The 70,310-nt window shown below is 52.9% G+C and overlaps 1 protein-coding gene across 3 annotated transcripts; it reads left to right on the top strand.

Annotated features, from left to right (window-relative positions):
- Positions 1-9,614: 9,614 nt before the first annotated feature.
- COLQ (collagen like tail subunit of asymmetric acetylcholinesterase) lies at positions 9,615-67,818 on the top strand. Of its 3 annotated transcripts, none has more exons than XM_004603809.2 (17): positions 9,615-9,720; positions 36,084-36,199; positions 36,861-36,962; positions 40,389-40,433; positions 40,721-40,747; positions 42,349-42,420; positions 45,113-45,175; positions 45,807-45,833; positions 46,382-46,426; positions 47,131-47,166; positions 51,330-51,410; positions 56,591-56,696; positions 61,513-61,652; positions 64,042-64,161; positions 64,486-64,606; positions 65,399-65,501; positions 66,971-67,818. In XM_004603809.2, the coding sequence occupies exons 1-17, from the start codon at positions 9,615-9,617 to the stop codon at positions 67,038-67,040; spliced, it is 1,380 nt and encodes a 459-aa protein (XP_004603866.2). In that variant the 3' UTR covers positions 67,041-67,818. The 3 variants fall into 3 exon arrangements, with proteins under 3 accessions (XP_004603866.2, XP_004603867.2, XP_012787151.2); XM_012931697.2 differs by lacking the exon at positions 9,615-9,720 and adding an exon at positions 27,795-27,891; XM_004603810.2 differs by lacking the exon at positions 36,861-36,962.
- Positions 67,819-70,310: the final 2,492 nt, after the last annotated feature.

The following is a 70,310-nucleotide window of genomic DNA, read 5'->3' as shown; positions in this document are numbered from 1 at the left end:
CTCCGGCAGGGCTGCTCCTGTTCACAGCTCGACAGACAGGCTTGGCTGGGCCTCAGACATGCAGGCAAGGCCCCTCTTCCCTGGTCTCCTTTATTCACGAAGCTGTCATGAGTTTGCTTGTGTGAAAAAGAAAAGATATTTTGTTAACAGAAGTTTTAATCAAGCCATAATGTCATGGCTGGACTAGAGCTGTTACCGACTGGATTCCATGGGACGTCAAAAGACCTTGTGGCTGCCCACCAATGAGATGGCCAGACTTCTTCGTCAAAACCCTGCATGATGGGGGCTGGAGTGATAGCACAGTGGGTAGGGCGTTTACCTTGCACGTGGCCGATCCGGGTTCGATTCCCAGCATCCTATATGGTCCCCTGAGCACCACCAGGAGTAATTCCTGAGTGCAGAGCCAGGAGTAACCTCTGTGCATTGCCAGGTGTGACCCAAAAAGCAAAACACAAAAAAACAAAAAACAACAAAACCCTGCGTGAACAGTTTGAGGCTCTTTCTGTTCTGGAGCGAGCAGATATCATCGGGCTACAATAGCACGTGACAGGGACAAATGGAGACGTTACTGGCGCCCGCCTGAGCAAATCGAAAATCAATGGGAAGGCAAGTGATACAAGTGATACAATGTCATGTATCGTATAAGTTTCCCTGGCGCTGCACAGAGAACCCAGGCTGCTGGCTGAAGTTAGTTACGAGACCACAATGAGTCTAGTCACCTCGTCACCACAGTCACAAAACTTGTATTTTCCTTGTGATGAGACACTTTCAAATGCACAGGCTGGGGGGTACACCTGACAGTGCTCAGGAATGACCCCTGATGGTGCTCGGGGCACCATACATGGTGCCGGGGATTTGCACTGAGACTGGCTGCAAGCAAGGAAAGTTCTTTACATCCTGTCCTATCTCTCCGGTCCTGCAGCTAGTTTTAGATTCTCCATAAAACTGAGAACTATGGTACTCCTCTTCCTCTCCTGGCTTATTTCTTAGCATGGTACTCTCAAGGCCCATTCATGTTGTGTTAAGTGGCAGGATTTTACTCTCTTTTATGATTAAATAATATTCCTTTGTATGTTCCTTTGCATATGTATATCTATATATATACACATAGCACATTTTCTTTATTATTTATTGATCAATAGACACTTAACTATCTATTAAAAATGACTTTTCAGTGAACATGGGATGTACATATATTTTCAAGTGGATGTTTTCAATTTTCTTTAACTAAATATCCAGAAGTAGAATTGTTGGATCATATAGTAGTCTTTTCTATATTTCCTATTTATTCGTTTATTTATTTTGGAAGACACACTCAACGATGTGTGAGGGATTGGGCTTACTCAGGGCTTACTCCTGGCTCTGCACCCAGAGATCACTCCTGACAGGGCTCAGAGGACCCCAAGGGGTGCTGGGAATTGAACCTGGGTTGGCCGTGTGCAAGGCAAGCGCCTTACCCATTGTACTCTCTCTCCAGTCTCCCATACTTTCTATTTACATTCCCACCATTCACTGGGATATCACTCAAAATTTTTACCATGAAGTTATTTATGTTGTAGTTTAAAAAGAAAAAAAGATAGGGCCGGAACAATAGTATAGCAGGTAGGGCGTTTGCCTTGCATGTGGCTAATCTGGGTTCAATTCTCTGCATCCCATATGGCCTCCCAAGCACTGCCAGGAGTAATTCCTGAGTGCAGAGACAGGAGTAAGCCCTGAGCACCACTGAGAGAGTTCCCCAAACAAAAACACACAAAAAGTTATCTTAGTCGCTGTGAGGTAACATTTGGTTGTGATTTTAATTTGCTTTTTCTTCTCTGATGGCAAGGGACATGGAACATCTTCTCATGCATGTGCTAGCCAGCTGCATGTGTACAGAAATGTGTCAATCCACACCTTCTGTCCTTTTATTGTGGGGGCAATTTGGGGCACACCACCTTAGCTGCTGCAAGGCAAGCACCTTAACCCCTACACTATCTCTCTAGTCCATTTTCTGCTGGTTTTAAAAATTGGATTGGTTGGGGGTATGGTGCCGCCAGCAGGTCAACCTGTACCTGTGGGGCAAGTGCATCAGCAGCCTGATGGTGCCTTCAGGCTTCCTGATACCCAAAAATAGCTGCTGTGCCTTTGGCCAGACCCCAACAACTTGGAGCCAAGTTTGCCAAGAAATTAAATGGCTAAAAGTTAGGTATGTGGGTGACACATCCACAAACCACCTCCAGCTCAGCTATATAAACTCACTTATTGGCCTATTTCAGAGACCCATAAATCTCAAAAGAGATCAAAAGATGCAGTTAGGGCCTGTAGCACGGAGATAGGCTGGAACCTTGACTGAGATCTTCAGACCTGCTTGGATTGGGACTGGGCCTCCTCCCCCCAGGTCCCTAGTTTTCCAGTAGCTTGGCAGCCACACCCACAAATCGCCTCTGGCACCATGTAATCTCATCAATGGTCAAGACCCAGAGACCATAAACTAAAGCTCCCAGAAGAGAGCGCCGCAGAATCTCCTGACCCTGCGCCAGGCTGTCCTCACTGGGGCACCTTGGAGGAGGGCGGGTTGAGTCACCCTCCCTGCCCCAAGCAGAGCCCTGGCAGCCAAAAACCTCCAGAACTGAACTGCCACCATGCTCAAGGCCACTCTCCACAGCCTCACCCAAGAGAGGATGAGCTTCACCCAAGATGGTATAAACCTCACCCCAGGTGTGGCAGGAAAACCCAGGTGTGCGGGAACCTGTGATTGAGGTCTCCAAGGCCGCTTGGATCTTGACTGGGCCTCTTCCCACCAGGTCCCCGGTAGCACTGTTGTCCTGTTGTTCATCAATTTGCTCGAGTGGGCACCAGTAACGTCTCCATTGTGAGACTTGTTGTTACTGTTTTTGGGATACTGAATACGCCACGGGTAGCTTGCCAGGCTCTGCCATGAGGGCGGGATACTCTCAGTAGCTTGCCAGACTCCTACATTATTTTTTTAAAAAAATTGGATTGGTTTTGTTTGATTTTGCTCTTCAGATATTTGGATGTTAACCTTTTCTGATATTTGAGCTAGAAAATTTTCTCCCCTTCTGGAGGTTGATTTTCTTTTGTTTATGGGTTTTTTTTTGGTTTTTGTTTTTTGCTTTGCAGAAGCTTGTTAGTGTGAGGTAGTAGCACTTGTTTGCTTTGGTTACCCTGGCATTTAAAGTCAGATTAAAATAATCATTGCAAGACTAATGCCAGGGCATTTGCCACCTCTGTGTTTGCTTCCTGGAGTTACATGGCTTTAAGTTTTGTTTTATTTATTTATTTATTTATTTTTGAAGTAAACAGATTTTATTTAGAGGTTTTTTGAGGGCAGGAGGAAGGGATAAGAGAAAGAGGAGTCAGAGCAATGCGCTCAAGAGAGAACACGGCTTCTCCAAGGGTGGAGAGAGCCCTACACACATCCTAGCACTAGACACGAACGCATGAAAGTACACATCTCAAGAGGAGAGATGCGGGTGACACATGTGCTCGGGCACCGCATGTGCTCGGCCACGTGGGCACAAGCAGCACACACATGGGCTCAGACAGCATATGCGCTTAGTTTTGTTTTATTTTTAAATTTCAAATAAAATAGTACTTATTGTAAAAAATTACAATAAAACTGATATCCATATAATTAAAATGAAGTTTTTCCTCCTTCCAAAGGTGTGTACTATAAATGGTTCTAGATCTTTCTCTTTGCACATATCAGTAATTGATAAGGAACTTTGCTTGTTCAAGAATTTGGTCAGAACTGTAACTCTTCAGTTTCACTCATTAATAAATAAACAACCTTTCATGCTGGCGCAGATATACGAAGAATTTTTTTTCTTTTTCTATAAGGTAAGCTTATTGGGGAAACAGTTACACACAGTCAAATTCACTCCTTCTCAAAGTACTACTTGATGAGTTTTGGTGACGAATTAGATGAACAATCATTGAATCAGTGGGTTGGCCTCATGTGAGGCAAGTGTTTTTAAGAATGACTGTACTGGCACATATGCTGCCGAGCCTGTGTGCTTCTTGCACCCATGCTTGTACATATGCCAAGCATATGTGGCACCCAAGCACATATGTTGCCCACAATTCCACTCTTGAGATGTGTACTTTCATGCTTCCATGTCTAATGCTGGGATGTGTGTGTGGAGGGGTTCTCTCTGCCCTTGGAGAACTGGGTTCCCTCTTGAGCACGTTACTCTCCACTCTCTCCCACTTTCTCTTCCTCCTTCCCTTCAAAAAAACTGAATAAAATCTGTTTTACTTCAAAGAAAAAAAAAAGACTGTCCTATCTTTCCAGCTCTACACTTGAATTTTTTTTTGAGAAGAGTAATTTTTAACTATTACAACCAAAGAAACAAATGGTAACTCAATGAGCTGATAGTAATTAGCCTGGTTATACTATATTTTATATATCTACCAAAACTACATCTACACAATAAACACACGCAACTCTTATTAATGGTTTTTTGGGTCACACCCGGTGATGCTCAGGGGTTACTTCTGGCTCTGCACTCAGGAATTACCCCTGGCATTATTCAGGGGAACATATGGGATGCTGGGAATTGAACCCGGCTTGGCTGCTTGCAAGGCAAATGCCCTACCCGCTGTGCTATTGCTCCAGCCCTAACTTGTATTAATGTTTTAAATTTAAAACCATAACTCTTTACCCAGTCAAAGGTTACCAAGATACGCCTGCTCCTCCTGGTGTCTCAAGGGCCGCCATCTTCCAGAGGCCAATGGACAGCCAGGTATGGGCTCACAGTGAGGAGACACTTGGGGCCTCACAGGATAGGGGTGGAGCCGGCCTTTCCTCCTCTGCCCCAACGAGACTCTGAGTCGAGTCGCTGCCCATAAACGGCCTCTCTGGCTCCTGATCAGGCTGCTTAATGGTCATGATCCCAGAGACTCAGAAACAAATCTCGGAACCCAGCAGCTTTTGGCAGAACTCTCTCCAGATTTAATTATTAAAAATTCAAAATTCCAAAATTGCGCGGCCTTGTAATATCATATGCTATTCATAATCATCAATAGAAAACAAATTGTCTAATGTTGCCTTTTTGGCAGATCTGAGTGTTGGGGCCTGGTGTCAAAATATTGAATGTAATCAAAGTAGAGAGAGAGTAATGTGGAAATCATCTGGCACACAGGTAGGGGGAGGTAGGGGGAGGGTGTAGGATGGGGGTTATCCTGGGGCTTTTGATGGTGGAAAATGTGCACTGGTGAAGGGATGGGTGTTTCATCATCGTATGACCGAGACTTAAGCCCAAAAGCTTTGTAACTGCTCTCACGGTAATTAATCAATAAATTTATATAAAAAAAGAAAAACAAAAAAAGAAAAGGTTACCAAGATTTTTTTTCTCCTATTCTAAAAGTATTATAGTTGCAGCTGTTACACTTAGCTCCATAATCTACTTTGAGCTAATTTGTTGTGGATGTGACAAGGTAAGGGGTAAGGCTCATTTTGTTTTGCACATGAAAATTAATTTTCCCAGCATCATCTGTTGCAGGTGTTATATTCCTTATAATAACTGATGCGACAATGATTTATCTTCATATTCTTAGGCTACTTCAAAGTTGAGACTGGAATGAATATTCTTGCATCAAAGCTTGCAGACCTGTTTGGTATTTCTGTAGAATCTGAGTCAAATAGCACACACGCATTTGTTAAGTCTTGAAGGATATCACCAGATCGCTCTTCAGCAAATGCCCTTCCCCACCCCACCCCAAGGCCCAAGAGGGAAGATTTTTAGCTTTGATTGACTTTATTGGTGTAAGCCTGTCACAAATCTCAAATGATTTCCTCTGGACAAATCTAATAGCCTATATTATTAGATTATGAAATATTCAGAGGCCTTCCAGGAGAGTTTGAAGAAAGATAATAGTTTCTGCCACGGTCATTTAGGGTGAGCTCCTAAGAAATAGGCTCATAACACCCAGGGTACACAGGGGAAATGGAAATTTACAAAAAAGTATTTCATGAGTTCCGGGGGCTTGTGGATGCCTCTGTGCTAGAACCTTCGCAGAGGGGAGATATTCCTGTCGCGATTACATCAGCAGGGCCTGAAGGTGAGTTTCACTCTCCCGAGGGTGGACCTGTCCAGACCCCGCACACCCAGCAACGCCCTCCTGACTGCACCTGCCAGTTGGTCCTGCAGAGACGCAAAGGGGCTGAGAAGGGCAGGTTGCTCGGCATGCTTAGAGCAGATAAAGTTAGGCTGGGTTTCTTTTTCTTTAGCCTGGTGTGTGAAAAACAAATTTCGCCAGAGCAGAAATTCAAAGAACGGACACGAAGACAGGAGGCAAAGCGAAAGCAAAGGACAATAGGTCCTTCTTGCAGCACTGGGTAGTCTGGGAGGCAGGCAGAACCCACGTGGCCAAAACAACTATTGGTGCGCAAGTCCCTCCTTCGGTTCCTCATTGGCTGGGTTTATGCAGCGTCGAGGCTCCCTGGACACCACCTGCATTTTATTGGCTAATTTAAATGCATGCCCCTTGGGATTGGTTGGGTGTTCAGAACTAGGTCCTCCTTTTCTCTCCTGGCAGACTTTGCCGGGATCTGTGCTTTCTAGCCTGTAGGAGTTTCTGCTTTGATACCTTCTTAACACGGATAGTTCAAATACTCCGTTATGGGCTGGAGTGATAGCACAGCGGGTAGAGCATTTGCCTCGCATGCGGCGGACCCGGGTTTGATTCCCAGCATCCCATATGGTCCCTGAGCACGGCCAAGAGTAACCCCTGTGCACCGCTGGGTGTGACCCAAAAAGGAATTTAAAAAAAATGGTTCAAATACTCGGTTAGCCCATGAGTCATTATGTAGATGCTTTGCCAGTTATTTCCCATTAATCTTGAGTGTTTTTTCTTGAAAATGGACCACCACTGGCTTGACTTTTAACAGGTGTAGTTGAAGCAAATGAACTGACTTTGCTGAGGGTGTATGAGGTGCCATGTCTTTCCTGCGGGCTAAGGGGGTACACAGAGCTACAGAACAGTCTCCCCACCTCCAGGGATGCTCACAGAGATTAGACACCACACTAAGTGATTGGTAGACAGTGCAGACACAGACACCACACAGTTACATCATTTGTGCCCACAGCAAGGTCAGTGGTGAAATTTATGCATGGAGGCAGGGATGAAACTGCTTTGGCATTGCAGAGCTGGAGAATGCAAGTTAAAATTCTCTCTCCAGGTTACTCAAGGGTTATTATCTTCCTCCCAGGTACACTGCCCCTTCTCCAAGCTGCCCCAAGCCTGCTGCTGGGGCTGGAGAATTCACCAGTTGCCAAGAGCAAGCTCAAGGGTGTCCTGTTCGGTTTATCCAACAATGGCAGAGTCTTCTGTTTTGAAATTGTTTTCTTCATTTTGAGTGTGACATACAGTAGTTATGATCTCGGTGTCTGCTAGTGATTGCTGTGTAACTAAGCATCCTGAACTAGTGGCTTAGCAGAACAATCACTTTTTGTTTTGTTTCATTTTTCTCATGAGTCTAGAGTCTGGGTGAGATTCACCTAGACAGCTCTTTAGCTGGGTCATTTCTGTGACTATCTAGGGACTGGAAGGAGGCCCCTGGGATACAGTCTGGCTCATGTCCAGTTGCTCATTTGAGATGACCAGATAGCTTTAGTATTCTTTTTTTGTTCTATCTCCTTAAAATTATTACTGGAATGTTTGACACATTGTTTTGGGTAAAATGGACACCTCAACCACATTAATCCCCTTATCCATGTGCATGAAATATCTTCCTGTCTTTACATTGCTTGTTCTATGTTTTTTAGATTTTTTTGTTTTATTTTGTTTTTTGGGGGGGCACATCCAGCGATGATCAGGGGTTACTTCTGCTCTGCACTCAGGAGTCACTCCTGCTGGTGCTCAGGGGACCGTATGGGATGCTGGGGATCAGACCCAGGTTGGCTACATGCAAGGTAAGTGCCCTACCTGCTCTGGCCCCAGAAGTACATTAAAGTTTTAACAGTTTCAGTCTTTGACCTTCCTGGTGAAATTTATTTTTAGGTCTTTAATCTTTTGGGCAATTTTGTTTGGGGACAGTTTTAGATGAGGTTGGTTTCTTAATTTCTTCTTATTCATTATTTGCATATAGGAATGCAACAGATTTAAAAAATATGTTGATTTGGTTGCCTACCACTTTGCTGTACTCATTTATTGTTGCTAACATTTTTTTACATAGAATGAAGTTTTGGGGGAGTTATTTGAAGAAATTTGTCTAGCCAGAAATCAAGTCAATATTTCTCCAAATATAGCCTGAGAAATAATGATTCACTTTCCAAGCTGTGCACCATTTTCATTTATTTATTTATTTTTGCATGGGATACAAGTTTGCAGTTTGGAGAGAGATCTAACTTTTTTTTTTTTACAGGGGCGGGGCTCACCCAGTGTCCTTGGGTCTTAGACCTGACTCTGCACTCAGGGATCACTTTTGGGGTCTCTGGGGAACATATAGGATGCAGGGATCAAACCTGGTTCAGCCGTGTGCAAGGCAAGCACCTTACCTACTGTCCTATGTCTCCACCCCACAAAAATCTTAAATCTTTTAAAATTTAATTTTATTTGAAAAGCACAATTTACAAAGTTATTGATGGTTGGGCTTTAGACATTCAATTTTACAGCACCAATCCCACCACCGGTGCCAACTTCCTTCCACTGGTGGATCCTTCCACCAGTGATCCTTTGCTTCCGCCTTCGCCACCAGTCCCCACTTACCACTTTGACAGGCACATTTAAAAGTCCTGTGGTTGTAGTTTAGATCTTGTGTTTTCATGTGGTTGAGTCTGTACTTTGGGTATGTCGCTATATCATTCTCCCATAGCTCTGGTATACCCAAGGTCCTGATTCCTGTTCGCCATCATCTCCCTCTCTCTTCTCCGTTTCCCCCTTGGTTTCTTTCCTTTTCTGCCCTGCTCCTCCTCCCCAGACTCTAGGATCAAGGATGATCTAGCATCCACGCTCTTTACTACATTACGTGTCCTCATCCAGAGCTAGGTGAGATCATTCTGCCAAAACACTTTCATGAAGAAAGTTGTTTTAGAAAGCAAAAACTCTTCCCTTCTCAATTTCGCTGTGATTCAACAAAAAACACACAAGTCTACTTGGCATTTGTCACCAGTGGGTAAGACCTCACAGGCTGACAACAGAGGAGTTTTATCTCTGCACAAATTCAGTTTGAAACCCGAGAGTCCTTTCTGTGATGTCACAGAACACCTTGCTTGCCAGCAGGTAGCTGCTGGATCAATGTGGAATTCTAGCTGCCCTTGAAGACTGCTTCGAGGGAACATTTGAGACTTGGCTGCCTTTTCATCACCTCTTCAAGAGGTCACTTACCTCAGTCTCCAGAAATGAAAATTCTGACATCTTAATTTTAATGTGGGCATTTGATCCAGTGCTTGAGATAAATATAACCCTGTGTAGTATGGAGAAGGTTTAATGGGAAATGGTTGGCATTCTTTCTTGGTAAAGGCATGAGGGAGAGGGAGAGGGAGAGAGAGAGAGACAGAGAGAGAGAGAGAGAGAGAGAGAGAGAGAGAGAGAGAGGCAAACAGCAGTGAGGAAGACAAGCGCAGAGTAGAGATAAGGGAGCCCTGGGCAGTCACCAGAGGCTGGCCAGTATGGTTGTCCTGAATCCAGTGACTCTGGGAATTTGTCTTCAGCTTTTCTTCCGCTTCCTCACGTCTCAACCGACTGTCATCAACAGTGTCCTCCCAATTCCTGCAGGTAACGCCGGCTACAGCTCCGTTCTCTTCCGTCTGTTGGGGGGTAGGGGAGGGAGGGAGATTCTTTTGCCACTTGCCTTGCTCTTTCCCCCATTCTCCTCCCCGTGGCAGGACCCTGGGAGGGATCTGACCACCCCAGTGGCTTCCTGTCACCCAAGGTCATCAGGGAGCCCCAGCTCCAAGCCAGAGACCCTTAGAAAGAAACGGTTTCTGCCTCCCCCACTCCCTCTCTCCCAGTGGACCGCATGATTTCATTTTGGATGGGGATTTGGGGGTGCTCCGGGGAGACGGGAGGGCAGCCTGAGTTTTCTATAAATACACCCTGACCTCTTCCACAGGGCGCGCGCGTGTGTGTGTGTGTGTGTGTGTGTGTGTGTGTGTGTGTGTGTGGAGGGGGGGATGTTGTGAAGTGAACATGCCTCTCTCCGGGCCAGGCGGGCCCCATGGAAGGGAAGGGGAATTGAGGTGATTCCCCGGGGTGCCAGGGACTCCTGTGTCACCTCAGGAGCAGCTCCCCCAGCCTGGCTGTCCTCATGCTGGGCTTTCTCCTGGGCTGGACCTTCTCTTCAGCCTCAGAGGTGGTGCTGGCAGTCCAGGGAGAAACGAACTTTGCGGGGAGAGGTGGACGAGGGAGGGGTGCAGGGTGACAGCTTGTTTTGCCAGACGCAGCCCTGGGTGTGTGTGTGTGTGTGTGTGTGTGTGTGTGTGTGTGTGTGTGTGTGTGTGGTGTGTTTGTGTGTGTGCGGACAGAACTTTTCCTGCCCGGACTGGCAACGCTGCTGAGGGCACCAGCCACTGTCCTTGTCCTGTCTGACCCAGAGAGGGGAAGTATCGAGTTACCCACAGGGGCCCATGGAAACTGCCCTGTGGAAGGGTGTTTCCAGGGGGGGCGGGGCAGGGGGAGAAGGGGGAGCGGAGGGCCCGTCCCCCACAGGCCCCTTCAACCCAATCCACCCCACGCTGGCCCTTGTCAGTGTGCCGTCCACCATGAGCTCACGGCGCCTGTCCCCAGCCTGCAGACCAGCTCTGAGCGGCCGGTCTGAGTGCGGCCAGGCCCTTCCCATTCATAAAAACAGCTCCTGGCTCTGAGGAGCCCTGAGGGGGGGCCAGGGGATGGGTGTGGAGCTATTTATAGAGCGGTGAGGACCTGGAGGAGGAGGGGATGAGAGTGGGGGTCGGGAAGGGTGTGGGGCAGGAAGGGGCCTCCATGGGCGTGTGCTATTAACACCTCTCCCCAAAATTAAAATTGAGAGCAAGTGAGTCTTTGCTCCGTACATGCAGGGGGGACGCGGATATTAATTTGGTCTAAGCTGGTGGTTCGTAACCCTTTGGGCCATGGATCCCTTGGGCAATCTGCAGAAACTTTGGGCCTGGAAGACCCTTAGCCCTCTGGTCCCTGTTTTGCTCCGGGAGGCTCTCTGGCCTCTCTGTCCAGGGCTCTGTCCAGCACTCACCCAAGTCAAAGGTGTATGTTTGACTTTGGCCCACACAGGGCCGCACAACAAGCCTCTGGTGCGGGAACGGAGGCGCGAACCTTCGGCCCTAACTGTGCACTGGAGTTTCTCCTATTCCTGCCCCTCAAGTCGAACTGGGGAGCGGGTTCAAGCGAGAAGAATCTCTGAGTTCCTCGGAACGCTTTGCCCTCGCGGGAGGCCAGGCCCAGCTCAGCCGAGTGTGTCTTAGAGAAGGTTTTGAACAGAGGGGACGGGTCAGGGCAGGAGCAGGCAGAGGAAGCCCCCCAGATGGTGACTTTCAGGAAGAGACATTCCGAGGTGTGGGTGGATGGAGGAAGGGGGGATGCCTTGGCGGCTGTCTCCTTTCTGGCGCTTGAGAGGGCAGAGGAGGAAAGGGCTGAGTGGATGTGGGGAGACACAAGGGCCCCTCCCCGAGCAGGAGCTTTGAACGCCGGAGAACCCCAAGCAGGAGGAAGTCAGATGCACTCCTGACTTCCTTCCCATCCCCCCCCGCCCCCCCGCTCTTGACCGTGCCTCCCATTGGCCCAACCCAACTCCAAGGGCGTCCTTCGCTGTGGTCATGGGGGGCGGGCAGGCTTTGGGTGTGCGGTGATAGTCTCCATCTCAGATAGAATAGTGAGTCCATACAGCCACAGCCCTTCTTGGTGAGGTGCTAAATCTGAATCTTCCAGTTGGACACGTGCTCTAGGCATTTGTATCCCACGCGGGAGTTTGTGGCATGGATGGGGGCTGTCACTCGTGGAAGGCTGGTGTTTTCATTGGCTGCCTCCCCGCAAGTCTTCATCCCGCTCATTCAATCCCCATGGCTTCTGGAGAGCAGGACTCAGACATAATAAGCTGTGTCCTCCAAAGAAAACTATTCCTTGACCTAGGACAACAGCGATACTCTAGAAGTATTTCCTGGGGCTTGAACCTAGATACTGTCCCCCCTCAAAAAAAAAAAAAAGGAAAGGAAAGTGTGTCATTTAAGCATTAAAAGGGAAAGACTGGGCTGCAGAGGTAGAACAGGAGTTAGGACACCTGCTCTGTATGACCCTGGCTCGGTTTGATCCCTGGCACCATGTGAGCCCCAAGCACCCTGGAGTCCCCAGGCCCTGGGGCATGGGCAGCACTGTGTGCCTTGGTCCTAGCACTCAGAGGACTGACCTGGGTCGCTGAGCATCACTGAATGACCCTGAGTCCGCTATGACTCTTGTTTGAATTCCCACCTACTGCCAGTGTCACTCCTAAGCACAGAACTAGGAATAGTCCCCGAGCACAGCCAGGTATGGCCTATCCCCTCCCCCACTCCCAAACCACACATCCCCTTCCTCCAATTCCCAACCCATTTTTACTGAAATCTGTGTATTATCATTTTTTTATTTTAATTTATTTATTTTATTGAATCACCCTGTGGAAAGTTACAAAGCTTTCAGGCTTATGTCTCAGTTATACAATGCTCGAACACCCGTCCCTTCACCAGTGCACATATTCCACCACCAAAACCCCCAGTATACTTCCCACCCCCTGACCCCCCCCACCCCCACCTGCATAGCTGATACATTTCACTTCACTTTCTCTTTACCTTGATTACATTCCATATTTCAACACAAAACTCACTAATTGTTGTTGGAGTTTTCTCCCCAATAAACAGCCCTGCTGAAACGGAAGCATTTGATAAATAGTTTTCCATTGCTGAGAATGAAGAGATGTGAAGTTGCATGGCCGCGATAGCAGCCGCGTGGTTTGGGATTTCTGTATTTTAGTATTTTAGTAACTAATTCCAGGGAGATTTATGTTAGAAATTGCATCATTTCCCTTCCTGGGACAGCATGGGGCTATGGCTTAGTTCACAGTCTAGAGACATCTCTGCAAGCAGCTTCTGGTACCAAAAGTAGTCTAGCTGGCCTCCGGATCGTGGTCGATCAGCTGCAGAGCAGCACACAAACGTGTGCCTACCCGGGTTGCATCTCGGCGGAGAGCCTGTGTATTATTTTTTAATGAAACATTTTTATTATAATTTTTAATTGAATCACTGTGAGCTACAGTTACTAAACTTTCATGTTTGAGTTTCAGTCACACAATGATCGGACACCCATCCCTCCACCATTGTACATTTTCCACCACCAGTGTCCTCAGTATCTCTCTGTCTCCCCCCAACCCTCTCCCACCCCTCCCCCTCCCTCTATGGCAAACAATTTTCCTCTTACTCTCTCTCTCTACTTATGGGTATTACGGTTTGTAATATCTCTCTTTGTTGTTTGTTGTTGTTGTTGTTGTTGCTGCTGTTGTTGTTGTTTCTTTTTGGGTCACACCCAGAGATGCTCAGAGATTATTCCTGGCTCTGCACTCAGGAATTTCTCCTGGGAAAGCTGGAGGACCATATGGGATGCCGAGGATTGAACCTGGGTCAGCCTCATGCAAGACAAACACTCTGCCCACTGTACTATTGCTCTGGTCCCTCTCTGTGTATTTTTAAGTCAGGTAAGAGCTTGGTTTGGTTGGACCCATGCCAGGCCCGCTGGTGCCTCTGAATCTTACAGCTCAGCTCTGAGCCGTCACCCCAGGGACTGGGAAATGACACAGCTGGTAGAACGTGGCACTACAGACCCCAGGGCTACCCCTTGGCATGTGTCTACTTCAGTTATGCTCCGAGTGCCCTCGGTGGGTATGCCAACACCATCACACTTCAGACCAACCAAAAGATGTTCTGAGGTGACCTGCCCATGCTCCCACAGCTGGTATTATGAAATTAATTATTTAATTAATTTAAATGAAAATTTGGGTCTGGAGAGAGAGTATAGTGGGTAGAATGTTTGTCTTACACACTGTCTACCTGGGTTCAATCTCCGGCACCCCAAATCATCCCCTGAGCCCTCCTGGATCCGGAGCACAGTGCCAAGAGTAAGCCCTGAGTACAGTGGGGTGTGCCTCAAGAACAAACAAAAATTTCAAATTAAATTTCCATTGTTTATAAAAGTTCTTAAGTCCTGCCCTCCACTCCAGGGCTTTTACCAATGTAAACCAGATCTACTTACTGACATAACATTCATAATCCTTTTCAAAATATTTTGATTTTAATTCTTGGGGCCTGCCAAGAAATATTCAGGAAACCTGGGGGCGACTCCAACTGTATCAGTTCTGGCCTTGTGGGCCTGGAGACTCGGTGCTCAGGCCAGCAGTGCAGTGCCCAGGGTGGGCATCACAGGTAACCCCGGTAGGGATCCAGGGACCAGGCGGTGCTGGGGACTGAACTCGGGCTTCTACAAGCAAGGCATGTGCTCCAACCCTTCGAACTCTCTCCCCAACCTAATGACAATCATTTTAAGACCCCCACAGGCCACGTGTCTATGCTCAGGAGCATCTCTGTGGATTCTCTACCTTCCACTCCCTTCTGCCTTCTCAGGAGTCCAACACCCAAAGTGTTTAGCAAGAGACTGAGGATTCCTTCATAGTAGAGTGTGCCTGACTTGCCTGGGTGGATCCATCTCTCTTTGGAAGGAATTTGCATTTTGACATGGGCTCAAGAGCCAAGCCGAAGGCTACTCTGAGAAAATGAGCGTCAACCAGAAGATTGGGGGCAGGGGGCAGCAGAGATGAGGCTCTGGGAGCCACAGGAATGGCATTTGCACAGACTTTAGCCTTGGGAGCCAACCCGCCCTGTGCCCAGACAGACACCTGGCTCTCTCAGGAGGGCGGGCACTCCCCGGCTGATGTTGGGCTTCTGAGCTCAGGGACAAAAAGGTGAGAAGACCCCCATCTGGTCCTGCAATCATTTCCCACTAGCAACCCCCATTTACCCGAGAACTGCAACCCAGGCGAACATTTCATTCTGGGTTTCTCCCCATCGTGTTCAGCTCCAGGCTGGAGTGATAGCACAGCAGGTAGGGCGTTTGCCTTGTAAGTGGCTGACCCGGGTTCGATTCCTCTGCCCCTCTCAGAGAGACCGGCAAGCAACCGGGAGTATCCCGCCTGCGCGGCAGAGCCTGGCAAGCTACCCGTGGCATATTCGATATGCCAAAAACAGTAACAACAAGTCTCACAATGGAGACATTACTGGTGCCCGCTTGAGCAAATTGATGAGCAATGGGACGACAGTGCTACAGTGCTAGTGTTCGGCTCCGTTTAGATGCATGGCTGTTTGTTCTCTGGGCCTGAAGCCCGCTGGTCCGACTCTTCCTCGTCCTTCTTTAGCAGTTGCAGGTCATTTCCCCCCTAGAACTTCCGAGCTCTGCCAGGGCCAGGCTGAGACACTTTGTTCTCCATCAGTAGCTCAGGGACTTCAGCCCCATTCTCAGCCACGGCCGAGTCAAGGCTTCCCAGAGTCCAGGCCATAGAGACGGAGTCAGCCCGACTCTCCGGTAGGTGGAACGGGCCACAGGTCATTGTAATGTCGGGTCAGGGTTGACCACTAACCTGGCCTCCACATCCTCTGGAAGCTTCGAGAAACACAGACTGCTGGGCCTCCTCCCAGAGTTTCTGGTTCAGCAGCTGTCGGGAGACACCCCAGGGTTTGCCTTTCTGGTAAGACCCAGAAGAGGCTGATGCAGCCGTGCCAGGCCACCCTGAGGTCCACCCTCAGGCTCATCCTGTGAGTGCCCTAATGGTCACTCACTGGTCACTCCGTCTTCTGTGCGAGGTCTGTCTATAGGGACACGCGTGACTAATTTGGGGTCACCCAAGACTGGTGGTTTGGGGTGTGTGTGTGTGTGTGTGTGTGTGTGTGTGTGTGTGTGTGTGGTGCTGGGGAGGGAACCCGGGACCTCACTCGTACAAGGCGAGTGCTACAACCCCAGTGACTGCCCTGTCGTCCTCATGGTAGCCACTGCCTTAATCCAGTCACACCTGCCGTGTGGGTTTGGATCCCTACCACGGGGACAGTGCTTTTCAGCCTGCCTGTTCTCTCTGTGAAGAAGAATGCTCAGGCCCGTGCTCAGGATCCATTCCCAGTGATGCTTGGGGGGGGGGGGCACATGGTACCCTCTGAGCCACGTCCCTGGCTCCCACCCATTCTCCACGGCTCAAATATCGCACTGGCGCTTCCTCACAAGCCCTGGGTACACCTCATGTAGACATGTATCAGTGAGCGGCCCCTGAACAAGGATGTGGGGGTGCGTGGTTTATCTGGGAGGTGGTCACAGTGGAGCAGGGGCGGGCGGGGGGATGCAGACAGGAGACGGAAGTCATCTGGCGGTGGGGTCCTGAACAAAGGTCTGTTGAGCTGGGCTTGGAGCTAAGGGGGCTTGAGGAAGATGGGGACGGGGTGTTCAGCAACCAGCTCTGGGGGACCTGCCTTCCCCAACACCTCCTGGACCAGAGAAGCCTTTGGGGCACTGTTAGAGCCCCAAATTCCCTGCCTGGGGGTGGGAGTGGGGCCCGGTCAGACACAACAGATCACACAGGAGCATGCCCTGGCGCGCTCAGGGTGTGACACCCATTGCCTCTCTCCCTTTCCACCCTCACACCACTCTCCTAAGGTCACCATTTGCCTCCCCACCCAGATTTGTCCCAGCAAGGAAAGGAACGTTTTGAGGGGTGGCACTGAGTTGGCAGGGAGGAGAACTTTCGAATCCCCAAGTCCTGGCATCAGCAGAAGGGCTGAGTGAGGGGGGGGAGGGGAGGAGAAGACACTGAGTGCCAGAGTTCACACCCAGACCACTTTCAGTTTGGAGGGGTTAAATTGCTTGCCCTGTGCCTCAGTTTCCCCACTTGTAAAAGTCGACTTGAACTCAGAGCGCAGTTGTGAGGATTAAGTGGGCTAGATAGGGACATAAAAAACACCTGGAGGGGCTGGAGCAATAGCACAGTGGGTAGGGGATTTGCCTTGCACGTGGCTGACCCGGGTTCGATTCCCAGCATCCCATATGGTCCCCTGAGCACCACCAGGGGTAATTCCTGAGTGCAGAGCCAGGAGTAACCCCTGTGCATCGCCAGGTGTGACCCCCCCAAAAAAAGAACACCTGGAAAGGTGAGGGGGGGAGTGAATACTTCTTCCCCCATCATCCCTTCCAGAATTTTCTGTGGTTTTGACACATGCTAAGACATCCTGGTCTCCCAGAAGAGCATTTTTCAGAAAGCAAAGTGCAACCCTAGCGTGAATTTTCGGCTCTCATTGCCCAGCGAGGGGAGGCGAAAAGAGGAGGGTGGCCTCTGTCCCTCCCTCTGGCAGCCCCTCGCAGTAGCCGTGCTACACTAGCTGCTCGGGGTGCCAGTGTTCCAGATGACTTTAAAAATACCCCTGGCGCCCGTCCATCTCCACCCGGAGCACGGAGCTCCATTCAAGCCCACACGTATCCCCAGCGACCCGCAGAAGCACCAGCCTTGTGACAGCTGGAGGAGAGGCCTCTGGGCTGCGAAGGGCTTTGCTTCAGGAACCAGCTGGGTCCGAAGGCAGCGAGGAGCGAAGGGGAGAGACACCCAGGACATTGTTGCAACCCTTCTCTCTTCTCCCCTCCCCGCCAAACCGCTAGCCCGGCCCCCGGAGGCAGCCCTGGACGAGCTCCTGCTTCTGCCTCTCTCTTGGGACACACGTTCCCGGAAGCCCTTGGGCTGAACGTGGTGATTTCCCAGGGGCCCAGAAGACAGAGAAGGTATCACAATGCCCCCCGTCTCCCCGGAAACCAACTGTCCTGCTGAGTTTTCTTGGCTGTGACTGGATCTCCTCTGGGTGTGTTTGCTCGTGGCCCTTCGATGAGGGGCCTACAGGCGGACAGGAACAGGGCTGTCCTCATTGAAACTGGCTCTTGGGGCTGGAGCGATAGCAGAGCAGCTAGGGCGTTTGCCTTGCATGCGGCCGACCCAGGCTCGATTCCCAGCATCCCATATGGTCGCCTGAGCACGGCCAGGGGTAATTCCTGAGTGCAGAGCCAGGAGTGACCCCTGTGCATCGCCGGGTGTGACCCAAAAAGAGAAGAAAAGAGAATAGTTTTACTTTCTGCATGAGTTAACAGGAGACAGGTCAAATGTCTCCTAGAAAATGAAGCAAACCAAGTGATCTTACATCGGAATAAATTATAAATGAAGATTTAATGTATGAAATTATCAAGTGAAAATGGCTGGAAAACACATGCAAATAACTTCAGTCCCCTTCTCTGAGAGACAAATGCAGACTCAAACCCTCTTTCTCACCTGTCAAATGGCACAGCAAAAAAAAAAAGTGTGATACCACCTAACTGGTGGGTGAAGGCACGAGGGGACAAACACAGTCTGTCTGGACTGAACTGTGGACCAGAGGAGGATTGTGGAGATGAAGTAGGCCCGTGGTGTACCACCTTCCTAGCCCTGTGGTGGGCAGCAGCTTGTGGACTGTTGTAGAAAACTGCAGAGTAGACGGGGGGCAGATGCTCCCACTGAGATGCAGCCTCTCTCTCTCAACATTAGTCGTTGGACAGAGTCGCTCAAAGACACCTCACGGGCTGTGAACCAATTATGGTGCTTGCAAATGAAATACTTCATTTGTTTTTTTGGAGCCACACCTGGCTTAGGGGCTACCCCTACTTGGAGCTCAGGCATGATTCCCGGTGGTATTCGGGGGACTGGAGGGTGCAGAGATCAAATCCGGGTCTCCTGCCTGCTGAGCATGAACTCTGGCCCTTTGAGTCATCTCCCTAGCCCACAAGAAGTAGATATATATTTTTACCTCTGCATTTTATTTATTTATTTTATTTTAGTTTTGTTTTGTTTTCAGGCCACACCTGGTGATGCTCAGGGGTTCCTTCTGGCTCTGCACTCAGGAATTACTCTTGGCAATGCTCAGGGAACCATATGGGATGCCAGGTTTGACCACATGTCAAACCCAGGTCAGACATGTGCAAGGTCCCATTGTACTATTGCTCTAGCGCCCTCTAGATGCACTTTATGTAATTATACAGAATAATGTCTTGGAAACAATGTGAAGAAACTAAGGATCATATGCATAGAGAGTCAAGGAACCTTTGAGAAACAGGGGGAAATAGCATGCCTACATATTTGCTTGTTTCTACATAAAAGATTTCTAGAGGGGTCGGGAAGATACAGCAGGGAGGGCACTTGCCAAGCTGAGTTCACTCCCCAGCTGATAAGGGCCCCCCACTGCCAGGAGTGACCCCTGAGAGCAGAGCCAAGAGTAAGCCCTGAGCATCACTAGGTGTGGCCTCAGAACAAAAATCCACCACCGCTGCCACCACCACCACTAACACCACCACCACCAACAACACCACACACACACACACACACACACACACACACACGATTTTTATTTATTTATTTAAATTTTTTTTATTAGTGAATTACCGTGAGGTACAGTTACAAACTTATGAACTTTCATGTTTGCATTTCACTCATACAGTGATCATTTACATCCCTCCACCAGTGCCCATTCTCCTCCACCAATGTTCCCAGTATCCCTCCCACCACCCCACCCCAACCCCCAGCTCCCCACCCCTCCTCTGTGGTAGGGCATTCCCTTTCATTCTCTCTCCTTTTGGGTGTTGTAGTTTGCAATAGAGGTATTGAGTGGCCATCATGTTTGGTCTATAGTCTCCTTTCGGCATGCATCTTACTACCCGAGTGGGTCCTCCCAACATTCTCTACTTGGTGCTCCCTTCTCTATCTCAGATGCCATTTCCTCCAGCATGTGAGGCCAGTTTCCAAGCTGACACACAAGATTTTTAGAAGTACACACTGGAAACAAAATGATAGCAGTGGGGCTGGAGCAATAGCACAGAGGGTAGGGCATTTGCCTTGCACGCAGCCAACCCGGGTTCGATTCTCAGCATCCCATATGGTCCCCCGAGCACCACCAGGAGTAATTCCTGAGTGCAGAGCCAGGAGTAACCCCTGAGCATCGCCGGGTGTGACCCAAAAAGTAAAAAAAAAAATGATAGCAGTTGGATGGGGACCTGGATGGGAGAGTTTTCAGAGACTCACTTGTCCTGTTTGAATCTTGAGTCGCATGAACATATCATATCTTATAATCAAAGTCTGTTTTCCCTTTTCCCTTCTCTCTGTTGCTTTGCCTCAAGGCCCAGGGGTCCTGCACGGGATACGCCCAAGGTCACTCACATACCGTGGGAGGACCCCAAGGGCAGTGCTGCCTTGCTCATGCTCAGCAAAGTGGAGTGCCACTAGGGACCCAACTTGGGGTCTCACTGCTGCGAAACAGGGACTCTGCACACATCCTGGCCCTAAACACACTGCAAAAATGCCTTCACATATGAAGCAGAGCCCGTTTACCGCAAGGTCTGACGGCGTTGGGTTTGTTTTAAAAAGTCAGTTGGCGGATCAGTGAGATCCTCCTGAGTATCTCACCTGACTTGGACACAGTGACACAAGTTTTATTCCCCAGGATCCTCGGTGGTTCCCCCCTAAACCTCGCCAGGAGTGGTCCCTGAGCCCAGAGCCAGGAGAGAGCCCTGAGCCCTCACCCCCATAAAAAAATTAAATCTGTTGGACACACAACAGCCATTGGGAATTGGGAGCTGAGAGGGTTGAGGGGATTTCCAGAAACGGAGATTCCCCACTCACCCTTGTTCAGATGAGAAGCTCTGTCAGGCCGAGGGCTAGTACAGCAGGTGAAACACTTCCCTGCACACGGCCATCCTAGGTTGCTCCCAGCACCACCAGGCGAGATTCCTGAGGACAGAGCCAGAAATAAGCTCTGAGCACTGCAGGGTGAGTCCCCCAGCCCCCACCAAAGCAAAGCTCAGTTCAAAGGGGTCAGCCCAAGAGACTCCACTTTGTGGAATCAGGGATCTGAGTGACTCAGTGACGCAAATGGGAACATCCGTGCCAATGGGCAGCCAGGGGTACCCAGGGACACAGCCTCTTCCTTATTCCCTTCTGCAGAAGCCTCAACAAATACTGAAGAGGGGGCAATGATGGGGGTGCTCAAGGGATAAGGCTCAAGGAGCACTGTGGGCTTGAAACCCAGGTGTGGGCTGAGCTAACATATCACTGTGGAAAAATGAGGGCCAGGAAACTGAGGAGCTTTCCACTCAGCTACGCCGGGGAGCGCGTGTTGGAAATACTCCTCCGTCCGGGTCCAGGTGGCTGGAGGGTTTATCCATGACCCAGGCTCAGGTCTTCCGAGTCCCTCGACAACCCTGGGCTCCCGCTGTCAGGCCGGAGCAGAAGATTCCATAGCCCTCCTGGCTGATTGATGCCGGCTGCAGTAATCGAATTCGGAGCCAGGGCGCAGCCAGCCCCAGAGAGACTTCCTGCTGTTCCCGGGCCCCTAATGACATTGTCTCCTCCTCCCGCTCTATTTACCACATGCCATTTGGTCGAATTAGAACTTGAACTCAAAAAGCAGATGCCTTCCTTCAGATAAGGGCCAAAAAAAAAAAAGAAAAAAGATTCCCTTATGAGAGGCAAGAGGGATGGGGCAGTCTCTCTGCATCTCCCTGCATCGCTCTCCCCATCAGAACAGTCACTGTTGATCTATGACTTCCGAGAAAACAATGGCCAATCCCCAAAGAGGCCCTTTATCCTCCCTGGGCAAGGCGGGCCCAGGGGTGCTGGGGAGAAGCTGCTCACATCCTGTGGAGGAGCTTCAGGTGTGCTAATGAGGGGCTACAGACTCCTTCAGGCAATTCTGGTACCCTCACTGTGTGCAATTCTCAGGGGACCCCCAGATAGATGTCAACAGGGGGTGGACCAAAGCACCCCCAACCTTACCATTGTGATGGTATTTTCTGGGTCTCTGGGCCCCATTTAACATTTCAAAAATTGGATTGAGGAGGTGTGGGGGGCCACACCTGGCAGTGACCAGGGTTTACTCCCGGCTCTGTGCTCAAGACTCACTCTGGCGGGTCTCAGGGGACCATAGGAGGTGCCGGGGATCCTATCCCGGGTGGCCATATGCAAGGCAAGCATCTTGCACCTGTACTATCAGCCCACCCTATGTTCTTTTTTGGTGTATGATTAATAAAAACACTCCCTCCACCAAAAAAAAGCGGATAATTGTCTTAAGAATATGAATACGTCCATGGTTATGGGGTTGAGTTGGGCACCCTTACAGGGCATTGTCAAATTTCTAGCACCACCTGGGAGTGAGACTGGAGGGGAGTTGAGGCCTGGAGGGTTGAGGAAGCTAAAATCAGGCGGTTGGGGGTGGCCTTTGGGTCAATATGAGTGGGCTTCCTGGAAGAGGAGGCGATGAGGACAGGTGGACAAAGCCCTGTGAGGACATGGAGCAGACAGCCCTCTGCAAACCAGGGAGAGAAGCTGGGAAAGACCCACACTTCTGAGCCCGCAGCTCAGACTTCCAGCTTCTAGAGCTGCAGGAAACAAAAGGCTTTTTGCTGACAGCTGGCACCTCTTCTTGCACCCTGGCGATCAAGGATACCCCCTACCCTGACCCTGTGACCTTTCCTTCCGTGCTGTCCCCTCCTTCCTTGATCTCTTTACCCAACACTTCTTGTACTTGTTCCAGTTTGGTTTGGGGGCCACACCCAGAAATGCTCAGGGGCCACACCTGGAGTTGCCTGGGAGACCCTCCGTGGTGCTGGGATCTGAACCAAGGTCGTGGGGAAGCCCCCTGCCAGGCAAGGGACCTCCACTTTGTGCTTTCTCTCGGGACCCATCTTCGGTTCTGTTGCATTCAGAGGGAGCGGCAGGTCTGTCACCCTCCCATGGGACTCGGGGACTGAACCGAGAAGCTCGCTGGCTCTTGATGGAGAGCCGCTGGCACACATGCCGTGTGCCCTGTGGCTGGACAGTCAGGGAAAATGACTCATCGGGACTCTGGGATAGATGTGCGGTGGGGGAGGGGCGTCAGTGTGGTTGGAAAGGTAGGAGAATAGGGTGGGGAGCGGCCTCTTCAAAGGCCAAGACACCCCCCCAACCCCGCCGTGTGCCTGCATGTTTCTCGATGATCCTCTCTGCCTGGTGCGGGGTAACCCTCTCTGTGTGTGTGTGGTGAAGCAGATTTCCAGAAGTCTCCAGCTGGATTCAGTCCTCACCCCTGCCTTACCCGCTGGCTGTGTGTGACCTTAGGTGCACCCCCAGATCTAGCTCTCGCCTGAAAATGAGGCTGATCCCCAAGGATGGTACTAAGTCAGACCTGGTAGGGTTGGGGTGGGGACCCCCCACCACCGAAGGATTTGGAATGCTCGTGGACTCTTGCCCAGGGTGGATGCCTCAGTAGCAGAGCAGGGCTAATGCCAGGGCAACCTGACCCAACACTGAGGGTGAGCAGACCTCAAGGGCCACGATTTCCTCTCGATGGTCTTGGCAGGGGGCCGGAGAGGTAGGACGGGAGTTACAGATTTGCCTTGTGAGCAGCCAACTCTGGCTCGACCTCTGAGCGCAGTGTCAGAAGTAGCCTCTGCCCGCCACTGGCTGTGACGAAGACGATAAACTAACTGGGTAGGAGTCTTGCTGGACAGAAGCAGACGCCCGAGTTTGAGTCCTTATTGAGGGCCTGGAGCGTGTGGTCACAGAGAGTCTTTGCTTGTCAGTGTCTCGGGAGAAGCTGCCACCTCTAACCCGCCCCTCTGCCTGCCCCGGCCTGGGGTTGCGGCACAGACTTGAGGTGCCCCAGACTCTGTCCTGAAGCCTAGAGGCCTTTGTCCCCTGGCCCAGGAGCCCTCCCTGGGGAGCGCGCTGCGTTCTCGCAGCCTCGCTGCTCTCTGTGGCAGGGCTGGCTAGAGACACAGCAGCCCTACTGCAGAGGTGTCGGCCTGGAGCTGGACTGCGTGGCAGGGACCCGTGTCTAGGGAAGTGCAGCTCCAGACGTGGTCTCCTGCCCCGGCTTGATAAATCCCAGAGCTGCGATTAAGACACAGTCCTGTGAACCTGACACCTTTTGACAGCTGCCGGAAGGCCCTGGAAACTTCTCTGCTGAATTAGATTTTGCGGACAGCTCTGCCGGTGTCCAGGCCAAGGAAGCAGACAGAGCAGGCCAGGAGGGCCTGGAAGGCTGGGCGGGGAGCAGGGGGTGCAGCGAAGAGGGAGAAGGATCTGCCGGCCCCACTCGGGGCCCTTAGGAACGGGACATGTACGTCTCGGGCCCAGCCCTACCAGGTGCCAGAGCGGGGAAGGGCTCCGAGCTCAGCCGGCCCAGTGTTTCCATTTTGCACACAGGCCTAGAGGGGGACTAAGCTGTCCCCAGTTCCACAGCAAAGCCGGGCTACAGAGCGGCCGCTGGACCTCAGGCGGGCATGGTGAGCTCAAAGCAGTTAGTTGCGTGGGGTGTGGATATGACTCAGAGGATGGAGCACGTGCCTTAACCCTCGCCAAACCCTGAGTCCCAACACTGGTGCTGGGAAACGTTCACTGGTTGGAGGGTTGGGTGCTGGAACTCTGCACGACTGAAACCTAGTCATGAACCACTCTGTAAGGGCCTCTCTCCCAGTGATTCAATAATAAAACCAACCAACGAAAAACCGGAGTCCCATCCCAGCATCGTCTAATGCCCTGGCACTGTCAGATCTTAATGCTGCTGGCTCCCAGGCATTTCTGGGGGGGGGGTGGGGGTGGTAGATGAAAAGAACAATAAAGTCGGGGCTGGAGAGAAAGTACAGGAAGTAAGGCACTTGTTCTGCCTCCTGCCGACTCCAGCTTGAAGCTTGGCCCCAGAGGGTCCCCCGAGGATGACAGGAGTAAGCACGGAGCATAGCCAGGTGTGCCCTCACCAAAGTGCCCCTTCCCCCAAAAAGTACCCCCCCCCCAAAAAAAAAGTAGCTGGGTATATGTGTAGTACTTATAGAGATTCAATTGTTAGTGTTTGGAGAGACAGAATGGGACCATGCTAGAGGCAGGGAGAGACGCTGAGGAAGAGAGGCACAGGAGAGGAACTTAGACGAGAAAGAGGCAGAGACGAGTGAGCTATGTCCTCAGGCTCAAAGCAGAGACCCGCAGAGTGGGGCAGGACGTGCCGTCCCTGCAACCCAGCCACCTTCATTTTTATAATCACACACCAAGGACAGCTGGGTGGTTTCTGTACAACTGTATCAGCTCTTTAGGAAAAGTCTGAAGCGAAATGGTAAAAATACGGAGGCATTCGGTGCTAAAGGTGCCACGAAACCTACACCTCCAAAGAGGCTTCTAAAGGAGCTTTGGGAAATGGGGAGCGGCAGGACCATGAGCTGGCACAGGTGGGTTAGGAAAAGGGGGTGTGGGTGGTATTTCTGCAGCAGTCGGATTCAGCCGCACCCTCCCGTGGCTTTCTGAGATAACCTATTTTCTGAGAAGAAAGAGAACTATATTCTAGGGAAGGATGAGAGCTGACCCCTTCTCTTTCTATGCTTTTCCACCAGTGTCAGCAAATCTCTGCGTTTCAAAGCTCAGCTCAAAAATGCCATCTCTTCCAAGCAGCTTTCCTTGATTTCTCACACGTACCTGCTCCCAACTGGTATCCTTCTTTCCTGTCAATCCCTCCAAATATGCCAGTCTCTTGTTTATAAAACTTCTGTTTTCTACCTGGCACATAATTTATCTATGAAAAAAATGTTGGAAAAGAGTTTGCGTTCTGTGCTAAGAATCCCAAAAGCCTGTAAGCGGGTCTCAAAGATTCCCCTTCTGGGGCTGGAGCAATAGCACAGCGGGTAGGGCGTTTGCCTTGCATGCGGCCGACCCGGGTTCGATCCCCAGCATCCCATATGGTCCCCTGAGCACCGCCAGGGGTAACGGTAACTCCTGAGTGCAGAGCCGGGAGTAACCCCTGTGCATCGCCAGGTGTGACCCAAAAAGAAAAATAAAAAGATTCCTCTTCAGATTAAAAAGCTGTGGGGACAGATGGTAAAACTTTCTCAAGGTCATGCAGCTCGGAGGTGACAAAACCAGGAGCCCCCCACCAAGCCCAAGTTCTCCTGATCCAAGGGCTACCTCCCTTTCCATAACACACCGAACTGTGTACTCTGAACCAGGAACCAGGTGTGTGTGTGTGTGTGTGTGTGTGTGTGTGTGTGTGTGTGTGTGTTTCTGCAAGACTGAGGCCCCGAGTGAATGAATGAAGTGCCCTTCCTCCGCTTCTTCTTCCGTCTGTTGATGCGTTTGCAGTGACCACAGCTGCCCACACACGCTGGGTTGTGGCACACACATCACTGGGAGCACGGCCCTAGGAACAGTGCACCCCCTCTTTTTTACTTGTCGTGGTGGTGCTCACACACGCCTAGATGTGGTGCAGCCAGAAATGGTTTGCAGTACTGCCAGGATCATGCCCAGTGCAGGTGGCGGCACGGGGGACTGAACCCACGGCCACATGCTTGGAAGGCGGGCACCTTAGGCGTGGAGCCACCTCCTGCCCCGGAAGAGTTCTTTCTTTGGCGGGTCATGCGCCGACACCAGCAGCCTAAGGGTCTCCTGCAACCCGCCTCCTATTTTTGTAACACACCACGTTCGTGCCTTTGTGTAATGTCTGTGGCTGCTTGCCGCTACAACAGCTGGCCTGGGCTGCCACACGGGGCCCACAGAGCTCAGTTATTTACTGTCTGCCTTTCCAGAAAAAAAAAGTTTTCTTTTTCTGTGGTGAGGCCACATGTTCTTAACAAAGCTGAAGACAAAAACAAACAGTGCCTCCCACTGAGTTCCAGTCACCTGTCTCTTGCATTCGCATATGGCATGTGTGGGAACTCTCTTTCCCGGGGGTGGGGTTGGGGGGGGTCCCATGTCAGGCAGAGATGCATATGGAGTTGGTATCTGCCACTTTTCTCCCCTTTTATTTTTATTATTTTTTTCTTTTTGGGTCACACCTGGCGATGCACAGGAGTTACTCCTGGCTCATGCACTCAGGAATTACTCCTGGTGGTGCTCGGGGGACCCTACGGGATGCTGGGAATCGAACCCGGGTTGGCCGCGTGCAAGGCAAACACCCTACCCGCTGTGCTATCGCTCCAGCCCCACTTTTATTTCTTTGGGGCCAACCTGGCACTGCTCAGGGCTTACTCCTGGCTCTGCACTCAGGAATCGCTCCTGTGATGGTGCTCAGGGAACCCTATGGGGTGCCAGGCATGGCTCCTGGGTTGGCCAAGTGCAAGGCAAACGCCCTCCCCACTGTGCCGTCGTTCTGGCCCACTCTCTTATGCTATAGACAGGCTGCTGCTTCTCCAAAGGCTGCCACCGCCCACCGCCCACCCCCCAGCCCTTGGGAAAACACTCTCTGCATGGATCTTTTAATTTCCCCCACCCCCTACTTAAGTCTTGTTGGCAGCACCAAGGCGCACTCACTGGGCCAGCCGAGACCCCTGGCAATAAAGATCTTCCCTGTAGCAGAGAGGAGAGCAGGCTCCAGAGGAAGCGGCGGGGGGGTTGACTTTGAGGCTTGCCAGAACATATTGACACGGCAGTTTGGGAGGCGAATGCAAAGCAGCCTGTCGGGCGGATTACACTCCACTTCCTCGCAGTTTGCAGGGTCGCTCGGAACCCCAGGGGCTGCAGCTCCAGGCCTCACCTCCTCCCCCGGGCTGAGACCTGCACACCCCCCCCACCCCGCCCCTCCAGCACAGCTTCTGCAGAGACCAGAGCAGAGCTGCGGCTCACCCGTTCCTGCTCCCAGAGCTCGGGACTGGCCGCTGGACCCCTGGCATCTGGGGCCGAAGCCACACCAAAGCCGGGATTGGCCAACTCCCACCCCGAGTGGCCGGCAGCCCCAGGGGCGTGACGAATCGCAGCCTGTCTCCGGCGAGTGCTCTCGGCCAGTCCGCCCCGGGCCTGGCCCACGATGACCAACTCATCACTCGGCCTCCCTCATCTGCTCACGGTTTCCGGGCTCCTGTATTACTCAGCGTGCTGCCTGGGTGAGTTCATGAGTGTGTGTGTGTGTGTGTGTGTGTGTGTGTGTGTGTGTGTGTGTGTGTGTTTGGGGTGGGGTGAAAAAGCAGATTTGTTCCCATAGCCTTTAGCAGCGTTTCTCTCTCAAACTTCTCAGGTAGTTGAGAACTGCAGGGCCCTAGGGTCTGACGGTGGAGTCGGTGGACACGTGGCATCAGTGTGTGTGTGTGTGTGTGTGTGTGTGTGTGTGTGTGTGCGCGCGCGCGCGCATGCGTGTATGCATGTGAGCATTTGCAGGTGTCTCTCTGTGCCCTTGACTTGGCGGTGGTAGGCTGGGGGCTTCTGCCCCTGCGGCTTTGCACTGACCTCCTGTTCTGAGGTCTGGGCACCGAGAGCTCTATCCCTCTCCAGATTGGGGGCGCTTGGGTCTACCTAAGGGACAGGAACTGCTATCTCCCAACCCCACCTGCAAAAAAAAAAAAAAGGTTTTCTTTTGCAGGTGGTGTTGCCCTTGCCTGCCCCCCATCCCCCACCTGCAGGCTTTTGCATCAGTTTGTAAGAAGAGCAGCTTCAGCCAGGCCCTGTCAGTCAAGGTCAACACTGAGGGTGCAGCCTCACCTCGAGGGCTGCGATGGGGTCTGCATGCAGGGGTCCTAGGAACATTGGCGGAATCTGGGGGTTGGGGAAGTCTTGGGACCAATGGGCACATCACCGTGTGGGACCATTGAGGACACATGGTGACATGGGGAAGGTGGGCTCGACCCCCCTCTCCTCCTGCTCATCCCCATGCAAACTCAGGGGCCAATGAACAGGTAAAGCCGGAGCAGGAGAGGAGGAGGAGGAGGAGGAGGAGGAGGAGGAGGAGGAGGGAGGAAGCCACAGAACCTGCCTCCTGCAGGAGCGATTGTAGGTGATTAGTCCGGGCTGCACAGGGACCTTCCCCAGTTGGGAGAGCCCGGGGATTGTGGCGCATCGTTCCTATGTGGTTTCCGATGACACGTTTGCTGGAGGGGGCTGGGGCAAAGTGGGGAGAAACTCTGAAGGCAGTTGTTGTGGGCACGAGAGGCAATGACACGAGGACCCTGTGCTCCATTCTCTCCAGGGGGTGGGGGGGACACACTCCTTGCAGGTTAGATGAGGAAACTGAGTCTCAGATGGAAGCGTTGGTGAGTGGCCACGTGCACGCAGACTCCCTCTTAGGGCCCAGCCCCCGCTGTTCCCAGAGGCAGCCAGAGCGAATCACTTTCCAAGAACCCGCTAGCGGGTGTGGGGGCCCAAAGTCAAAGCAGCAACAACAGCAAAACACCTGAACAGTCACCCAAAGCCTGTTAGACCCTCACGCCTCCGCCGCAGAGAGCCGCCACGGCACCAACTGCCTACAAACTGACGTCCCCGGCGCTGGAGGGACCATCCAGTGGGTAAGGCGCTTGCCTTGCATGAGGCTGACCCAGGATCAATCCCTGGCGCTGTGTATGGTGCCCGGAGCCCCGCCAGGAGTGAGTCCTAAGTGCAGAGCCAAGAATAAGTCCTGAGCACTGCGGGGTCTGACCCCAAAACCAAAAAAAAAAAAATTAAAAATAAAAACAAAAACAACCTTTGCATCCTAAAACTGGGACCTTGAAGGTCCATTTTTTTTCAGGCAGTTTGTAGTGGGACTGAATCACATGCTGCTCCTGGGTTTCTGCATGCTATAAGCGCACACATGCACACACAAACACACAGGCACACACAGACACGTGCATGCCCACTCGCCCAGGCACGCACATGCGCACCCATGGCACATGCGCATGCGCGCACAAACAAACTCCACGACTGTTTCCATTACAGCCGAGCCAGCAGGGACTTTCCAGCCTGGGCCCCAGGCATGAGGCGCCCGGGGCAGCCGAGCCCCCAGAGAGTCCCGCAGGCCGCGCTCGGACGGCACCAAAATAGACATGTGAAGTCCTGGCTTAGTTGTCTGGAAGGGAGGGGCGGGGGAAGGGCTGTCCCCAAACACATCCACCTGATGGAAATATTCTGAGCTGGAATGAGCCGCAAATAAACTAGACGATGCTAAAAACGAGCATCTCCGGGGAGGGGCGGGTGGAAACACACGGGCTTCACTTGCTGAAGATGAAGTAGGTCAAGGGAGACGGGGTGAGGCAGAGCGGGGAGCGGGGACACCGGGCAGAGGCCTCCGGAGGGCAAAGCAACGGGTGAGCTCCGTTCCCTGCCGTTGCCAGGAGGAAATTAGGGACTCGACTGCTTTTCAGCTATGCAGGGTCTTTATGCAGTGGTGGTCCCCCTGCCCCCTCACCCCACCAGCATTGGGGAAACACACGGGCATTGCAGTCCACACAAGGTGAGGGAGAAGAGGTAGCAAGGAGGGGGCTGGGCAGGGGGACCTCCCGGGCCATGCGCGCAGGTGTTCACGGCGGGGAGCGGCCCTGGGACAGAGGCAGCCTGGCCCTCAGCTGTCCGCGGAGACCAGAGGGCTGGGGACAGCGCTGTCCCCAGCCCCGGCCCCCGCTGAAGGGGGCTGCCAGCCCTCGGCACGTGCCCCAGGCCTGAGGGAGCCTCGGAAGCTGGCCTGCCGCTGGCTGCCTCCCTCTGACTTTGCGAGAGAAACTTGGAGACCCCGAAGGTGGCCTCCCACTGGGCTTCCCGTCCAGTCATGTACAAGAGAGAGCCACAGTTTGCCACCGTGCAAGCAAAAGGCCACCTGGAGCATTGCAGAGTGCCTGCCACACACACTGCGGGGCCTGGGGGAGGGAGGGCTCCTGTCAGACACGGAGTTTCACAGAAGAACATGGATGCAGGGCCCCCAACATCAGGCCAGACTCGGGCAGATCAAGACTGTCCTGCTACCATAAAAATGCCCAAGAAACGTCCCCTGACCCCCAACCCCAGAGGTCTGAGGTGCGGCTGTGGCTCAAACTAATATGGGTTCTGAGAAAAACAAAACAAAACACATTTTCCTTTTTTCTTTTCCCTTCCTTCCTTCCTTCCTTCCTTCCTTCCTTCCTTCCTTCCTTCCTTCCTTCCTTCCTTCCTTCCTTCCTTCCTTCCTTCCTTTCTTTCTTTCTTCCTCTTTCTTTCTTTCTTTCTTTCTTTCTTTCTTTCTTTCTTTCTTTCTTTCTTTCTTTCTTTCTTTCTTTCTTTCTTTCTTTCTCTCTCTCTCTCTCTCTTTCTTTCTTCCTTCCTTCCTTCCTTCCTTCCTTCCTTTCTTCCTTTCTTTCTTTCTTTCTTTCTTTCTTTCTTTCTTTCTTTCTTTCTTTCTTTCTTTCTCTCTCTCTCTCTCTCTCTCTCTCTTTCTTTCTTTCTTTCTTTCTTTCTTTCTTTCTTTCTTTCTTTCTTTCTTTCTTCATGTTTAATTGAATCACCGAGAGATACAGTTACAAAGCTTTCATGATTGAGTTTCAGTCATACAATGTTCTAACACCCATCCCTCCACCAGTGTACATTTTCCACCACCAATATCCCCAGTATCCCTCTGACCATCCTCACCCCACCCCTGTCTCTATGGCAGCCATTTTCTCTCTTACTCTCTTTCTGCTTTGGTGCATTATGGTCTGCAATACATATACTGAGAGGCTATCATGTTTGGTCCTTTATCTACTTTCAGCAAACATCTCCCACCCCGAGTGACCCCTCCAACCATCACTGACTTAGTGATCCCTTCTCTATCCCAGCTACCTTCTCCCTCAGCTCATGAGGCAGACTTCCAACCGTGGAGCAATCGTCCTGGCCCTTGTCTCTACTGTCGTTGGGTGTTAGTCTCAAACTATGTTATTTTATATTCTACAAATGAGCGCTGTCATTCTGTGTCTGCCCCTCTCTTTCTGACTCATCTCACTTAGCATGATACTCTCCATGTCCATCACTTTTATGCAGATTTCATGACTTCATTCTTCCTAACAGCTGCACAGTATTCCATTGTGTAGATGTACCACAGTTCCTTTAACCAGTTTCAGGCACTCAGGGTGTTTCCAGAACACACGCTTTCTTTTCTTTCCCCTTTCCCTTGGTGTTCATCGCCATGAGCAGGGGCCGTGAGCCCTTGGCTGCGATGCCCACCTGCTCTTTAGCTGGGTGCTCCACACGTGGTGGAGGGGTCCGAGGAAGGCGCACACTCTGGGCTGGCCTCGGCATGTGGGTCGTGCAGGGATTCCGACTTGCAGGGCCTGTGCACGAGTCCACCGTGTTTGTCCTCCTCTGGTCTCCTCTGCTAGGAAACACTCAGGGGGTCCTGGAGCAACCCTGGCGTCCGGGCAGTTTCCGTGCAGAGCAGAGCTGCAACCTGGAGAGTAGATCCCCTACCTGATGTTTCCCGGGCTCTCGCCCTGCTTGCTTCCTCCTCAGTGCTCTGCATTAGTTAGTGCCCACACGTTCCCGATGGGCTTTGGTCAGGGCCCCGCGCCCCATGGTCCTTCCACGGGCAGCCACAGTGCGGGAGGGAGGCAGCTGGGGCCAGTGCACAGGGCCAGGCCTGGCTCGGCACAAACTCCCGTGTGCCCCTGGGCCAGCTGCTGCTTCTCTGGGCCTCAGGGGCTTCGTCTGTACGACGGGGCCCGTGATGACCATCCCGACAGAGGCTCACAGAGCGGTGGTGAGGGTAGGTGGAAAGGATGCGTTTCTTTTCATTTCTTTACTGGTTTGGGGGTCACACTCAGTAGTGCTTGGGGGCTCCTCCTGGCTCTGTGCTTGGGTCATCCAGGTCACTCCCGGTGCTGCTCGGGGAACTGCGGTGTCCAGGACTGAATCTGGGCCTTCTTGGGGCCAGAGACGTACTATGGCGGGTACGGCTTTTGTCTTGCATGTGGTTGACCTCGGCACCCCCCAGGGTCGCCCAAACACTGCCAAGAGTGATCCCTGAGTGCAGAACCAGGAGTCAGCCCTGGGCACTGCTGCGTGTGACCCCCAAACAAACACCAACAACAACAAAAGAACACCCCCCACCCCCGCCAGCCTCCTGCTTGCAAAACCTGCACTTTGCCCACTGAGCTCTCTGGGGGTCGAGGGGGTGAGTTTATATGTGGGGAGCACTTACATGGTACCGGGGAGAGAGTGAGATTGATTGATTTTTCAATTAGCCTAGCAGTATGAACTGACTCGGGGATGTGCGAGGCCCAGTGTCAGACCCTAGGGACAAAACCTGGCTCCTGTTCCCTAGTGTGATCAGGAGGAGACAAAGAAACTGTGTCACCCCACCAATAGAAGCTAACTGAGCAAAACTTGGTCTTAGCCTGAGAAGTCCAGCAGGGCTTCCTGGTGGAGGCAGCCATGGCAATTCTTAAGAAATGATGAGTCTTTTGGCACTGGGCGGGATGTGGGGGCGTAGGGGTGGGATCTAAGTGGACGGATCTTGGCAGCACTAGTCCCATGACTCAGGGACTAGTCATGGGACATGGAGGGGTCTTTTTGCCTGACCCCTTTACCCCCACTAAGGCCTGGCAAAGCAACTGAATGGACACATGTCTAATGCCTTCTGGGCCATTTCCCCTGAAGCCGTGTTCGCCTTCTCCATCTCAGACCCTGGCCACCGTTGCCCCTGCCCCGGCATTGTCCCAGCTCCCTGGTTCTCAAGCTGCTCTTCCCTCCCTCCCTCCCTCCCTCCCTCCCCCCTCTCTCCCTCCCTCTGTCCGTCCTTTCATCCCTCCTTCCCTCCCTTCCTGCCTTCCTTCCTTTTTTCAAAAACTTTTGTATTTTATAAGGCAGTTCACAGTATTTGATTACATTTAATATTCAAACTCAAATCCCACCACCATTACACCTTCCCACCACCATATTCGAGATGTTTCCATCCCAAGCACCAAGCCCTGTCCCAAAGCGCAACTGAAATAATATATTTTGTTTTGTTTGTTATGAAAAACTACTGAAATGCTACAGAAAAGTATCCATAGAGGAAACAGTGTGAAGATTGTTCTATTTAGGCAGAAGCCATTAAGACCTTTTTTAGGATATCACTAACATGTTGTTGAAGGTTGAGTGATGTGAATTTTCGTATATATATCTGAAAAAAAATATGCATATGTATATATTTCCCTCTATGATTGGTTGCCTACTATTTGAATCCCATAAAATGTGGTGCAGTAGTCTTGGAGAATGGGTAGGGAGTGTCTTGTGATGTGTTGTGTGGCCACAAATGTGGCCACGCGGTCCAGGAATAGGTTCACTTGTGTGTGAAGCTCAGTCTGAGTGTGTGGGGAGCGGCCTTGAGCATGGAGGCGGTTGGGCTGTGGAGGTTTTCGACTGCCAGGGCTGGGTCTCTTGGGGTGGGGAGGGCTCTCATCCGCCCCCCTCTGGGCCTTCCTTTTTTCCCTCCTTCCTTCCTTCCTTTTTCGGGCGGAGGTTAGGGCTAAACTTGGCAGTGCTCAGCAGTCACTCCTGACTCTGTGCTCAGAGGTCACCTGTAGTAGTACTTAGGATTCGTGGACACTGTTACCTGGATTCGTTGCTCTTGCTTCATTGTGAGGTCACATCTGGGACCAAGCATCTGGCTCCCGACATAGTTGTGTCCAGCCTCTTCAAAGCCAAAAGGAAAGTCACCTCCTCCCATCTCTTTTTAGTATTCAGAGTATTAGATCGAAGGCTTCGGGGGGTGGGGGGGAGGGGGTTGTCCGAGGCATCACCTGTGCATTTCATTCCAGCACAGGAAAGCCGCCTTTGAAATGTTTCTTCCCAAAGGGGCTGCCGGGTCTGAAACGTGAGGACCATTGGCACGGGCTGGCGAGACTAAGTGCACGAGGAAGCTGGGGTGCTGGAGCTGACCAAGTGCCATGCTCAGCCTGGAGGCCTTGAGGGAGACCCCCGGTTTCCTGCTGAGTGAGGGTGAGCCTCGAGCACGGGGCAGACAGCGTGGGGGACACTGGCCCCTGGGATGTCCTGAGTCCAGCCGCTGGGGGAGGGGTGAGGGTCTCCTCCTGGGGCCAGCTGTGGGCACTCTGACCGCCACTGCCGTACGTCTCCAGGCATGTGTGTTCTGGGGGACCGGACGCCGACTTTTCCGCTGGTAGGCACTGAGAGCAGGGTTGGTGGGCCCAGGTCCTTCCCACATGCAGCTCTAGCGGTCAGTGTCCACCAGCTTCCCAAAGAGCCAGCTGGCCCTCCCACTGCGAGGTGTGAGAGTCCTGGTCATCCTGGCGGTTCACCTACACTTGCCACTTGCCTCCTTTTCGTTCTGTCCCTCTGGGGCGTGAGTGGTGCGAGCCTAACTTCGGAGTAGCAGGATGGCGACGTGAAGCTGGTCACGTGGCTGTTGTCTAGCAATGACCACCCAGGACCACCTGTGAGCCACCCCCCACCTGCCCGGACACCGCGTCCAGCAGAGGGAGCCAGGCAGGGGCAGGAGCTCAGGCTCTGGGGGTCCTGGAAGATTTAGACACAGTCAGGCCGGTGGCCAGGAGTGGAAGCAGCTCAGAGCATGTGTGTGAGTGTGTGTGTGCGCGTGTGTGTGTGTGTATGTGTGTGCATGTCTGTGTATATGTGTGTATGTGTGTGTAAATGTGTGTGTATGTGTATGTATGTCTGTGTGTATTTGTGTATGTATGTATGTGTGTATGTGTGTAGTGTGTATGTATGTGTATGTGTGTGCATGTGTGTGTTTTTGTGCATGTGTGTATATGTGTCTGTGTGTCTGTGTGTATTTGTGTGCATGTGTGTATGTGTATGTGTGTATATGTGTGCATGTGAGTCTCTATGTGTGTGTCTGTGTGTGTCTGTGTGTATGTGTGTATGTGTGTGTATGTGTGTGTGTGAGTGTGTGTATGTTGTCTGGGGCATCTTTGTCAGGACCCGCATGCCGGCTGCTGGGCTGTGTTCTCTCTGTGGACATCTCTGGGCAGTGTGCTGGTAGGCAAGTAAGAGGTCTGACACTGAGCGTGGAGAACCCCCCCAAATGTCCAAACGTGGGTTTGAAGGAAGGTTCCGGGTCCCTCCACGAGCACTTCCTCCTGCACCCCTGGGAACAGACGGGGCCTGGTGGCTCTCCTGAGGAGGCTTGGGGCGGGGCAGACACATAACCTGTCAATGGTGCAAAGGGACACGTCGGGGTCTGGAGGAGACACGAGCCTTCTAGTGGGGTCCTTCTGCCTGTGTTCTTGAACCCTCTCATTCAGCCGGAGCGGGGAGGCCAGGCCTAAGCACCCAGCGGGAGGTGAGGGGGGGGGGCTGCAGCAGCTGTCCGGGGCAGGGTGGCCCGCGGGGCCGCCTCCACGCTGACGGGGCCCTCTCTGAGCAGCGCTTCCGGGCCTGGAGCAGAAGAAGCGGAGCAGCCACAGAGCCTGCTGCCGGCTGACGCCCCCGCCGCCCCCCTTGTTCCCACCACCACCGTTCTTCAGAGGGGGCCGCAATCTGGTGAGTCGAAGGGGGTCGTGAGAGAATGGACGTGGAACCCCTCGGGGCCCACCCAGGGGCCCACCCCAACTCCCCCATCCCGCCGAGGTTTCCCCTGACAGAGTCGTCTCGGAGGGAATCTGCCTTTGACTCTAGGCCCCAGGCTGGGGCCTGGACTCTGGACATTTTGCAGCTTCGGGCCGGTCTCCTTCCCCCACGGTCTGAGCAGGGTTGGCGGGAGGCCCCGGGTCTGACCCTCGGGGCTGCAGGCAGAAGTAAAGATGCCTGTCAGTACGCACGTTCTACTCTGCCGACGTAGGGAAGTCTTGGGGAGAAAGCCCGCCTCCGTCATGGATATCCTGGGTGCCTGGATCCGGTTGAGGCGGCCTCTGCTTTGTGGCAGTGTGGCCTGTGTGGGTGACCGGCCTTTGGCGGGTCTCCGAGCGACAGTCCTGCTCGGGACGTCAGGTCCAGGTCCCCCATGCGGTCACGGCCTCTGTCATGTGCTCAAGTCGGGTGCAGCCCCAGAGCACAGGTGAGGTCAGAAACCAGTGGCCTTCGTGGGGTGCCTGCGGAGTGTTGGGGACCCTCCTGTCGCAGAGCAGGTCTGGTCCAGGGAGGCGGGCCCACCCTCCTCTGTCCCCCAAGTCTGACCTGCGACTCGCGTCATTTCGCTTTGGAGCTTCTCTCCTCAGACCTGAAGACTCTCATCCTGGAGCTGGAGTCCACGCAGGCCCCGTGCGCCCATGGATCGCTGAGCTCGCCCGGGCCCCCGGGCCCCCAGGTGGGTGCTCTGCGCCAAGCCCCCTCCACCGCCTCCTCGGGCGGGCAGGGAAGCCCCTTCCTGCAGGATCGGAGTTTTCTTCCCCTGCCCACTCTCCTCCTCTTCTCGTGCTCCTGCCTTCATACCCTCCGCACGCCGGGTGGGGGGTCGGGGCTAATCGTGACCCTTTCGGTCCGGCCTGAGGGGAGGAGGTGACCAGCATGAGATGCCGTGGCGGTTCTTATAACTACCAGACTCTTGGTGACGGCCAGTTGCCCCTTGAGCGACCTCTGACCTCACCCCAGGGGTGCTTGTGTTGAGGGTTGGAAGGCAGATGCAGCCCCGAGCTTGCTGAGCGCAGATAGACTCAGGGCCCAGCTACCAAGCGGTGCCCCTGCCCCGCCAAAGCTGGAGGGAACAAGCCTCAGGCCCGAGAAAGGATTTTCTACACCACCCCGAGTTCCCCAGACCCGCCGCTGCCTTCGGGGAGAAATCCACTGGTCTGGGCTTCTGGGCCTGCCGTGGGGAGGGGAAGGAGGCCTGGGAGTTGCTCCTGATGCTTTAGGAATGATGTTGCCCCTCCTGGTCACCTGCTGTGGCTGCCCATCACGGGCAAATTAAAAGACAAAGGCACCCTGGCTTATGCCTGACAGTCTCAGCCCCCATATCAGCACCCCCAGCTCCTTTCAGCCCCACATCCCCCCAGGACCTGCTCCAGCAGAGGTCCTGCTGTTAGGGCGCAAATCGAGATCTCCCTATAATGACAAAGAGACTCCAAAGACTGCAAACAGCAAGCAGCATTTATTGTAAGACTGGCTAGCCAGGGTCCAGCCGCCTACGCGGACACGCAGGTCCAGCAGGTTGGGCAAAAGACCCCGAGCTTCTCCAAAAGAGATCTTATATAGGCCTTCTTTCCCCAGCCTTTACAGCAGAGCCCGCGCATTCCCTTGCCAATAGATTTGTAATATTACAAACTTTCTTAACCAATCCATTTAAAAGGACATCACTCCTTAGCCTATGGTTCTAGAGATCAGTATTCGCGCCAATATTCAGGAATGTCCCGGTTCTGGGGGCAGTCCTGGGTCTTGTGATATGGATCTTGTGATATGGGTCTTGTGATATGGGTCTTGTGATATGGGTCTGTTTATCTGGTCTGACCACCACCCTTCTTGCGACCCGGGGTGCCTGTATCCGAATTCTTTGCTCAGGGGCAGAAAATCAAGTTATTCTGCCATGCGGGCTCCTGTAAAGAGTCTTGAGAAAGCTAAATTGATTCCTGTGGTCTGTTCTGGGCCAGTTCTTCACACTGCCCTCAGCATCTCCCCAGGGCCCCTTTTTATCACTCAGAATGTCATCTGCTGCCCCCTTAGCAAAGCCTTCCTCACCTCCCCATGGCACCTCCCCAATGGCCACTTCAATCCTCTGAGGGATTCCTCCTTTCACTCCTATCGCTTCCTCTGTCCTGTTGCTGCTCTCTCTCCTCCCCACCCCCGCCCCGGCCTTCATGTGTTGGGGCAGGGCTTGGCCAGCTGTGGGCCCATCTCTGAGAGACCCCAGGGTTTCTTGGGCACTGGAGGAATAGAGATTTGCAGGGGGCCAGCGCTTTCTCCCCCGTTTTACTGTGTCGGGGCCCAAAGAGAGGCTGGGTGCAGGGGCAGGGGCTGGTGAAGGGCGAGGGCTTAAACCTGAGCCCGGGGGAGGCAGCTCAGGACAGAGCCACAGCCTGATGGAGGGGGCTCGGCTCATTCATGGGGTTCCAAAGCATCTGCTGAATCACGCCCCCATGCTCTGTCCATTGCTGTGCTCGGAGAACCGGGCAGGATGCTTGGTCTGCCCACGCCTCACAGGACTTTGCAGCACTTGGCTCCAGATGAAGTTGGTGGGAGACTTGGGGGTCCAGGGGAACAATAGCCTCGACACAGAACGCGCTCACCACCTCCTGCTGGGCCTGGCTCTCCTCCCCGGGGAAGTGTCTGGGGACGGAGGACAGGCAACGTCCACTAAGGGCATTTGCACAGGTGTGGACACTAGGGTCCCCAGCCCCACCAGGCAGCTGTTACTGCACCTGAGACCCACTTGATTCCCACAGCCTGGGAAATGGTTCCCGCCTCCTGAGTTCTTGGGGAGCGGAGGCCCCAGGCAGGAGCGAGGGGTCCCTCTTGGCAGGTAAAAATCACTCCTGACCTCCACCTGGATGCCCCGGGCTCTACCCTTGAGAGAGGAATTTCAGGAGGAGATGAAAGTGAATGACTTAGCTTGATTGAGAAAATAAGAAGGGAGAGAGAAAGACAGTGACACAGAGAGAGAGAGAGAGAGAGAGAGAGAGAGAGAGAGAGAGAGAGAGAGAGAGAGGAGAGAGAGAGAGAGAGAGAGAGATGCATTCAACAGAGAACACAGGCTTCTTCCGAGGGGAGAGAGCCTCAAGAAGAAAAAAATCTCACACCCCAAGTTGGAATGTCAATGGCCCCGGAGTGGAAACGTCCCCTGCTTGCTTTTGCAAGTCGTTATGGGGTTTCTCCCAAACCATCCCACTTTTGGACTTCCTATGTGGGTAAGGGTCTGTTGCTAGGGTGTTGTCAAGGGGAGAGACTGGACTTGGGGGAAGAGTTTTCCTTAACATTTCAGGGCCTTTTATTCCAGCTGAATTTTCTCCTCCTCTGGGCTGGTGTCCTTTGTGGTTTTATCACACCCCAAATCCAACATCTCCAAAAACGGATCCAGCCTTCACGCTTTGAGGCTGGTGACAGGGGAACTTCATTAGCTCTTGTCTTGGCTTTGTAAGAGTTTTTTAAAAGTTTTTTTGCATTCTGGGTCACACCCCGTGACATTCAGGGGGTTACTCTTGGCTCTGCACTCAGGAATTACTCCTGCCTGTGCTTGGAGGACCATATGAGATGTCGGGGATTAAACCCGAATTGGCTGCGTGCAAGGCCAACGCCCTACCCGCTGTGCTATCGCTCCAGCCGCTCTTTGCATTTTTGAAAAGAGGATCTCTGTGGCCCGCCATGGAACCATGGAACTCCCACTGGGCTGCATTTCCCTGCATCCCCTTTCCTCCTGGCAGGCCCAGGGAAGCCTGGTGAGAAGGGATGAAAGCCACGACTGGAGGGGAAATGCTGATTCCTTCTTGCAAACAGCCTTACCTCCAGACCCATCAGCAGCTCCCCCAGAACATGCGTGTGTGGGAGGGATGAGTATCGGGGGGCCACCATGTACGGCAGGGCAGCCTCCTTCTAGAAAGGCTCAGAGAGATCCAGAAAAGGAGGGAATGAAGGGGAACTGGGGGCTGGAGGGTGGTGAGGGTCCCGGGTGGTGTACAGGCCCTGAACCTCAGACACCAGAGAGCTCAGGGATGCAAGAGGGCCCCAGCACACAGCCCCCAGCTCCCTGCAGCCCTGCCTCGGTTTGACTTGTGCGCGCTCTCTGCTTCTTGTCGTGACTGTGCAGGGTCCGCCGGGCCTTCCTGGCAAGACAGGACCCAAAGGAGAAAAGGTAGGAGCTCGACTTTCTTTGACCGCGCCTTCCCCGGGGACTTTCTGCCCGTTTCCTGGGCAGGGTGCTGGGGAGTTCCCCGTCCCCGGGATGCTGGGAACCCGGGTTTCCCCACTTGCTCCCGCTGCAGGGCTGGGGGGGCCAGCAGCTCCGCCCGGAAGGTGTGGGGGAGCCTCTGGCCTCCCCAGCCCCAGGCTGCCGCCCACTCGCCGCCCCCCACTCAGCCCTCTGCTTCCAGAACGCCTGTTCCTGAGCAGCCTCCGCTGACCTGTCTTCTCCACCCACAGGGGGAGCTCGGCCGGCCCGGGAGGAAGGTAGGGTGCTGGTGCACGTGGTACATGCACACACACATGCACACACGCACACGGGCACACGGGCACACGGGCCAGGCTGGGCAATGGGGGCATAAGGGTGCAGGGGGTTGGGGGGAGCTGCCCGCTGCAGAGGCCAGCCAGGGGCCGCTCTGGCCACTGACTTAAACACCCCCAACCTCAAACCTTCCCTCCTTGCCACCCCTCAGAGATCCAGATCCTCCTCCGCCCCAAACGTGTGGATTAAACAGCGTGTGGGGCCTGAGTCCAAAATGGGTTTGGCTTTGAGGGCCTGCGGAAGTCAGGGGGATTTCTGTAAGGTCACAGGCATTCAGAGTGACCCCAAGATAGGAATTCAGGCTCCCCCACCAGTCCGGGAGAGCCACTTGCTGCGGCCCCTGGGAAGTAGCCCTGAGCTTCTAGGTCTCAGGGAGGGAAGGAAGTGCCCGACTTTGGCCAAGAAAGAGGTTTATAGTAATCAATAGAAAAGACCCTTTTTTCCTGGCTCAATGTTTTCGTCATTAGTCGCTCTCAGCCAGAGGCTCAAGTCAACCCTGGTGAGGTGAATGTCCAAAGCATTCTGGGGCAGGCGACACCTGGAAAGGAATCCGGGACGTTTCCTGGGCTGTGAGCTAACCGGGGTCAGGGTGGATCATGACACCTGCTTGGCATACAGGTGCCGAGCCCAGCAACCCCACGCAGAGCAGCCTAGGGCTGGGTGGTGCCTGCCCCCTCTCCAGCTAGCCCTCTGGTCCAGCAGGTCAGTGCGTTTGAAGGTCAAGTTGGACGCTACGTCCCTCTTGCTCTTGCGGTCTTTGTCCGTCCAGGGCTCCCAGCTGGGGTTAAGCAGGAAGCAGAGACAGACAAGTGACAGAAATAAGGGCGCAGTCTCTGGGAAAATCGGACAAAAAGAGCAGTCTCTGAACAGCAGCGGGATGCCGTGGGGTCTGGGGAAGAAGCCCAGTGTCGTGTAGGTCCCAGGGGACCAGCCAGCCTCTCCCTCGAGCCCTGGGGAGCTGTGAGCACCAGGGGGCCTGTCCCAGAGATGAGGGAGTCAGGCAGTTGGCCACAGGAAGGGGGAGCACACGGACCGCGTGGCCAGTGGACAGGGGGCAGGAATGAGTGCCACTCCAGGAAGGTCGCTGCAGGGCGGGGGACCTGCTGAGCAAAGATCCCAAGGGGGTCACCATCGGCTCCTGCTCCTCAAACCTCTTCCTGTCCCACTTCACGTCACCTCCTTGGAAAGAATCTACCGGAACACAGGAGACATTTGGGTGGGCGGACGTGAAAAAGACAAAACCCAAACCCAAATCAGATGTGTCCAAGCCCTTCCTCACAACACCAGCGTCTCTTGTGTGCACGGACACCCCTGAGTCATCGAGAGTGGCACCCCAGGCGCTCACTTACCTCCCCCTCACCCCCCGCAGCCCAACTTCCTACCTAGGTTCTTTCTTAGTTTGGGGGGGTGGGGGGGAGGAAAGGGATGCGGATCCTGAGAACTTCCAGGGAGGTCCCGGGCATCCCTCCGGGCCGCAGAGAGAAGTCTTATTTCTTCCAGGTGGGGAACAGCCGGTTGTATTGACTTCTGTTCTTCCCTTTTGAAGGGGAGACCTGGCCCCCCGGGTGTTCCTGGTGCACGTGGGCCTGTGGGCGGGCCTGGCCCTGAAGGACCCAGGGTAAGTGTGACCTGTGCTCGTGGCTCCTGTGGGGGTATGAGGGGCCTAGAGAAATGCATTTCCTCATTCCTCAGGTCGGGGAGGAAGACGCGCACAGGACGGCCCAGAGGGGCCCCCAGAGGACCCTCCCCCTTGCACTGCAAGATTGTGGGCAGCTCCACTCTGTGGGAGGAGCAATGGGGACTGCTCCCCTCCTTTGCTCTGCGAGTGACCACGTCACATCGTGGTACCGAGGGGACTTGTAATGTGGAGGCTGGTGGCCTGTAGCACAGATCAGGCCGTGGGGGAGGGACTGAGGGGTGGGTATGGGCGGGGTAGAATGATTTAAACCCTGTGTCTGGGATCCACCTATGAACCCCTCTTTCTAAACCCGGTGATGGGAAGTTAGCCCATCTACCCCCAGCTCCGTTGGCCAGATACAGCTGTGCCTGGGATCGTGACTGGGAAATTTGACTTGGAAATTGGACAGAGGGATAGCAGGACGAGGCAGATGAAGCGACTGAGATGATTTTTTTATGATAATTATTGTTATTATTTCGTGGCGTATTCAATATGCCAAAAACAGTAACAACAAATCTCACAATGGAGATGTTACTGGTACCCGCTCAAGCAAATCGATGAACAATGGGACGACAGTGCAGTGCTACCAGTGTTATTATTTAATTAATTTATTTATTTGGGTGCTCAGGGGTCGTTGGGGCTGCACCAGATGGTTATGCAGTGCTGGGGATTGAACAAGGTCAGCTGTTGGGGGGTGAAGAGCCATAGTCCAGCAGGGTGGGCGTTTGCCTTGCACAGGGCCAATCTAAATTCCATTCCCGGCAGCCCCTATGGTCCCCTGAGCACAGCCAGGAGTGAGTGATTCCTGAGTGCAGAGACAGGAGTAGTCCCTGAGCATGGCCCCCCAAAAGTATGAACCCACCCAAAAGTCAAAATAAAATAAGTAACCAGGTCAGTTGCATGCAAGACATGTGCCTTAAGCCCTGCGTTGTCTCTCCCTGCCCCGCTGTTTCCTTTTGAAAGCTGCTGCTGTTTAATCCCACAGTGGCACTGGCCAGATGTGGCTGCTAGGCCACAGAAGCGTGGCTGGGATCCCTGAGTTATAATTAGTTACACTTTTAACTAATTCCTAAGCTCGAATTAAAAACCAACAAACCTTCAGTCAGCTATCGGAACATATCTGTGCATGTTTGAACAACTTTAATGTCTGAATCTGCTTTTTACAATGATACATTTTATGGGCTGGAGTGATAGTAGAGAGGATAGGGTGCTTGTCTTGCACGTGGCCCACCTGGGTTCGATCCCTGGCATCCTGTAGGGTCCCCTGAGCATTGACAGGAGTAATTGCTGAGTGCAGAGTCAGGAGTAACTACTGAGCATCTCTGGCCTGGGAAGCAGCTCTGCAGCCACGTGACTCTCAGTCCTGAAGGGGCCTTAGCAAGAAGTGAAGACGGGTGCATCACTGGCTGTGGCCCCAAATAAGAAAGACATGTTTTAATGAAATCTAAATGCTGATCACGTATTTGGGGTAAACATTTAACACTTGAATGGAGACAAACTAAATGCAAAAGCCACAAGTTCCAGATACTTATAATACAAAAAATAGTATTAATAATTTTATATTTGTTATGTGGGCTGGAGTGATAGCACAGCGGATGAGGCGTTTGCCTTGCACACAGACAACCCGGGTTCAATTCCTCCATCCCTCTCAGAGAGCCCAGCAAGCTACCAAGAGTATCCCGTCCACACAGCAGAGCCTGGCAAGCTACCTGTGGCATATTCGATATGCCAAAAACAGTAACAACAAATCTCACAATGGAGACGTTACTGGTGCCCACTCAAGCAAATCTATGAGCAATGGGATGACAGTGATACAGTCATAAAGCGATATTGGTTATGTATTGACATGATTAAAATTATTTTAAATAGATATTATAAAATGAGTCATTAAGATAAAATTCACCTGTTTCATTTTATTTTTAATGTGACTGCTAAAGAAATGGAAAGTTAAGCACATGACTGGTTTTTGTAGTTTGGTTCTGGTTTTGGTTCTTCTGAGTCACATCCAGCCAGTTTGCTCCTGGCTCTGTGCTCAGGGGTAACTCCTGGTGGGGCTTCAGGGGGACCATATGGGGTGTCAGGGATCAAATCCAGGTTGACTGCATGTGAGGCAAGACCCTACCCCCTGTACGATCTCTCTGGGCCCTTGAATTTTATTTGTGTACCCAGAAAGCTGGGAGTTCTCAGAGCAAATCATGGCGAGGGGTGGCATTGCCCACCCATCTTCGCTTCTCCCTGATAGTCACATGACTGCAGAGTTGCTTCCCAGGCAAGAGCATCTGGAGATGTCAGAAGGGCCCCCCAACGCCCAGGCAAGGCAGATGAAGTTCCCTGGGGGTGCTCTGAGGGGTCAGTGCCCGTCCTCTTCTCCACCTCTCACAGCCCTCTCTGGAAACGGCCAAGCACCTGTCCCATCTCTGTGCCCAGTCCTTATTTCATTTGAAGTCCCTTTGCCTCAGACAATTTCATATTTAGTCCCACACACAGAGGGTAAGCGTAGGTGTGGCGCCCGGGCCCCTGGGGACGAGCAAGGAGAGTTTGGAGGCCCTGGAGTCCTCAGCACGCCTTGCCCTGACTCCGTTTCTCTGGGAAATGTCACAAGGGGTCTCTCTGTGCTTCTGATTATCCCCAGGGTGAAAAGGGTGACCCGGGCAGGATGGGCTTGCCAGGCTCCCGAGGACCAGCCGGCTCCAAGGTCAGTGCTGGGGCCAGTCAGTGCCCGGTTCCTGCTCAGGGTCTGGAGTAGGGGCAGGGACAAGGGGGCAGGCGGGACTGCCGTCCTGGGCTGGGCGATGGCACAAACGTTGGAGCAATGGGACTGGGGGGTGCTGCAGCCTGGGAGGGGCCTTGGGACGCCACAGATGCTGCTGTCCTGGGCAGCCCGGATCAGTGAAGCACGGGGAAACCCTTGTTCCCATCTTCAAACTGTGTGTGTGTGTGTGTGTGTGTGTGTGTGTGTGTGTGTGTGTGTGTGGTCTGTATGCATCTGTTTGTCTGTGTCTTTTTTTTATCTCTATGTCTGTGTGTCTCTATGTCTGTGTGTCTCTGGGTCTTTGTGTGTCTCTGTGTACATCTGTAGGTGGCTGTGTGGGTCTTAGACATCAGTGTGTGTCTGTGTGTGGGTCTGAGAAAACCAAGGCTCCTTTCAGGCCCGCCATGTAAACCCAACCCTCAGGGATGCCATCGCAGGTACAGCCACACCCTCACTAAGGTGTGGGGTGCCATCTGGCCGCCCCACACCCCCATCAGGGGTCCTTCCATGCAGGCCGCGTGTCCAGAGGCCTGGCAGCACCCACTCTAAATGCACCTTCTGCTTTTTTTTTCAGGGCTACCCTGGATCCAGAGGGGAAAAGGTTTGTGCTTGTCTTCCTGCTGGCCAGGTTCTGATGCTGGGCGGGGGGGAGCTATCAGCATTGGGGTGACCATTCCGAGCTAGCCCTGGCCTTTCAGTGGCAAGGTGTCTCCAGTGGCAGGGCCAGTGGGTAGGGAGGGCGATCCTCATGTGAAGTAGCTGAGCAAGTGCCAGGGGGAGCCCCACTGCACTTGCACTTGTCTGGGGGGGGGGGGTGGTTGCCTCGGTCACAGGATCATCCTGGCTTTAGCTCCAGTTCCATGCGACACAGCCTTCTGGCCACCCAGAAGAAGACAAGACAGAGGTCCCTAGCCGGACCCAGGCGTCCAGTTCCTAGAGGCAGGGAGAGGATCCAGCCCAGAATGGCCCGCAAGTTGCCCAAAATCTATGCCAGAAGTCTCTGGGCTCTAGACAGAGGTGCACCCCCAAACCCTCCGTTTCTCTGACTGTCCGTGAGGGTGCAGCTTTAGGAGTTAGACTCCGGTTTCAAACACCCTGGTTTCTCCCTGGTCCTTCACTCACTGACTCTTCCTTGTGTTTTCCTTCCAGGGATCCAGAGGTGAAAGGGGAGACCCAGGTCCCAAAGGAGAAAAGGTAATGGGCCATATGCTGGATCACGACCCATAACTGGCCCTCTGGCCGGGCGTTTCCTTTTCCGAGAGCAGTTGGGTGGTCGATGCACTTTCCTGAGTAGCCACACGTGAAGAGGAGGCCAAATCTTTGGCAATAAAAAAGACCAGCAATGGGGCCAGGAAGACAGGACAGGGGTTAAGGGCCTTGCATGCAGCTGACTCGGGTTCAAATCCCTGCACCACATACAATCTCCCTAGCACAGCCAAGGGTCACTCCTGGGCACAGCCCCAGGAGTAATCCCTGAGGACCGACCCCCCCCAAAGCAAACAAAAGCCTAGGGAAATATTATGGGGTGTGACAGGCAATTAAAAAAGAAAAGAACAGGGGCTGGAGTGATAGTACAGTGGGTAGGGCGTTTGCCTTGCACGTGGCCAACTGGGGTTGGATTTCCAGCATCCCACATGGCCCTCTGAGTACTGCTAGGAGTAATTCCTGAGTGCAGAGCCAACAGTGGTCCCTGTGCATCTCCGGTATGACCCAAAAAGCAAAAACCAAACCAACAAACCCACAATGCTGCTTTCCTGAAAGTGTGGGAAGGCAAGAGCACACTGGAAGAGGGTTTCGGGAGTGGGAGTGCGGGGAGGGAGGTGGGTGCTGACTGTCCGCCAGGGCAGGTTGGAGATGTGGGTGACTGCGGCTCACTGGGCATGGGGGTCTCTTCACAGGGCTTCCCTGGAGCTCCCGGCATGCTGGGGCAGAAAGTAAGTACTGAGAGCAAGTGAGCAAGACCCCTGGAGCACAGAGCTCTGCCTTCCCGGGGAAGGTTCTGGACTGCAAGAGGAGTGAGTGGCCCTCTGCGTGGTGAGCAGGTAGCATGAAGGTCGTCCTCCGTCCAGCTGAGCGCGCTGGGTCTGTTTATGGTAACACATAGAAGTGGGTGGCAGAGAGAGGACATGTGGGCTTGGGTTGGGTCCAGCATCACATGGATGTGGTGACCTTCTGCCCAGGCACATACGTAGAAATAAGTAGCCCTCTAAGCACTGCAATGCAGGTCTAGCCCCTCCCCCCGCAGACGTGGACACATGTGCACCTTTGGCTTGGTGCCCACACTGCCCATACTCAGCTTCTCCACCAGGGGCTCATGCATCGTTGACTATAAAACTTCTGTTTTAGCTGGGTGACAGCAAACACTCAATTGTTTTGTGGCTTTGCGGGAGGGGGTTGGGGGGTACAGATAGGGGACATGTGGTCACACCCAGTAGGGTTTAGAGTCTAATTCTCAGGTCTGGGCTGGAGGCTCACTCCTGGCAGTGATCTGTGGAACATATGTGGTGCTGGGGATTGAACCAGGGTTGGCTGCAGGCAAGACCAGCACCTTAACTCCTGTGCTATCTCTCCGGACCACACTTGTTAATCAACTTTTATTTGGGAGCCCATACCCAGCAGTGCTCAGGGGCCACACCTGGCTCTGTGTTCAGGGGCCACTCCTGGCCATGCCTGGGAGACTATATTCAAGGTCACGATATAATCTAGGGGTCCAGCAGCCACATGCGAGAGAAGCACCTGAATGTTTATTCTAGCTCTCTGTCCCTCCATTTATCATTTTCCTAGTTTGATTTTTTAAATTTGATTTGATAGAATTTTATAGATATCCTCTTTGGGCTGCATAAGGAAGGAGCTAACTATTAGGTTAAAAAAAGTACTTTGGGCACTGGATCAATAGCACCGAGGGTAGGGCGTTTGCCTTGCACACGGCTAATCCAGGTTCAAATCCCAGCATCCCGTATGGTCCCCCAAGCACTGCCAGGAGTAATTCCTGAGTGCAGAGCCAGGGGTAACCCCTGTGCATCGCTGGGTGTGACCCAAAAAGAAAAAAAGTAAGTACTTTGTAAGTAATAGTAGTATGGCATGCAAATAAGATAATTGTTGGTGTGACAACTTAGTTTGGAGAGCTTTCCTTCAAGGTTAAGGGGTGGGGAGGAGTCAAGGAAGAGTCCAGAGGTGGGATAGAGACGAACAAATTCTTCTCAAACTGGGTGAGGCTGGTTCCAGCCAGTAAAATGTTAACATGAGCCATTGATACTCTAAACTTAGCTTCAGATTTTTTGTGAGGTTTTCCCCCCTATTGGTTTTGGACCACAGCTGGCAAGTGCTCAGGGCTTATTCCTGGATATGCATTCAGGGATCACTCCTGGCAGGACTCAGGGCACCATATAGGGTCCCAGGAATCGAACTTGGGTCGGCTACATGCTAGGCAAGTGCCTTCCTTATGGTACTCTAGGTTCCTCCGAATTTAACTTCAGAGCCCAATGGTCTGCAAGCAAGCAAATCCTTTCTCAGAATTCTAATTTATTGTTCTCTCTCACTTTCAACTGAAAGTGTTAGAAAAACAATTTTTATCTGGGTTCCTTCAGTCAGAGAAAGGAGGTGATTTAAATAACCAGTCATCTGGCATTAATTTATTATAATTGGCCACTGCCTTCACTTGCAAAAACCTCTGTTTCTGCCAACAGAGATGTAATATTAGGTTAGAGGGAAATAGCTTAATTATATAAATTATGAAAGGAAACACTGAGAGAGAAGAATTTATATTATTTATAAATATTTAGGCTAGCTTTCATTCAGTGCAAGTGAAGATCAAAGAATAATAAATTACTGAGAAATTAAGTGTGACAACTTCTCTGCTTTGCTGGGTTTTGCCCTGAGCATTCTCTTGCCCTTGTATGGCAGGATGTTTTAAAGCAGGCCTGATATGATAACCATAATTAGGTCTTAGGAGAGAAATTAGATCAAGAAATTACTGGCTCCCTCCTGCTGATGAAGAGAAGGGCCACACTTCTTTCTGACAACCTTTAAAAAATGTTGTTTATGCTGCTGTCTGTTCTCAGCCAAACAGGACACTCCCTACCCCCCCCCCCCCCCCGCCCCAACACACACACACAAAGAGCCAAGGAAAATTGTGCCAACATTTCCACAGGCATGAAGAATTCCTCCTATCGGTTTTCTTTTTCCTTAGAACGTTGAAGGACTCAGCTGGTTGGGAGGGAAATCATAGGTTTAAAGGTAACTGGTGGGGAGGTAAAGAGTTGACGGCTCGGGTAAAGCACAAATTCCTTCCATGGGCTTAGCAGATAAATCCTGAGACTGATGCTTGATCCTGACCATTCATTGGAATTTTCCATGGTATTATACCTCCTCTGACCAAGGAAAAACCCACCGGGTGTTTCTTGTTCTCTCCAATCTGATGGGCAGACCCAACCTGCTAATGGAAATCCTCCTGGTTGCTTTTGCTAATCTAGTAGCAATCGGGCTGGGCTGATAGCACAGCGGGTAGGGCATTTGCCTTGCATGCAGCCGACTTGGGTTCCATTCCTCTGTCCCTCTCGGGGAGCCGGCAAGCTACCAAGTGTATCCCGCCCACACAGCAGAGCCTGGCAAGCTACCCGTGGCGTATTCGATATGCCAAACACAGTAACAACAAATATCATAATGGAGATACTACTGGTGCCCGCTCGAGCAAATTGATGAACAATGGGATGACAGTAGCAACCTATAAGCAAAGCTATTGCTTGTCTAGGTGGTGTGTTTTGACCACTAGAGGGATGGCTGGTTGCACAAACCATGCCCTGCAGCTTTGTGATCCAAAGAAATAGCACCCGGTGCTGGAGAGACCTCAAGGGACTGCTCTGAGCACTGCAGGGAGCAAATCATTGAGCAACAAGTCAGGGGTAGCCCCAGAACATGGCCGAATGTGCCTCCCAAACCAACAGAAAAAAAGCAAAAAAGGAAAGAAGTAGCATGTGGTTCCAGAATCCCGAACCCACAGGAGGCAAATCTAACCAAGAAATGGGTTTTAATTGAAGGTTGGTCTTATGCCATGGGATGCTGCATTTGGTTCTAGCAGTTCAAAGTAGGGCTTCTCAGCCAGGAATGAACTGCTTTGCCTTCCAGGTCTCTTACCACAATTAAATTGAGAAATGCTTGAGCATCTCTCTGGAACTTCTCTACCCAGAGGGTTCTTAATCTCACTGAACTGGAGTGAAATAGAGAGCGCTCAAACTGGGATTTATTAAAGAGTGGGGGAAGGCATAAGTCATGTCAAGTTAGGGCTCTGAATTAAATGAGCAGAAATGGCCTGAAGATGACAGTTATCAAAATGACAGATGACTAAATCAAGCTGACAATCCTTCAGAAACCCATAGATTTGAATTTGGATGCAAAGCAGAGCCCAGGGTCAGAGACAGCACAATGGTGAGGGCACAGGCCTAGAATAAACCCAACCCGGGTTCGAGTCCCGGAGCCACTCGGTCCCCCAAGCATCACGGGGAGAGACCCCAGAGGCCCCTAAGCATCACTGGGCATGGCCCTGGAGGTCTCCAGCACTGCCAGGGTGGCCCAAACACCACCAGCTTCACAACAGCTGAGCATCACTGCATCCCTTACACTATACCAGAACCCAGTCAGCCAAGAATCACAGGAGGGACCCCCAGACCTTCTGAGGATGGCTTGGGAGGCCCTCCTCCTCCAAAAGGAAAGCAAAACAAACAAAGAAAAAAAGCAAAGCACATGATAAGATTTCAACTAAAAGAGAAAGTGTTCTCCCCCACCTCCCGACAGTTTGTTATTCATCATATGCAAGATACAGTCCCTGAGATAGACAAGCTTCCCAACTTTGACTGTTCTGCAGGGCAATTTGGGACACCAAAATGTATATCCCCATAAATATCCCACCCCAGGTAGCCCTCCACTTTCCTCCCCTCCCTTGACAAACCTGCCTTCTTTCCCGTGACCCATCACCTCCATCTCCCAGAGCCGAGGCTTGGGAGAGATTCCGAATGACCAAGTGCATTGTCCCATGGCCAGTGATGGTCTTGCCCTGTGCTTCGCAGGCCCTAATTCCCCTCTCACGTCCCTTTTTTTCCAGGGGGAAATGGGCCCGAAGGGAGAGCCTGGGATAGCAGGACACCGGGGGCCCACAGGGAGACCAGGAAAACGAGGCAAGCAGGTAAGTAAGCATTCCCAGGATTCCTGTAGGCCTGGAGGTGGGGGGTGGGGATGGAGAGTGGGCAGTCAGGAGCATCCCTAAAGCAGGGTCCAGAGTGCAGGGGCCAGAAGCACACCCCTCTGAGAGCTCCTGACTTCTCTCAGTAAAGAGTTTGAGGTGCGGCTAGAGCGATAGCAACAGTGGGTAGGATACTTGCCTTGCATGTGACCAAACTGGGTTCAATCCCCAGTATCCCATATGAACCCCCTGAGTCCTTCCAAGTGTGATCCCTGACCACAGAGGCCAGAAGCAAGCCCTGAGCACTGCCAAGAGTATAAAAATTAAAAAAGGGTTTGAGGCAGGCTTAGAGGATGCACTTCTGGTTCCTCCAAGGCCAGAAGCGAGAGTGGCTGGTTGGGTTTGTGAGAATAGGTCTGTCCTAAGCAGAGTAACAAGGAATGGAAACAGATCTTCTGATTTATGCAGAAATCGCCCCTTTGTCTCAATGCATATGGATCAATATATGAGGTGTATATATGACTCAAAGGAGTTTTAGAAAGCAGCCCAGCTCCTTCCTTCTGACCAAGGATCTTCTGTGTCTCAGTGGGCCCCTCTTGCAGGCCTCTAATTTGTAAGCAACCCTTCATCACATTATTAAGGGCCTAGGGAAATGGTTCTTTGTAGCTCCCCTGAGCCACAGGCTGGTGTGTCCAGAGCAGGGGCCATGAGAGGGGAAGGAAGGAGAAAGGGGTGGTAGCCTTGGCTGGCTTTAGAACTCTCCCAAGCACCATCTTTCTTGTTCTGCACAGGAATTCCTGAAGGCTCTGCTCTTTAAATTTTTTTTTTAATTTGGGGGATGTCTGTTAGCTTTTTACTCCTATCCCATTAGAAATATACAATCATCACAGAAACTTGGGAATTTATTAAAAAAAATAGAAGTGAAACCATCCAAAGAGCCAACACCCAGCTAACACCACATTGCCATTTTTCTTTGTTTTGTGAACTTTCTAGTTGTTTGTTCCATTCATATGCAAGATACAGTCATTGTGTTGTCACTAACTTAAACTTAGACATGCACATTTTTTGCTTATTATTGTAAATATTCATGAAGCACTGCCCTATATTTTAATGTGTAATAGTAGATATTTTTGGATAAAAGTAGCTCAAATGATATATAAATCTAGAGGTGAAATTCTTTGGGCACAAAATATTTTATGTTTTCCTATTTCATGGTTAGGTTAGATTGATGGTATCCAGCTGCCTGTCAATCACCTGAGTGTGAGTGTTCTCTGTTCCCTGTTCGAAGTAAATGGCTTAAGTCCACCTCTCAGTATTTCCATGGCCTAGGTCTGATTCCCCCTAAGTTTGATATCAGTTCTGGTGTTGGAAGGGAACATATTTTCTTGAGGTTGGTTTTGGTTTTCACAATGTCCCTCCGTGGATCCAAATTTCCTAAACACTAAGTTTAGAAGCAGAAGGCCAAAAGGGGGACGCTTTATAAAGCAAAAATGATTCTACCCTACAAGAGCCTGTTGGCTTCTGTTCTACTTCTTTTCTTGCACAGTATCTATCTGTACTTTTTTCTGATCAAGACAACAGCAAAGATGGCTGCTTCCTGGTTCCGCTGGGAATAATATACTTGTGCCGTCATCTTAAAAACAACCCCAAAATCCTACCTGTGACTTTAAAAAGGTTTGGGAAATCAGTTCATCCTTTCTACAAGATGTTGTAAACCAGCAGAGTGTGCTCCAACCCCCGCACCACCCCCATCACAGTGCATTTCTTGTCAGCATATACTCCAGTTTTGAGCCTCGGGTAATGGGTTGGAGTGAGGCATATGGATCAATGTGTGAGGTGTATATATGGCATTATATTTGTGCCAGGCCCTACAACCTAATGATTTGACACTGTCTTTAGAATGTTCATGATAAGTCTAGTTATTATACAAATATTCTTTTCTTGTGGTGAGAACTACATTTTTATTTTTTTTTTTATTTTGGGGGCCACACCTGGCAATGCTTATTCCTGGATCTGTGCTCCGGGATCGCATCTGGTGAGGTTCAGGGAGCCATATAGGACGCCTGAGATTGAACCTGAGTCAGCCATATAAAAGGCAAGCACCATACTTGCTGTACTATCTCTCCAGCCTCATGATGAGAACTTTGAAGATCTAGTCTCTTAGAAATGTTATACCTCTGCTACAATATTAATTACAATCACCATGCTAGACATTCTAAGCCTAGGACTTAATCTATTTTTTAAATTTTTCATTTTTTTTCTTTTTGGGTCACACCTGGCGATTCACAGGGATTACTCCTGGCTCTGTACTCAGGAACCGCCCCTGGCGGTGCTCAGGGGACCATATGGGATGCTGGGAATTGAACCCGGGTCGGCCACATGCAAGGCAAATGCCCTACCCGCTGTGCTATCGCTCCAGCCCGAACTTAATCTATTTTATAACGTATTGCACCTCTTGGTTTCCTTTTCATTCATTCTATTGTTCCTCCCATGCCACCCTCATAGACCTTTTCTTGTCATTGTGAATTGATTTCCTTGTGGACAATCTTATATACCAAGCATGTGGGGAAGTGGGTTGTGCTAGGAGTTTCTGGCAGTTATTGTAAGTCAATCCCAGTTGTGTAATTAGAAATTCATAAGGGACTTCAGGAGATTAGAATTTCAGAGTCAGCATGATGTTAGGGCCACCTCATTTACTTTCTTCCATTTAGTCACAGAACTGTGAGGGTCAGGGAAGTGGTGTGCCTGGCCCAGGACCTCCGAAGAGTCAGCTTTCACATCAGGGTTATAGCCTAGAGCTGCATTCTTCAACCTTTACATACCTGCAGGCCAGCACCTGCCCTGCATACCAGCCCAGAGACCCGCAGTTATAACCACTGTAGTAGAGCAGTTGTTTCAAAACTTCCTATATCGTTGGTTCACCAACCAGTGGTTGAGGAATGCAGGCTTAAAGAGTAGAGGACTACTTTTCTGATCTTTCCCTCAGTCTCTTTACACTTTTAAAACTTTCCTTCCGAAAGACCCAGGAAAAGTGTCGTCATTAACTAACTTTATTATAAGGCCTTTGTCTAAGGAGGTACAACAGCTTCCTTGAGAGAGATGGCAAAATTTGGTGGCAATGAAAGGACAGAGAAGGCCTTTCCTGGAAAGTGTTGCTCAAAGGTCCCCCATTCACAAAAGTTGGTCTGAGCCGATGACCCATAATCAGAACATTCCATGACTAAGAGTGTCACAATCAAGGGGTGACTCTAGCTCCTTCAAACGGTGGCACTTCCTGTGCTCACAGCCAGCTCGCATGGCTGCTAGGAAAACAAGCTTTAACTGTGGCTATATTAAGATGGTGTGACTTCCTTTGCCATTCTGGGAACTACTTGCTTACCCCATGAAATGTCTCCATTTGGGCAAGAAGGGACTCCCTCCCTCGGGAAAGGAGCTGGAGATAAATGCTGATCTCCTGGGGCCCATATTAAGAGTTGAAGAGATTCTTAGACATTGCCAAGAAAGTCCCAAGGTCCATGTTGATGAGACTGCAGGTCACATGTCCTTGTCATACTGGAAAGAAGGTCCCAGCAAGCCTGCCTCCTAGACTTGGGGAAGATTATGTTTCATCGGGTAGGAAAATCTGAGGCACAATGTAGTAGAAAGGGTCCAGACCTAAGAGGTTGGGGATCCATGAGTGATCCGGACAAGCTCAGGGCAAGGAGACACAATTACTTGGGAATGAACTTTTGAATGTACCACCCTATTACCCTGTTAATGTAAGTAATATTAATTAACCTTGCTACTAAGTCATTCCAAAGGACAACTCTGAGGGAGAAATATTGATTCCTGAGCCTCCCAGAGCATCTACAAAGGCGACACTGACTTTAAGAAATGATCAGGGCTGGAGACAGAGCACAAAGTAAGGCATTTGATTTGCATGTGGCAGACCCTGGTTCAGATACCAGCACTGGGGCCTTGAACACTACCAGGAGAAATCTCTGAGCACAGATCTGGGAGGAAGCCCTGAGCCACGAATGTGCGCCCCACCTCCAGAAAAAAATAAAAAGAGAAATTGGGATGTGTCTAGTCATGTGACGAAGATGAAACCAAGCCAGTCCCAATGATAATTGACTTGACTCACAATATCCTTGGCTCTCCGCATGCAACATTTTCACCTTCAGAAGTGGAAGATATAAAATCTTTATTAGCCTCTCAGCAATTCTCTGCAGGTGTACATTTATTGCCTTGTTTTCACAGACAAGAAATCTGAGGCAGAGAGTGATGACAGGAGGTGGCCACGCTCTCCAGCCAAAGAGAAAAGCCCAGATCTTTGGACCTAACCAGACTACTTTCCCTTTGTGGTTTCAGCTTCTGCTTCCTCCCTACATTAGGTCTCGGGGGAAGGGAGGTGATGAAGATAAGAGGATGTAAGTCCACAGAGAGCTTATGTCTCAGGGGTTGGTACTGAGGAAATGACCACTTGGGCAACTGTAAGGTATGATCTGAGGTAAACGCCATGAAGGACGACCGATGACCAAGAGAATCGATTTAGTCTCACAATTCAGGGAAGTCTTGGCGACACTTGAGCTAGAATTAAAGAACGGGAGGGAGTCACATAGGCAGTGGGAAGAGCAGAGAGCCTTGGAAGAAGGTAGAAGGCCTGATGCTCTTGAAAACAGAAAGGACCTCATGACTGAAGGGACAGGATCAGGGAAAGTGCAGCCACGGAGAGTGTAGGCTCAGGTAGGGAGCAGCAGTTATATCCTGAGAGCCACAGGAAGCCCTGGGGTGGAAACAGACAGGGTGAAACAGAATTCCTTATGGTTTGAGAGAGAAACAGTCCTAACACAGAACCAGAAGCCCTGAGTTCTGGACCCAATTCTGCTGTCTCCATGCTAAGTGCATTAAGTACCGGCTCCTTCTTGGGCCTTTAAAGAAAAAAAATCTGCCCAGGTAGGAGAGTGTGTTAGATCGGTTTCTTTCAGCTCTTAGATGCTGTATTTCTAGAATGAAGCAACAAGTAGTACCTGTATGCTGAGAATCATCACTGTCTCAGATCTCCTGCCCTGAGCTGGTGGTCCAGACCTCGGGCCCTGTGTTCTAGCTCCAAAGTACAAAATCATCCCTGATTGAGAGATAAATGGGGGAGGAAGTCTGCCATGTGACATTATCCTAACAGACTCTGCCCTTCTCTCTGTTAGGGGCAGAAGGGAGATAGCGGAGTCATGGGCCCCCCAGGCAAGCCTGGGCCTTCTGGTCAACCCGGCCGACCAGGGCCTCCAGGCTCCCCAGGCTCTCCATCGGCAGGTAAGACCTCCCCTGTCTCCTCACACTCCCAGTTGGCCTCTCCAGAGATGGGGAGGTGCCCGCACAGATCTGTCTTATGTTCTGAATTAGAAATTGCCAGAAGCATTCAGATAGAGTTATCATTCCCCGCCCCCTCCCCCAACTTGCCTCATTCAACTTCAGCAAGAAAGAGATACACACTGTTCTGGTTTCTTTTAAACGCTCGAGGGAACTAATAGAGGAGAGAACAATTTGACTTGGGGGATGTCCTTGATACTTGACGTGAAAAATGAGCAGCACCCAGCCAGCCCAGGAAATGTTTCCCCAGTGAACATGGCGAATGTTCATGGCTCCAAGCGATTCTCTTGGAAGTAGTGAAGTAGCATGTGAAGAGTGCTGAGGGCATCCTTATTGATCTTATTGATCGCAAAGACCAATTATTGATCAAAGATCGAAAGAACACTGGAAAGAAATCAAAGCCCATTTTCTAGGATATAGGGTTCCCTCTCCCTCCTGATCCCTGCCGGCCTCTCCCCTCAGCCTCCTCCTGTCAGGTCACAGGAGAACTGCCCTCCTGAGACAGCAGGCAGGAAGGAAGCACTGCATCCTTAAACGGGGGAGAGGAGAGAAACTGGGAGGCCCACCTAAGTCGGTGCTTTCTTATTTTGCTCTTTGCACTTTCTTTGCGCTATTTCTTAATCCCACTTTTTTTTCCCTTTTGGGGTCACCCAGCGATACAAAGGGGTTACTCCTGGCTCATGCACTCAGGAATTACTCCTGGCGGTGTTCAGGGGACCCTATGGGGTGCTGGGAATCGAACCCGGGTCAGCCTTGTGCAAGGCAAACGCCCTACCTGCTGTGCTATTGCTCCAGCCCCCCATTGCGCTCTTTCTATCCTGTGAAACGAACCAGCTAGGAAGTGAGGTCTGGGTCCCGCATCTATGCCGACAGGGTGACGTGCACGGGCCCTCCCAATCAGTCCTCTTCCTCCTGGATTCTGGTGAGCCGAACATTTGCCTCCAGTCCCATGACCATGACCTGCCACCCCCTGAGACTAACAGCAGGGCCAGAAGCCTGGGTTTGCCTTTGGGAGGGACACTCTCAGCTCTTGGGGGTCTTGGTGGTGTATGAGGGTGACCTGGACAATCTCTCTGTGTCTCTACTTCAGGGTTGTCCTCATCTAACCTGCACCCCCCTTCCCTCATGGGGTCTGTGTTAGTGAGAGGCCAGGACCCAGCCCCAACTCCTTTGGGTGCCCAGCCTTGTCATGTGGATACACCCCTTCCCTTTCGCACCCCCAGCACAGACTTGTCCCCCTCATAACTCCCCCCTTGAGTCTTTCTACTCCTCTCCCAGCCTATTCCCTTTCCCTCCACACCCCACTCTCCGTGGGAACCAGTCGCACTGCCACCTCACATCCCCACCACACCCAGGTGACTGTCAAGCTGCAACATATTCCTATAGCCTGTGTGGGTCCACCTGAAAGGGCATGCCATTCCCCGCCCCCTCCCCCCTCGACACACACACACACACACACACACACACACACACACACACACACACACACTCCCCCCTGATACCTTTCAAGCACGCTGGGTACTTGGAGGATGACTTACCCTCCCACCGCCCCTGGAATTTCTGTGGTAGCCCCTTCCCTCCAGCCCCATCTTTCTTCCAGACAGTGAGACCCTGAGGCAGGTCTGTGGGAGACTCATCCGCATCCTTGGTCCCTGCAGGTGGGTTGGAGGTGAGGGGGCTGGTGCCTGAAGTGGATTAGGGGTGCTTGTCTCTGCAGGTTGATGGGGGGGCTCGCCCCTATAGATGGGCACTGACACGGCTACACTAGTTCTGGATGTCTCGCTCTTGTCTTTTTTGAAAAAGTTTTTGGGTCTCACCCAGTGATGCTCAGCGGTTACTCCTGGCTCTGCACTCAGGAATCACTCCTGGTGATGCTCGGGGGACTGTGCGGAGTGCTGAGGATCGAACCCGGGTCAGCTGTGTGCCATGCCAGCACTGTCCCCTCTGTACTATTGCTCTGGCCCCTGACTCTGGCTACCCAGCTGGGGTGAAAACCCTTTGCTTTGGGCGAGTCGGAAGAACAAGGAAGGGCTTTTAAGAGAGACGTTCCCAGTGCCTGGGACCAGCTGGCGAGTCCTCAAGACTGGGAAGAGACCCCAGTTCATTCCTGAGTCTGGTAGAGGCCCACCAGAAGTCCCAAACCCACTCAGGAAAGCCCACCGACCACCCCTCAAACCTGCCCCCTGCCCCGAGTGTTCCAGAACCAGCCTCGGGGTCTCCAGGCCTCGAGTCCAACCCTCTGCTTGCACATGAGTACCTTGAGCCTCTGGGGGTCTGGGACTCTTCTCAGGGAGCGTGGAAGCCCCCTGTAGGGCCCACCAAGAGCTGCCCTGGGAGTTTCTTTACCTTCTCCCAGCCTCCCACCCTCCTCCCCCCACTGCAGCAAGAGGCTCCCTGGGGCCAAGTCCTCTGGCCGGGGGTGGCAGAGGTTGCTGTGCCCTTCAGGCTGGCAGGAAGCAGCCAGGGTAACGGATGCCCTCTGACAGCTGGGAGGAAGCAGCAGGGAAACTGCAGTGGTAGCAGGAAACAGGCCCCTGGCCACGTCCTGTTGCCCCGTGGCTCGTGGCGGGTGGTGCCAGGGACAGGATGGTGCAGGGGCAGGTGGGGAGACAGAGAGGACAGGGGGGTTGGCATACCCGAGTTCCAGGCAGAGAGTCTGCGGGTCAGGGAGGAAGCGAAGGCAAGTGCCCCGAGGCTGCAGGAAGCCCGAGACAAGACTGTGTCCTTCTTTCGTGGGCACGATGCGACTGGCTGGCACCTGGGAACGCCAGCTTCCCCCACCGTGGGGGGATGGTTCTGAACGGCGGTTGTAAAGTTCTCAGCCCTAGTTCATCATGCAGGGGGACAAACTCTTCAACCCCCTGGAGGCGAGGGCTCTGGCAGAGATGATGCTGCCACAGGCCCTGCTAGGAGGTGGCCCTAGGGCCAGTTCCACAGCCCCTAGTGATGGGGGCTTCTCGGCCAGGCGCTGAGCTCCCCAGAACATTCCTGGGCGCCTCTGCACAGGCTTTTCAGAATAAAGGGTGAGAACCCCAAGGGGCAGCTCCTCCACAGAAGGGCGTTCGTCCCGCTCAGATGAACAGGCACCGCTAAGGGGTGGCAGGCACTAGGCAACCCTCCTTCCCTGCATGCTGGCTGTGTTCCCGTCCGCACATCCCTGCCCCTCTGGGATTGAGGGGTTTTCTCCCACTTGGGATCCCCCTCCAGCTCCAGCTGCTCCCAGCGGTCCAGACCAGGCTGCTCCCCAGGGGCCCTTCTACTTCCTGGCCTTCTGGCATCTGTGAACTGCACAGCCGGCCGTGGTGGGTGCAGCCGGGTATGCTACTCTCAACGTCTGTGTTGTGGGGCCTGGTTGGAGATATGGCCCGGGTCTTGAGAGCTCTGAAAAGTGCAGCTACCGGGGTTCTCTCCTCAGCAGCCTCGCCTGGGCCTGTGACCCAGGCCTGAGGAAGCTTTCAGAGCCAATGAGATCACCACTGCCCGCCTAGGAGATTGTCCCGATCGCATCTTGTCAGGACACGCTTCACCATTTCAGTAGGCTGAGCACTTCTTAATTAAGTTTCTACTTTTCTCCCCCAATGAAATGAAGAAACTCACACACGGACACTCCTTGGCCCAGATCTGGTGTGTGGAAAGGAACGAATAAGGGTCCGGAAGTGGCTCAGTGGTGAGACACATCCATGTGTGAAGTCCTGGGTATGAGACTCAGCACCACAAATCAAAACCACAGTAATTTAAGAATAACAAAGGAAATTAGTTATTATTTTTTAAAAGTCATCAGCAAACCATGTGTTCACCAGCAAGAACCGCCCCCCCTGAGAACAATGATTTTTCTGAAGTTTGATGCTGGCTCTGCAGCGAACTGCTTTGGTATTTCCCTTCTGTTGATTTCTCGGCTCAGACCTGTGACTCATGGTTGCAATATTGCAGCAGCAGTACCAGACATTGCATCTGTCTTCGGGCAGGAATAAGGAAGAAACTCTCTGCATTTTTCACCAGTTGTGTTTCTCCCTTATCAGGAGAGATTTTTCCCATATGCCCACCCTTCTGCCATGGTACACCTCAGGTTGGTCAACATAGTAGCCCATGGGCAATAGAGTGTCTGAAGGTGTAGCATGGAGAGGGAGGTGGGAGGGAGCTGGAGGGTTAGAAAAGGTGCTGCCGCATCCAGGCGAGATCAAGAGCCTGCAGAGAGGGGGCCGGAGCCATAATACAGCAGGGAGGGTACCTGCCTTGCATGTGGCTGACCTGGGTTCAATGCCTGGAGTTTCTTTTTTTCTTTTTGGCTTTTTGGGTCACACCTGGCAATGCTCAGGGGTTACTCCTGGCTCATGCACTCAGGAATTACTCCTGACAGTGCTGGGGGACCATATGGGATGCTGGGAATTGAACCCAGGTCTGCCGAGTGCAGGGCAAAGGCCCTACCCGCTGTGCTATTGATCCAGCCCCAATGCCTGGAGTTTCTTATGGTTCCCTGAACACCACCAGGAATGATTCCTGAGGGCAGTCCTGAGCACCGCTGGGTGTGGCCCAAAAGGCCCCACCCCCTCCACACACATCAAACAAACAAACAAAAACCCGAGAAAATAATCTTGACCTCCACATCTCAGATCAGAAGCGGCTATTTGAAGCCCTCCCCCAATTTGCGCCCTGAAATACCGTGGATTTCCGCTGTCTCTGTCACCGGTGGCCAGCATCCCCGTGAGCGGCTGGGTTCTCTTCCTGGGCTCTGTTCACAGGGCACTCTGTTGCTTCCTAGGGCACCTTGTAATGGGACCCAAAGGGGAACGAGGACTTCCCGGGCCTCCAGGACGATGTCTGTGTGGGAACCCCTGGAATGTGAACAACCCCTCCCACGGGGAGTCGGCGTCTGGGCCCAGCTCCCCTCAAGTCCCCGTGGTAAGACTCTTCTGGGCAAAATCTGGGGTGCCTGTCCCACAAGACCTAGGAACTGACCCTCCGTGCCCTGTAAAACTCTGTTGGTAGAGTTGACTCTTCTCCCCTCACCCCCCCATGATACTGGGGACAACCTCATGACAGGAAATTGGAAAATGGAAAAAAAGTCAATTGCCTATTTTGGAATATTCCTTTTGTGGTGTGGGGGGGGGCGGGGGGAGAGTGGCAGCTCAGGGACTACTCCCAGATCTGTGCGCAGGGTCCTTCTCAGTCAGTTCAGGGGAGCATGTGGTGCTGGCATCAAACCTGGGCCAGTGCAGCCCTGAGAGCATCTCTCCAGCCCCACTTGGTCTTTTTTGGTTTTTTTTTTTTGGGGGGGGGATCATCGCCAGCAATATTCAGGGGTTACTCCTGGCTCTGCACTCAGGAATCTCTCCTGCTGGTACTTGGGGGACCATATGCAATGCCGAGGACAGAACCCTGGGTCGACTGCATGCAAGGCAAGCACCCTACCCGCTGTGCTATCTCTCTGGCCACAACTTGGTTTTTTTGTTTTGTTTTTGTTTTTGAAGAATGACTTTTATATGGGGGAATTTACATAGTCCAGATATCTGAGCTGTGCCATGGCTCCGCAGCTGGAACCCCACCATGTTACCAATTTGTTAATATCTCTCTCTGTTTTTGTTTTTGGGGCTATACCCGGTGGTGCTCAGGGCTTACTCCTGGCTCTGTGCTCAGGGAGCTCTCCTGGTGCTAGGGGGACCATATGTGGCACCAGGGAATGAACCTGGATCAGCCACAGGCAAGTGTCCTACCAGCTGTCTTATTTCTCTGGCGCCATGAGCCTGATTTTTTTTTTTTTTGCTTTTTAGGTCACACTCGGTGTTGCACAGGGGTTACTCCTGGCTCATGCACTCAGGAATTACTCCTGGAGGTGCTCAGGGGACCCTATGGGATGCTGGGAATCAAACCCGGGTCGGCTGCATGCAAGGCAAATGCTCTACCCGCTGTGCTATTGCTCCAGCCCCCCATCAGCCTGATTTTAACCTTTTTTTTTATTATAAAGAATATAAATGTATACAAAAGGAAAATGATGTAACAGACCTGCGTGTGCCTTCATCCTGATTCAGTAATTGTCACTTTGACTCATGTTTTCATTTCCTTTTACATCTAAGTCACTGCTGCCCACCCTCCGTGGATTATTTGAAGTAACCCCAGACTTGAATTAATCATAGCATCACTTGAGTGGACATCATGCATTATCCATCATGCGGCTGAGCTTTGCTTTATTTCTCCCAGTGCTCTATTGCTGTATATTTATAAGGTGTCCCCAAGCTTTTCATTAATGTAGATGCACTATAATGGACATCTTCTAATATAAAAGTTCCTAAGGGACCAGAGAGATAGTACAGCAGGTAGGGAGCTTGCCTTGCATGTGGCCAACCTGGGTTCCATCCTCAGCATCCCATACGGTTCCCCTGAGTCCGTCAGGCGTGATTCCTGAGTGCAAAGCCAGGAGGAACCCCTGAGCACTGCTGAGTGTGGCCCCAAAACAAACAATCAAAATTGTTAAGAATCATTTCCAGAAGATGGGAGAGAAAATACAGGGGTTAAGGGGCTTGCCTTGTGCAGAGCTGATACAATTTGATTTCTATTACCATTATCCTGTTATGGTCCCCTGCATACCACCACGAGTGATCCTTGAGCACAGAGCCAGGAGTAAGCCCTGAACACAGCCAGGTGTGGCCCAGGGGAAGTGGAGAAGAGAGAAACACAGAGAGGGATACACAGGCACGCATACACACACACACACACACACACACACACACACACACACACGCACGCACTCACTCACGCACACACACAGAGAGACAGAGAGAGAGAGAGGGGGGAGGGAGAGAGAGAGAGAGAGGGAGGGAGAGAGAGAGAATGACAGAGAGAGAGAGAGAGAGACAGAGAGACAGAGAGACAGAGAGAGAGAGAATCATTTCCAGGCCACATGGTTCCCTGAGCATCACCAGAAGCAGTCTCCAACCCCCCAGCACAGAGCGGGAAGCAGTTTCCAAACTCCACGGAGTGTGGCCCCAGAGCTTAGATACATTTATCAAAAACACGAGAGTCATCTCCAGATGTTGATTCATTTCAGTAAATGGCTCTGCCTTTTCATTTAAGTCTCCAGGCCGTTAGAATATTCAAGCCATGAATAGTTTCACTTCAAACTCAAACTGAGCAGACGTGGGAGTCAAGACACCCCTGCACCCCTAAGAGCAGCGCTGGAGTATAAGGAAACCAGTCCCCTCGCTCCCCGTGCACCGGCCTGAGCCCCCAGCTTCTCCCCCACATGCCCCGTAAAAGTGCTTTCTGGAACCTTCACCCCCATGTTCTCTGGCAGATTTTCGTGGTGAACAACCAGGAGGAGCTGGAGCGGCTGAACACCCAGAACGCCATCGCCTTCCGCAGGGACCAGAGATCTCTGTACTTCAAGGACAGCCTTGGCTGGTTCCCTATTCAGGTACCCGCCATGGCCGCCCCACCAGGGCCCGGGGTACCTCATTCACGGGAGGATGGGGGCCGCGCTGCCTGCAGCGTCTCCAGGGAAGGGCTGAGCCTGGTCCTCTGGCCCCCACACAAGCTCCTCTCTGAATCCCGGGGGCTGCGGCCACTGCACGGCCACTATCCTCCCGTCTGAGCTCCAGGTGACAGGGGAGGAATGGGCACCCGTCCCACCCCACGGCAACCCTAAGATTACCCCGTGTCCCCTACACGTCAACAACCTCCTTGCCCGTGACCACCTGCCACGTCCGCTCTGGTAACCGCTGTGTGTCTTTGTGGCCAGCTGACCCCGTTCTACCCCGGGGACTACAGTATTGCCCGCCACAGCACTTGTGGGGACGGGGTCCTACAGCCCGGGGAGGAATGTGACGACGGGAACAACTACTCGGGTGACGACTGCATCAGTGAGTTGGGCCCGGGGCTGGGGCTACCCCAAGGTTGGAGGGAGGGGGGGAAACAGAGCAAGATGCCAGTGTTGGTGTTTGGGACGTGCAAGGGACGGGTGTGGCGTTCCTGGGTTCCTGGAGGGGGGCAACCACGCCCATCCAAGCCACGTGTCTGTGAGGGGGTCGTGAGAAGAGATTGTCTCGGAGAAGCTTCCAGCTGGCTGTTGCCTCATCCTGGGTACACCCCACGTGCCCGACACGCTTCTCAGAAGAGGAAGGGGACACAGGACCAAGAGCCCGGGGAGGTAGGGCACAGAGTCAGGCCCCTGCCCTCAGGAAGGGGCACGAAAGGATTGTAAGTGGGAGACGGGGGCTGAGGGGCCCCAAAGCAAAGGGCCGCTTGCCAGAGGACTGGGCCCCTCCAGACAAAGGGGCGCTGGCTTTGTCTGGAGCCCCCGTGAAACTGTCCCACAGGTCACATGGCAAGAAGGAGCTTTGCAGTGGGGGGTTGGGGGGAATGTGAGAGAGGAGACACCTCCCTACTAGAGATCTTCTGAAGTCCCCTGTGGAGAGACAAGCCACCACAGCCTATGCGCCTCCTCAGGGACCCCTCACTCCCGGCCCTCAGTGTGTGAGATGAGAACGTGAGAGGCCAGGGGAGAATGGATTGTTCTCAAGAAGGGGTGTAGGGGTCCGAGGGGCCCATGGGCACTCCTGAAACTCCATGGAGCATGGAGCTGTGGTCCTGACAGGCCCAGATGAGCCCATCCCACCCCCTCTCACTTCCTGACTCTCCTCATGTCCCCTCAGGCTGTCACCGGGCCTACTGTGGAGACGGTTACCGGCACAGGGGCGTGGAGGACTGCGACGGCTCCGACTTTGGCTACCTGACGTGTGAGACATACCTGCCCGGGTAGGAGCCGCCTCACGCGCTGCTCTCTCACGCGCCCCCTCACAGACCTCACCTCATGTTCCTGTGAGGTGTGGTGACAGAATAACAGGACCCAGAGCTCCTGCTCCTGAGGGAGACGGTGGTGGCGCCATCGTGGGCTTGACAAATTGGCTCTGTGCCCCGAGAGCAGCTCCAGCCCCCAGAGTCTGCTGGACTGTGGGCCCGGGCAGGAAGCCAGCCTGAAGCATGGGGTGGGGGTACCACCGCCCCCTCAAACGCTTGAGTCATCTATGTGAGGGAGATTCTCTGGCACAGCCCACTGTGAGCAAAGTGAGGCCACAGCAGCCTTGCCCTCTAACGGGGCCTCACCAGCAATGCCCCGGGAATGAGGCTCCCCTCAGGGCCATCCCCTGGTTTCCCTGGAGACGACTCAGCCGTGTCCCTGTGCCCCACACACAGACACTGCAGTCCTGGCTGTACGAGGACATCTTCTAAGCCCACTGAGGGTCCCTGGAAGGGTTCACGCCCAGAATGTGGCCTCTTTTCAGGGTTTAAGATGGCGCCACTTTCCCCCCAAATCTCAGAGCTCGAGTTGTATCTGACACTTCACACCGTGCTCCTCCCCTGGCCCCCCAGAGGACAGGGGTCCCACCAACAGCCTTTGCCCCTCGCCCCTTTCTTCTGGAACAGGCCGTACAGCCCCCTCCGGTCTCCTTCCTGAGAGGGTCTTCTCGAAGCTGCCTCCCCTAAGTGCAGATCAGATCAGGTGGGGGAACTGCAGACCCAAGGCTCTTCGGCTGGGCGAGAAGACCCCACTGCCAGCCCCTGCTGGGAGGAAGGAGAGCGAGCAAGCCCACAGACCTGAGTGGCCCACGGAGGGCAGGACCGAGTAGCATTCAGGGCTCATGCACAGGCTCCTGGTAGCGACGGCCAGTCGCAGAGGCCTCTGCCAGTACTGAGGAATGTGGGTGTCAAATAGAACACCCACTCGGGATTAGCACAGAGGTGCAGACACTAGTCCGGGGGCAGCCCCCGGCCACATGCAGTGATTGGAATTAGACAAAAATTAAAAAAAATAAAATCTAGTCCCGCTAGCCACACTTCAAGAATGCCATAGCCCAGCCCTCGCTGGCCAGTGGTCAGCTTATGGGGCTGCAGAGAACAGACCGTTGGCTTTGGCATAGCCAGGAGGCCTTGCAAGGCAGAGCAGTGCTGGCTTCCCCGGCAGGCAGGTGCTATAAGAACCACCATCCCCCTTCTACCTCAGATTGGGTGTAACAGGGGGACCGGGGCGGGGCAGGCCAGCCTGGACACAGCTCCCACCTCCAGCGCCTCTCCCCAGAGCACAGCCTCCACTGGACCTGAACCCCAACACGGTGGCCGCAGGGGCTGCGCTGGGGGAGGTTGGACCCAAAGCCATGGGCGGTCGCAGGGGCTGGCAGGGGTGGTCATGAGGGTGGTCCTCAGACTGGCCCACTTCTCCCCCTCAGGTCCTATGGAGACCTGCGGTGCACCCCCTACTGCGCCATCGACTCCACGCCCTGCCGCTACTTCACGTGAGGGCCGCGAGGCGCAGGTGGGCGCCGCATCCCCGCACGGGCAGCAGTTTCCCCGCCTGGTCCAGCTGGCCCCGGGCTGCCCGGGCTGTCGCACCGTCACGTGACCACACACACAACTCAGCAGAGACAGGCTTTGCTGCTCAGACGCGCTTTCGGCTCAGCCCGACGGGAGGCCTTGGGACGGCCGCCTCCAATGCTGGACAGCCTCCCACCGTGGACCCGCCCGTCGTTGCTCCGTCCTGGCCCTGGGTGACCCCTGCACTCTTTCCCCGCCGAGGGTCAGACACAGAGAGCTGCATGGTTGGGTGGACGGAACTCCAGTGCCCACCTCCCACCCGTGGGCACCTGTCCTGCCCCGGCCTGCTGACTCTGGGGAGCTGTCCCTCGGGGTGGGGGGAGGGCTCCCCACTCTAGCTCCAAGGAGGGGCCCCTCAAACTGTTGGTGTGCAACAAAGCGGCTCCCACAGGAAGACACACAAATGTGAAGAACCGGAAAGGCGACCACCCAGGCCTGCTCCGGCCGGAGGGACCCGGCAGGGCCCAGAGCTGCCACCTCTTGCCTGTGTCCAGTCTCCACAAGGGCGGCCTTATGCTGTCACCGCCCCGGCAAGGTCCTACCGAGAGGCTCTCTGCCCTGGGGCCTCGTGTCCAGTTCTGGTCTCAGAGCTTTGTTGGCAGCACTGCTGGCCCCGGGGTTCCCGGCAAGGCCCCTGAGGGGACTGTCCTGCCAGCAGCGTCCGGTCATGGCCATATCCCTCGTGCAGAGCCAGGTCCTCACATCTGTGCACCCGAACTCCATGCGTCCCCAGGACCCTTTGTCTTTTTTGTCTGAGCTTCAGTTTGCAAAGACATGGCCCCATCCCACCCGTCTCAGCCAATGGGATTTGCCCACTGTCTGCCCCCAGATCGGGGGGGCTTTTGTGCAGAGTTTTTCAGCGGGCCCAGCCCCGGGCACCCTCTGAGCCGGCGGGCCCTGACCTGGAGTGGGTGCAGTGGGCCCCTGGGTCTCAGGCTCGGCTGCATGTCCCAGAGTGAGGTGGCTCCCCTGAGAAGCCGCCTCCCGCCACCCATCCCGGAACCTGCAGGCGGAAATAAAAGGCCCTTCCTCTCCCCACTCGCTGCCTCTCTCGTCCCTGGTGGCTCGGGGCCCCTGTGTCCGATACGGCTGGGTGGAATGAGGTGTCTGCAGCCAAGGCGGCTCGCCGGGTTCCGCAGAGGTTCTAGAACGTGGAGACAATCCAGCTCCCTCAGGGACAGGAGAAAACCTGAGGCCCGGACATGGGAGTGGGAAGGAGGTGGCCTCGCTCAATCAAGGTCAAGGAAATCATGCTTACTCAGCCCTACCCGGTCTCCTGGCCCATTAGGGTCTGGTGAGGGTAGGTGGGGACCCCACTCCGCTTTGGACTGGCCAGGAGGACACCCTGTCCTGAGTCCCTCGTCCTGGGGGCACCAACCTGGCCCTTTCTGGGCTGTGATTCTCCCGTGAGGCGGGGGCCTGAGGGCCCAGGGGACACTCTGCTACGATCCTACTCCTGGGACGTTGGAAACGGCTGTTCCCACTTCGACCCTGTGGGCCTGAGCTTGCTTCTTCCCCACCCCCGCCCCCAAGTATGACACCCATACCTGTGAACAGAAAGGGGACTGTGCTCTCGGAGGGAGAGGGGATTTGGGTCGGAGGTCTCCTAGCAGGTCAGTCTGGGGCCCCATTTTCTTGTGCCACGTCAAATCTGGTCTGTCTTTAAAACAGCGAGTCAGGGAGCAGAGGATACACAAAGGTCCTCAAACATTTGCATAGGTGGGGCTGGAGCAATAGCACAGCGGGCAGGACGTTTGCCTTGCATGCGGAGACCCAGGTTCAATCCCCAGCATCCCATATGGTCCCCCAAGCACCGCCAGGAGTAATTCCTGAGTGCATGAGCCAGGAGTAGCCCCTGTGCATCGCCGGGTGTGACCTAAAAAGCAAAAGACAAACAAGAAAAAAACCCCAAACGTTTGCATAAGAGCCCCGTTCGCTGCCAGTATTAGGAAAAAGCCTCTCGGGGTCTCCAGAGGTGGCTGGTCACAAGAGGTTACGCCAGTCCAGATGCTTTTGTTGCCAGGTGGCAGAAGATTCAACCCAAATAGGACTGAAGTATACAGTGAGACCTATGGGTTCAAGGGACATAGTTTCCAGTGGAAAGGTGGCCATCAGGCACGTCTGTCTCAAGGCCCCCAGTTTGCTTCCCTGCTTAAGACCGTCCTTTGGGCCATCTACAGCTCTCTCGTTAACTTGCCCCTCCACTGCTGTAGCTCCAGGCTGCCAACTGTACCCCGAGTGAATGTCTAGAGGGAGTGAGAACTTTGGCCCCATTGCTTGTAAGCTGCTATTGCCTTGAAGCTCCAGAAATCTTGCCTGGAGCCTCGTTGGCTGTTTGGGGTCATACACCCGTGCCTGAGTCAATTCCCACTGCTAAGAATATGCCACCTTTGGATTGGATGAGAACTGAGTGCCTGCTGTAAGATCATCCTTGGACGAGGGATGCTCCAGAAGCACCTTGGCAGCAGGGGGCAAGGGTGACAGCTGGGCTGAGAACTGGAGAGGACCAGGGGCCTCAAAAATGGTGCTGAGAATACACACATCCACCACAAATTTTTAATTTTTTTTTTTTGCTTTTTGGGTCACACCCAGCGATGCACAGGAGCTACTCCGGGCTCATGCACTCAGGAACAACCCCTGGCGGTGCTCGGGAGACCATATGGGATGCTGGGAATTGAACCCTAGTCGGCCTCGTGCAAGACAAATGCCCTACCCGCTGTGCTATCGCTCCAGCCCCCATCACCACAGCTTCTTTTTGCTTTTGCTTCTCCAGGAAGGGGTTGAGCTTTGGGGGGACATCTGGGAAGGCTGCCCACCCCCAGAGACATTTGGTCAATCAGCTTGGAGATGAGTATATCCACAGGGCAGTTCGGGGCATGGAAGACTTGCAGTTTCTGGATTCCCTGGATTCCCACCCCTGGGTCTAGAGGCTGGATCCCTCACCAGCCCGCTGTGAAATCACCCTACAAAATGTGCTGCACTTCTCTGGCTCCTCCTCTTGAAAGTGGGTCATGGTGAATTTCAGTGATAATTAAAGCTTCTGACACTTGAGGACAACTGGACTTGATGTATCCGGGTGACCAGAGTCAGGCCATGCCTCTTTAGGACTGGAGGTATTTTCCCTTCCCTCTCTGAGACTGTGGATGAGTCAACAGCTGAGGTAGTTGGTTACTTAGCAACAGGAACTGGAAGGGT

This window comes from Sorex araneus, chromosome 4, assembly GCF_027595985.1.
Source record: "Sorex araneus isolate mSorAra2 chromosome 4, mSorAra2.pri, whole genome shotgun sequence".
Taxonomy (NCBI): domain Eukaryota; kingdom Metazoa; phylum Chordata; class Mammalia; order Eulipotyphla; family Soricidae; genus Sorex; species Sorex araneus.
This window is presented reverse-complemented; position numbering and strand designations above follow the sequence as displayed.

Bases quoted from the DNA above. Each gene is read 5' to 3' on its own strand.
- COLQ (XM_004603809.2), top strand. From the start codon at position 9,615: ATGGTTGTCCTGAATCCAGTGACTCTGGGAATTTGTCTTCAGCTTTTC. The intron at 56,697-61,512 runs GTAAGACCTCCC...GTTGCTTCCTAG, and splicing joins CCCAGGCTCTCCATCGGCAG to GGCACCTTGTAATGGGACCC. The intron at 64,607-65,398 runs GTGAGTTGGGCC...ATGTCCCCTCAG, and splicing joins CTCGGGTGACGACTGCATCA to GCTGTCACCGGGCCTACTGT.